Source organism: Lagenorhynchus albirostris, chromosome 12 (assembly GCF_949774975.1).
Source record: "Lagenorhynchus albirostris chromosome 12, mLagAlb1.1, whole genome shotgun sequence".
Taxonomy (NCBI): domain Eukaryota; kingdom Metazoa; phylum Chordata; class Mammalia; order Artiodactyla; family Delphinidae; genus Lagenorhynchus; species Lagenorhynchus albirostris.
The window spans coordinates 15,343,400-15,415,488 of NC_083106.1; the positions used below are offsets into that span (position 1 = coordinate 15,343,400).

At 43.7% G+C, this 72,089-nt stretch overlaps 1 protein-coding gene across 1 annotated transcript; it reads right to left on the bottom strand.

The window, feature by feature from the left end:
* Positions 1–12,238: 12,238 nt before the first annotated feature.
* IYD (iodotyrosine deiodinase) lies at positions 12,239–33,194 on the bottom strand. The gene is made up of 5 exons (XM_060167947.1): positions 33,017–33,194; positions 21,572–21,763; positions 18,812–18,971; positions 14,219–14,375; positions 12,239–12,421 (listed from the first exon to the last, which is right to left on the bottom strand). The coding sequence occupies exons 1-5, from the start codon at positions 33,192–33,194 to the stop codon at positions 12,239–12,241; spliced, it is 870 nt and encodes a 289-aa protein (XP_060023930.1).
* Positions 33,195–72,089: the final 38,895 nt, after the last annotated feature.

The following is a 72,089-nucleotide window of genomic DNA, read 5'->3' on the forward strand; positions in this document are numbered from 1 at the left end:
TTGTGTTGCTGTTGATTTCCCCTTTCATAGCTGTTAACATTTGCCTTATGCATTGAGGTGCTCCTATGTTGGGTGCATATCTATTTATAATTGTTATATCTTCTTCTTGGATGGATCCCTTGATCATTATGTAGTGCCCTTCCTTGCCTCTTGTAACATTCTTTATTTTAAAGTCTATTTTATCTGATATGAGTATTGCTACTCCAGCTTTCTTTTGATTTCCATTTGCATGGAATATCTTTTTCCATCCCCTCACTTTCAGTCTGTATGTGTCCCTAGGTCTGAAGTGGGTCTCTTGCAGACAGCATATATATGGGTCTTGTTTTTATATCCATTCAGCAAGCCTTGTCTTTTGGTTGGAGCATTTAATCCATTCACATCTAAGGTAATTGTCGATATGTATGTTCTTATTACTATTTTCTTAATTGTTTTGGGTTTGTTTTTGTAGGTCCTTTTCTTATCTTGTGTTTTCCACCTAGAGAAGTTCCTTTAGCATCTGTTGTAGAGCTGGTTTGGTGGTGCTGAATTCTCTTAGCTTTTGCTTGTCTGGAAAGCTTTTGATTTCTCTGTCAAATCTGAATGAGATCCTTGCCAGGTAGAGTAATCTTGGTTGTAGGTTCTTCCCTTTTATCACTTTAAATATATTGTGCCACTCCCTTCTGGCTTGTAGAGTTTCTGCTGACAAATCAGCTGTTAATCTTATGGGAGTTCCCTTGTATGTTATTTGTTGTTTTTCCCTTGCTTTTAATCATTTTTCTTTGTCTTTTTTTTTTTTTTTGCCAGTTTGATTACTACGTTTCTCGGCATGTTTCTCCTTTGGTTTATCCTGCCTGGGACTCTCTGTGCTTCCTGGACTTGGGTGGCTATTTCCTTTCCCATGTTAGGGAAGTTTTCAACTATAATCTCTTCAAATACTTTCTTGGGTCCTTTCTCTCTCTCTTCTCCTTCTGGGACCCCTGTAATGTGAATGTTGGTGTTTTTATAATGTTATCCCAGAGGTTTCTTAGGCTGTCTTCATTTCTTTTTATTCTTTTTTCTTTATTCTGTTCTGTGGCAGTGATTTCCACCATCTGTCTTCCAGGTCACTTATCTGTTCTTCTGACTCAGTTATTCTGCTATTGATTCTTTCTAGTGTACTTTTCTTTCAGTTATTGTATTGTTTATTGCTGTTTGTTTGTTCTTTAATTCTTCTAGGTCTTTGTTAAACATTCCTTGCATCTTCTTGATCTTTGCCTCCATTCTTTTTCCGAGGTCCTGGATCATCTTCACTATCATTATTCTGAATTCTTTTTCTGGAATGTTGCCTATCTCCACTTTATTCAGTTGTTTTTCTGGGGTTTTATCTTGTTCCTTCAACTGGAACATAGTCCTCTGCCTTTTCATTTTGTCTATCTTTCTGTGAATGTGGTTTTCGTTCCATAGGCTGCAAGATTGTAGTCCTTCTTGCTTCTGCTCCACTTTCTGGAGCTTTGTTGGGAGATCTGAGGACTACAAGGATGCTTAGGAAGCTTCTCAGGACAAGAGTCCTTGTGTTGTTCACCAGGCTCTGTTCCATGGCCCTTAAGTGTGTTAACTCCAGAATCCTTATAATAATCCTCTGTGGTAGGGATGCTATGATCCTTTCCACAAATGAGAACACTCAATGGAGAGGTCTACAGGAGCTCGTGGTTAGGAAGTGGACCTGGAACTTGGACCCAGGTTGCCGGCCTCTGGGTCCTACACTCCTGCCAGCCAGGCCCACTGCTTCTTCAGTAAGATGGGGAAGTTCATCGGCAGTTTCCATGGAAACTTTGAGGGCAGGAAGTGAAAAGCATTGGCTCCTCACTGCTTTCAGGGCTACCAAGGACATTCTAGTTTTTACTTTTAATTTTAAATGTGCTATTTTCTTTTCTAGAAATATTAGTAGGCACCAGGAAAAAATTTTTCCCTGTTTGAAAAAAATTTTTTTTATTCTTCTTAAAACAAAAATAGGGAAGAAAGGAAGGAGAGAGGAAGGTAGAAAGGAAGGAAGTCTCAGCCAATGAGAAGCACTGGAGGATCGGAGGAAAGGCAAAGTCAGAGTACTTCTCTCTCTTTGTCTCAGATGGTGTCCTGGCTGTGGCTGCGAAGCCCTGTGGTCCCTACCTGGCAGGCCGTCTATGTTCCCAGCTTCCTCCAGGTGGCCTCTCTGTGGAGGCCCCTCCCCAGCCCCCCAACTACTGGGAAAGGGAGGGTAATGGCTGATCCACCATTGCCTCAATGTCTCCTTTGAGGCTAGAGCCTTTGCAACCAATTTCTTTTTTTAAATCCCTTTATGGAAAAAAATGGTCTCTGTTTACCTGGCTGGACCTGTCTAATACACCCTGTAATACCTTTCTTGGACTGCAGCAGCATGGGTGGCATCCAACCCTTCCAAGAGCAGGGAATGGGTGTAGAAATAGCCTTTCAATTCCTTTTTCAGTCCAAAAATCTATATTAAACGTGGTGTTTAGTAAGCCCTGGGTTCCCAATTTGTGAACAGAAATTAAATTATAAGCTCAGAGTGCCAAAGAGTGAAGAGGTTGCTCTTAGTTTAATCCCATCCTGCCACCTGCCCTCCAAATACCTATCCCTCCTCTGCCCATAATTATGTGGGTTTTGTTGTAGCTTATTTATCTCACCACTAAATCTGAGAGACCCAGGCTCTTCTTTTTATTCCAAGAGTGCAGAAGATATTTTGGTGAAGTCTCCCAATCATCCAATGATAGCATCAAATTGCAGGGCTTCCCTGCAATGGGAATCCTATCAGACAATAATTACCAAGCAACTACCATAGGCCAGGCCATGTGCCAGGTGCCCAGGGGACACCAAGCTGAACTAGGCTTGGTTCCTGCTCTCTGGGAGCTAAGAGTCTAATGGAGGGCTTGACCTGAGGAGGAAGATGGCAAGTGCCGTAGGAAGGGACACCATGGATGCTCGAAAGAGAGGGATGAGCCCAGCCTTGGCCTTGGCATATGGGAGTCTGATTGGAGAATCTGGGGGGACTTCTTCAGCAAAGTGATGGAAAGTTGGGCCTTAAAGGATAGGAGGATAAAGCTGGGAGAAGGAAATGGGAAGGTTGTCTGGGTCTGAGCAGGGAGGGCAACCATGGGGGATTGAGGGCCCAGAAAATGGTCCAATTTGACTAAGCAGCAATGGTGGGACACCCCAGTGCTGGATTCTTGGCCTAGTTCTCTTTCATATACTCTGAACAAAGGCTCAGAAAAGCACTCTCTCTCTCTCTGTCTCTGTCTCTCTCTCTCCAGGCATCTGAGTCTGGCAGAGCTGGTCCTCGGGGAGAGGAAGACACTGTTACTGCCTCTGTGACTCACATCCCCAGCCCCCTCTCTGCCCCCATCCCGTGCTTCCCGCTCCCTTTCTCCAACTGCCCGTCTTCAACCCCACTTTGGGGGTTTCATTTTCTATCCCTTCAGTGGCCCTGCTGTCTGCTTGCTTGCTAAGTGATATATCCATTCCAGACCGAATCCAAGGCAGAGTGCGATGAAAACCAAATGCAAATCGACTAGAAAGAAAGGCCAGAATAAACACACACTTCAAGACTTCAAGCTAACAGTTTTCAAAGCTGAGTCTGGGTCTGAGCCATCCTCCAGGGCTCTGAGGCTCAGCCCAAAGCCCATCTCTGCCTCACGAGGTCTGCCTCACGAGGACGCATGGGGAGCCGGAGGGAAGGTGTCTGGGCGTTCCTTCTTCACCTTTGAAAGGCTGGTGTCATCTCAGGGCTTACACAGGGAGCCTCTGCTGGGTCAGCATTTTCTCTGCCAATGGAGTGTCCTGTTCCCCCCCACCCCGTCCCCTCTGTCACCACAGCCCCCGTCGCCCCCAGCAGCTCTTGGGGCAGATGCTAGCCTTCTGAAGAATCTTCAGGAAGCACACCTCCTACCTCCACCGGGCATGTGTGTCCGGCTCGCCCCAGCTCAGGCACGTGGAGAGCCCACTGGCTGTCAGTGTGAGTTCACTCTGGACTTTCTTCCTGGGTACAGAACTTTGGACCCATAGCTCGAGGGACTGTGCTTCCAATAACTGCTTCCTCTTTGGCGTTAGGGAGTAGCAGCCTGAGCTCAAATCCCAGCTTTGTCCTTAAGACATTTTGTAACCCTGGACAAGTCACTGCACCCCTCTGGGTCACCATATCTTCAGCTAGTCAACAAATATTCATGTTACTGCCACTGTTCTGGGCACCACAGACATAGAGGTGAGCATGAGAGATAAGACGTCTTAGAATTTAAGTCTGGTCGTGGGAGATGATCAATAAATGAGTTTTAAAAATCCAGGGCAGGGGAACCTTAGGAGAACAACTTAGTTGAAATATCTAGTTGAAATATGAATGCCCTTTGACCCAGCAATTCTCTGCCTAGGTATATACCCTCGAGAAATTCTTAAGACATTTACACAAGGAGAAAGAATGAATATGGAAGAATTTAAATGTCAATTTGCAAGAGAATGAATAATGTGGGACTTATTCCTACGGATGGTGCAGAGTAGTGGAAAGAAATGAATAGCAGTTGCACATATCAAGGTTGACTGTCTCACAGACATACCATTGGCTTAAAAAAGCATGCCACAGGGCTTCCCTGGTGGCACAGTGGTTGAGAATCTGCCTGCCAATGCAGGGGACACGGGTTCGAGCCCTGGTCTGGGAAGATCCCACATGCCGCGGAGCAACTAGGCCCGTGAGCCACAACTACTGAGCCCGCGCATCTGGAACTTGTGCTCCACAACAAGAGAGGCCGCGATAGTGAGAGACCCGCGCACCGTGATGAAGAGTGGCCCCTGCTCGCCACAACTAGAGAAAGCCCTCGCACAGAAACGAAGACCCAACACAGCCAAAAATAAATAAATTAATTAATTTTTTAAAAAAAAGCATGCCATAGAAAAATATGTAATGTGCAATACCATCTATGCAAAGTTAAAATATGCAAAATAATAGTACATATTATTGAGTGACAAGGCATTTTTTAATGCATGGGAATGAATAACATCAACTTCATTACACAGGGAGGTTAGTGCTTTCTTCTGTGAAAGGAGAGAAGAGGATGGAGTTGGGGAGGGGGAAGTAATGGGTATCAACTCTGTTGGTGATGTTCTATATCTTAACCCAAAGTTGTGGTTACGTAGTTATTTCTTATAATATTCTTTAGATCATGTGTGTATATTTTAAATGTTGCCTTAGTTTTTAAAACTTATTAGATAATGACAAGTGTTATGAAGAGAATAAAGAATGACCAACGTGGTGGTATTTGGATTGGATGGTCAAAGAAAGCTGCTCAGAGAGGTAAGAGTTGAGCTGAAAATGTGACTGGCATGGAGAAGCCAGCCGCGATGATGCCTGCAGCATTTGAAGTCGAGAGAACATTTAGTGGAAAGTGTGAAGAACCGTGAAGGGTCTGAGTGAGTACCCTTCTTGCATGCTAACAAGGTAGCCTGCCAGTTTTGTGGGCGCTGGTCGAAGACCCGAGGCATCTGGGTCAGACCAAGAGATTTTACTATTCTCGGCAGCAGGCAGAGTGACATTCGTGTTCACACGGGTTCTCCGTGCTCACTGCCTGCAGGCGACGCAGAGGTAGAGTGGGTAAGACTTGCTGATGACTTTGGATGCGGGGGATAGGAGGACAGAAATTTAGGATGCTTTCTACATTTGGGGCTGCATCTAAAGGAGAATGAATTGAGGATCCTAGCAAGGGGTGAGAAAGATTCAGAATAATTACTCTGAGCATGGAAGCATCTAAGATGCTTAACAGACATCAAAGATGAGATGCCTAGTAGACATCTTAATAGATGCTTAATAGACATCCAAGAGGAGGTGCAGAGGAAGCAGTTGAGTGTAAGTGTCTGGAGTTTAGGGAAGAGGTCAAAGCTGGAGGTAGAGACCTGAGAGGCACTGGCAGAGGGCAGGTACTTAGAGCCCTGGGATAGAGGAGCTTGTTAGAGAATGCTGTTCATGTTTACCAGCAGAACCACTTGGAACACTTATTAAAAACATAGATTTCCAAGTCCCATTCAGATCTTGCATGTAAGCTTTTTTTATAATGCAGATATATTTTTTGCATAAATGCAATCTTTTCCCAATATTTATTGTGTGCCTATTATTTCAAGTACTGTGCTTGGTTGTGGTGAGAGAAGCTATATCATTGTCCTGTGGCCATAAAGAAAGGCCAGGAGAACCACTGAGATTTTGCACTGATTTCATGAACCCTGGACCTGCTTCCAAACTTAACATTATGAGGGGAAAATACCCCCCTGTTTATTTAAGCCACTATGGTTGGGGTTTTTTGTTTCTTACTTTCTGCCAAAAGCATTCTAACCTGATACACATGTTGTATTATTATATTTATAAGTCTAGTACATTTAAATAAAATAAAACTAATCACGTCAGGGAAGGGGGCTTTGATTAATGCTTGATTAACTCAAATTGAATAACCAAACTCCCTTAAACCATCAGCCTCCTTAACAAGCATCATTTATTAAAATCTCTTAAACATTTTCAACTCCTTGTATGGACCTAATCATAGTTGATTTTCTGTTTTAGCACTTCATATAACTGACCTGGCAAGTTTACCGCTAATTAAGCCAAAATGTTCTCATATACTCAAACTGCTCTTCTAAATGTAATAAGTTAAATTTATAAATACAGTGAATCTATTTTAATACTGTTAATGAGTAAAGTCAAATTTTCTTACACCTTTCAACATAAAATTAGAAGTCTAAATCAATTTCACATTTTAAATTGGAATCATACGTTTTAAAAAAACACATTTAAATTACTTAAATAAGAAACATATGCAAGATTATTCTTGACATGAGAGTATCAATATTATGGGTTTGATTTATTTCATCACCTCCATCTTCGATTCTAAACATTCTCAGACTTGGGAAGTCACTTATTCGACAAAGAAACAGATTTCCGACCTCAAGGGAGTCCAAGTTACTCGTGACCACAGCGTGGTGGAACCTCAGAGAAGCCGAGGGCACCAAAGAGCGAAAATCAGAAGGAAAACGAGGCACCAACCCTTTCTGTAGTTGCTGTGACAACAGGGGACACCTTCAGAGGCATTTGATTTTAGAAGCTTCATTCCAGTTTCCTCTCAGTTATTATTCTTTATTTTTCGTGATTAGAGTAGAAGGACGTTGGCAACTCCACCTCCACCCAGGTTAGCTAACTTCCTCTATTACTTTATTGGCTTCTATGTTTGCTTGGTCCTCTGCAGACATTGCTGACATATTTCCGTGTTGCTCTAAGGACATTTTAATGCTGTTGAATTTAATCCTGAACGTTTGGCTCTGAACCATGATTCTGAAGTCATGAGACTAACACAAACCATTCCCCTTCCTTGTGACTTTTCAGGAATTCCCAAAATGAGATTATAGCATCTCACAGTTCATTAGAACTACCGTATTTAACCCACAGGATCTCTGCTGCAGGTACTGTTCGTCCTGGAGGCTGTACTTGCTGGATGTTAGCTGAGACCACCCAAAGGGGATGCTGATCTGGTCCCAACCTCAGATGCATCAGCCCTTTCAGCCCACTGCAGCACAGGGGGTCTCCTTACCATCACCACCTCCTGTTCTCTTTATTCGCTTCTCTCTAAAAGGCAGAGAAGTTCCCCCTTTTTTGAAGGTCTGGTCTTTTGTGTGTGTGAAAGTGAGGCCACCACAGCAGAGCTGGAGCAACGTTTGTTTTAGATTTTTCATTATTTATAGATATGTGTGGATTGAAACATTACAATTGTTCCCATTTCACCAAATTCTAAGGGAGTAGTCTGCTGATATCTGGCAAGATAAGTTATACTCCTCGTGCCTCTAAAGAGAAATATTCATTGATAACTATATTTTCCTTAGGTTAAAGATACTCCTAAAAATGGTTACAAAAAAATTTTTTAGTATCATATCTGTTCAAATACTCTTTAAAACTCCAATATTTAGAGAAATTCACTGTTAATCATCTTTCTAAGGTGAATAATCACTTTTAATTTGTACATGTGGCTTAAAATGGAGTATACTTTGTTGGGTTTGAACTTGAGCAATAAGTCTTTTTTCCTCCAATTTCGCCAACCAGAGAAGCCCCTCTTCCTCCATAGAGATAAGAAAATAACGTGGAAATAGGGACTTTCCTTCAGTACTTCTGAGATAGAAGTTTCCACTTTGTAGGCAGAGGCAGGAATGTTTAGGAAGAAGGGAATTTTAGTTTCCTTCTCTATATATTTATATTGATTTTCTTGGCCCAAATGGTTGCTCTCTTTAAAAGCTGTGTCAGACAAATATCAAGCAATCTTAACGTTTCCCTTTCAGAAGAGGATCTTTATGCCTTTCATCATCCTAATTCTAATTTCATCCATTTCTTCAGCCTTCCTTCCTCTCGGCACATTTTTTGTTGTATCCAAGTTTATTTCCTAAGTTCCAAGTTACTTGTTTGGGAGAAAGAGACCTTTGATGCTTACTCCCATTTCAGTCCCCTCTTTTTCCAGACACAGGAGGATAACATTTCCTGACCTTCTGATGAGGCCATGTGACTTAGCTCTGGCCATTATACTCCAATAAAGATGTTAAAAAAGAAAAAAAGTTAGCTCAAAAATCTCCAAAAAATAAAATAAAATAGATACAGAAGCCTGAGAGGAGCAAGGGCTATAAGACAGCCTTCATAGGGCGAGTTTGTGACAAAATGTTGAGATGATTTACAAATGGGGACAATATATACCTTGGGAGCAGCTGTCGTATGTCGGTTAGATATATATTTAGAGAGAGAGACAGATGGGAAAGAGGGTTTTCAGTTTTGGAATCTTCCTTTGCTGCGTTCTCAAAAGAAGGCAGTAAAGATATTAATTGCTGATCTATGATTATTGGACAAACAAGAACCATCTGATGTTTCTTTGAATGCAACCCTACACATAAGTGGGTCAAAGGGCTGGGCTGTACCCCCACCACTGAGAGATCTTCAGGGAGCAGTTGTTTTGCTGGCTCCAGCTCCCTCTGCCCCGGAAGCTTAGTGAGAGTCTAGGACTTGGTATCTGAGGGGCAGACTCTAAACCACATTTAGATGTGCCCCTTTTTTCTGACACTGATTGCCATCATAGGATCTTACTATATGTCTCCAGTCTCTCTTCCCTGAAAATCAGTTTTCCAAGGAGCCTTTTCCTTACTATTAAATAGATCTCTGTTTCTAGACCTCCCTATTAAATAGACTCTGAAGTCCCATCCAGAGGCTCCCAGAACCCACCAGAAACAGCCAAGTCAACCTAAATCCTCAAAACAGCTCAGGCTCAAGCTGAGATGGCAGAACGCCCTTCCTTGATATTTTAAGATGATTTTGTGCATTAAGGACAAGACTCTTAAAGGGTGTCATTTTATTTTTTAATTTTTGGGGTCAAATGTGCATAGCACATAGTATTAATGATAGTGATAATAACACTAATAATAATATCAAGAGCCCCAAATTAACACCCTGTGTCACCTACCCTATGCCGGGAACTACATGTGAATCATCACACTCAGTCTCCACGGAAGCCCTGAGGTAAGCCCTGCATTTATCCTCATTTCACAGCTGAAGAAAATGAGGCTGAGACAGATTCAGTTCTCCACAGCCACCCAGCTGGGGAGCAGCAGAAGGGAAACCTGAATCCAGGCCCATCTATGCTGTGCTGTCCAGATTAAGAATTACTGGGCTTCCCTGGTGGCGCAGTGGTTGAGAGTCTGCCTGCCGATGCAGGGGACGCGGGTTCGTGCCCCGGTCCGGGAAGATCCCACATGCCGTGGAGCGGCTGGGCCCGTGAGCCATGGCTGCTGAGCCTGTGCGTCCGGAGCCTGTGCTCCGCAACGGGAGAGGCCACAGCAGTGAGAGGCCTGCGTACCGCAAAAAAAAAAAAAAAAAAATTACTAATCATTCCATCCCCCAAAGAGAAAGCTGGCTGGAGCACCCCCCAAATTTGTACCTTTGCAAATGTGTTCAGCATCCATGAGAAATCAGGGCTGTGTTTCTGGGTGGCACGATTAGAAGGTGATCAACCCTTTGCTCAAGGACCCTAACCCATGTGATAGGACTTCCACTTTCCTCTCAAGTGGTTCTGTACTTGAACAACTGCACTCAGACCCCGATCAGTGTCCAGATTCCTTCTCCACCCCACACCTGGGGGCAAGGTTCTCCCGCACCCGCAGCTCCTCAGCAGGGTGCCCTAAAACTAGCAAAGAGCTTCGTGGGCTCAAACAGCTTCAAAACATTAGAAATAGAAGTTCATAAATATAACTTCAATTTCTTTGCACCGTGATGCCAAAGTGTTTATTGTTCTGCTATTGGAACTCAGAGTATCTTTTTCCTATGAAAAACAACTTGAAGTACAGTGATTAGGTTCCCAGTGCAGTCCACATAAATCTAACAGAGCCACAATGTTGTTAAAACAATGCTCGTTTACCATAAAGAGTTCAGGACAAATAACTATCACAATACTAATAATTTTTTTTAAAAGAATAGAAACAAGATATAAGAAAGTTTGTATTTAGTAAAATGTGTAGACTTGGGGAAAAGCACGTTTAGAGAAAAAAAGATTTACGATGGAAGATCTTGGAGATTCTAAGAGAGACTGGGTGCGTCAGAGGCCGACAACACAGGTTCTTGTAATATCCAATTATATGTACATATTTTTAAGAGTTTTATTTCTTTTTTTTTTTTCTTTTTTTTGGCCACACCACGTGGCTTGCAGGATCTTAGTTCCCCAACTAGGGATCGAACCCGGGCCCTCAGCAGTGAAAAGGGCGAGTCCCAACCACTGAACCACCAGGGAATTCCCTCTAATCATATTTTAAAGAGAAAAAAATTCTTCCTTTTCTCTGATACAGATTTGTCACCAGCTCTGACTCTTATCAATGATACAATTGATGATCTTATCAATGCACCGTGTGACACACGAATGAAGTGAAAAGAGACAGGAGAGTTTTTCTGGAGGGATCTGAGTTTAAAAAAAAATAGAAGAGAAAAAAGACAGTGGAAGGGGATAGAGAGGTGAGTAGAGCTGCTTTTGATGAGCAATTATCTGAGCTCTGAGTGTACCTGTGTGAGCAGCACCCCTGGAAGGGAAGACAGAGGGTGACAGGTGAAGGGCTAGAGCTGGCAGTCCCTGCCTGGCACCCTGTGACCCCATCGGCTCCATACAGTGTGACTGCCAACTGGAGAAAAAGGATAAGTATGTTTCGTGGGGGAGAGTAGAAAAGAAGGGGAGCACAGTTAGAACTCCCTAGTGTCTGGAAGACAGTTCCCTTTAAGAAAAAGAAAGCAAGCCCTGATTTGTGTGTTCCTGCCAGTTGCCATGGTGTAAATACTCCCACCATGGGCAATTTCAAGCTGCAAATGGTTTAACAACTGGCTCACAAAATTCCTGAATATTTAACCATCAGCTTCAACCAGCTGGTGCGAGGCAGCTGCGACACGCACTCTGGACTATGCGACTAACCATCTATATGTCCAGATGGTGGCCAGTCTACACAGCACGCGCTGTTCTGTTCTGTGCTTGTGATGTTTTAATTATTTTGAAGGTTACGCATTAAAAACTGGCAGAATAGGGGCTACCCTGGTGGCGCAGTGGTTGAGAGTCCGCCTGCCGATGCAGGGGACACGGGTTCGTGCCCCGGTCCAGGATGATCCCACATGCCGCGGAGCAGCTGGGCCCGTGAGCCATGGCCGCTAAGCCTGCGCGTCCGGAGCCTGTGCTCCGCAATGGGAGAGGCCACAACAGTGAGAGGCCCACGTACCGCAAAAAAAAAAAAAAAGCAGGGGGCAGAAAACTGTTTGATCAGTCTAAATTTAAATTTAAAAATCATCACATAGCTGAATTCTTGGGACTATATTAAATTTTCTGATGACTCTTTCCTCTTTGAGTTTTTAAAGAGTGAAAGAAAAAATCACCTGTGAGTTTTCTGGAACAATTAAAAAACCTTAAAAACCAAGGGCATGTTCTTAGCAAAAATTTAATGCATTTCCAAAGTGGATAAGAAATGGAAGAGAACATACCTATTCATCTCTTACTTTGTATGGTTCAGCTAATCACACTATCGGAAGCAGGACTTCTCAGACTCAAAGTGCTGTAGAAAGTGCAAAGGTTTCTTCACACACACAGAGGCCAGCCCCGTGGAGTGGAGTGCCAGGAACACCCAGGGAGAGAGCAGCCTGTACTCCCAAAAGGAACAGGAGAAAGGAGTGGGGGGATCACCTTCCAGCACGTCCCTGCCTGTGTCCTGCCTACACAGTCACCATGATCTGATCCAGAGGTTTCCGTGTGAGGTCAGGCACCGTGGCCTCTTTGCTGGGGTACCCCACAGGGAGCAGTATTAGCAGCTTTTCATTTGCAGGGCGGTTCAGGAGCACCCTCAGACGGGGGCCACAGTTGAGAGGAGTGGTCGTGACAGTCACCAGTCCCGCGTTCTGTAACAGGAGAGGAAAAGAAAACGTTTTAAAGTCAGCAGGCAAAATCCCAGCCTGGGCATGTTCTAGTCCCTATAAGATTTGCTTGTCCCATCATTTCCCTGAAGTTGGGCAGCAAAGAAACGACCAGCTTGGGCCATGGTGTCTTGAATCTTACCTGCCCTCCTCGACCTCCCCAGACCCCACCTTCTCTTAGCCAAACAGTGGGAAGCTTCTCAGAGAAGAAAATACCAGTCATTTTTCACTGATGCTTAAGAAATGGGAATGGTTATTTCATGGAAAGAAATTTGGGGAATCCAACTACACCAAAGGAACGGAAAAACAAAAGGCAGTTCCTGTGGTTATATAACCAACAGTGGAAGCAGAGCGTCATCTCTAGCTGAAAATACCTATGTCCAGTGAGGGAGGACCTAGTGGCCAAGAGGTATGTAAGAAGTAGAGGAAATACTCCACCAACCTCTTCCCAGCCCCCTCGAATAATAAACATCCAATAAAAATCACATGTAACTTCAAGACACTTTCCCAGTTGGCCCTCTCCATCCCCCCCTGCTTTTCCCGTCAGATGCTCATTGCTAAGCCTGGACCAGAAGGAGGTTCTGGAACTGCCTTTGGGAGTCGAGCACGCCTCCAGTCTCTGTGCAATCTGCCCAGACAAGGGCTTCCAGAAGATTCCTTCCTCCTTCACAAATCAAGACCTACACTCAGACTTATGCCTTACAGAAAGCTAGAGGGCAGCAAACTCCACGGTAAAGTGGGAAAAGTTGCTGATGGGAATGCACAGAAGGCACAGGTGAAGGGAACCCGCGCCAAGCCTAAACTGCCTCTTCAGGAACACTGTCTAGGACGGGGACGGTGCCTTGCGGTCTGACGTAGCACAGCAATTCCTTTATCTGTTACAGAGTCGGGAGGTAGATAGGATGCCAGCTCCTTTGGAACAGTTTTTCAAGTCATCTAAAAATATATTCCTCTTTTATGTCACAATGACTATTTTGCAAGTTTTCAGCAAACACATTTTTCTTTGAGATAACAAAGAAGCACAGTTTTTTGGAATCTACTCTCCCTTGAAAGTAGGCTCATTCGCTCTTATAATCCTGTTTGTTTTCTTTATTTCACGTGTTTACTGTCACTCTCCACCCTCTCCCAGGACTGTAGTCCCCGCCAGAACATACAGTTCACGAGGTGACTATTCCTGGTGACTCCTGAGATCTGCCACATAGAAGGAGCTCAGAAAATATCTGTTGAGCGAATGACTTGAATCATGTGAAAGGCAGACCTCAATCCTGCTCTGTTTGACGCTTAGCAGGGCTGTAGCTACTATGTAGATGGAAATTTTTTAAGCACATGGACATCTTTCTAATGCAATACGATGTAAACTCAACTTCTGAGGACAGGAGCTCTATGATAGAGTTCCCCTTATAGCTATTGAATCATCCCACTGGCTCAGACAACAGTAAACACAGCTGAGAAGCCAGGCCCTGGAACTTTCAGGCTCTGAAGCTCTTCATGTGTATTTACTAAAGCCCTTAAAGATTCATGTTGTTACAGATGAAGGCAAACACAGCGACCGTTTTTTGACCCTTAAATAATGTTATAAGTAAATTTCCAGGAAGGATGCCAGCTTGTTTGAAACATCATCCTCACCAATCCAGGTTTCCAGAGGCAGTTTTTACATCAGAGTTCCCTTACTGAGGAATCCCTGTCCCTGAACTAGAAACTCAGCTGAAATTTGCAAATAAAACCACAGTTGGCCCCCAAGTATTAAGTCTCTCTCTTGGGCCCAGTGGGAGGGTGACATACCTGCAGGGCAGCTAGGAGGATGCCACATGCGATGGAAACACTGATCTCGTTATAGTAGTGGATCTTTTTCTTGCCATTTGCAGCAAAACCGTGTACTCGTTTGAAAATGAGAATCAAAATAGGCGCTGTGTCCAAGTACTCCTTAATCCAGTTGGTCCTAAAGGGGGAAAAAAGATATTCAGAATATTTTCTCTTAATGGTTTTTTTGTTCCCTGTTAACCACCTTATATACATTAAAAATAGAAACATTTCCTTGTCTTTTGTTTAAATTGAAAAAGAGTAGGATTTTTGTTCACGTCATGTTTACCTTTTTCTATCCCAAGTCTATCTATCCCAACAGGTATTAATAAGGGCCTAATATAGCAAGACACGGTGAAATGCTGAAAGATACAAAGATAGATCCTATAACCCAGAGGGCAGTAAGCCAAATTTAGCAAACTAAAACCTGGTAAGTGTTGTTAAAGAAATATAAGACAAGGGCCTTAGGAGCCCAAAAATAAAATGTTAGCTTTGAATAAGATTGTCAGAATATTTCCAAAGTTTCTCTTGAGGCGGGACACTGAAGACCAGCTAGAGAAGGGGCATTGGGAAGGGCAGCCCAGGGAAGAGATGAGCAAAGGGCAGAGTCAGAAGGAGAATGCTTGGCCGGACAGGGAATTTCAGAAGCCTGGTAGGCTGGACGATGGTGTGTGTGGTGGGGCACGGGTTGGGAGGCTCGCAGTTTTCATACAGATTTTGCAGGGTGCTGGACTTGGTTCAGCGGGTGATGGAAAGTTATCACAAGCTTCTGAGCAGAAGCATCACGCAATAGGATCTGTTTCAGAAAGAGACGGATTGGTGTGGGCAAAGGACCAGCTCACACGGGACCAGATAGGAGACAAGGGCAATGGCCCAGGAGAACTTGGGGAGTTGTAGAGGCAGGAGCTGACAGATCCGGCACAGGAGTGCACAAGGGAGAAGAAAAAGGTGATGGTGAGTTTGAACCGAAATTCCAGGCGGGCAGATGGTAACGTTCTTAGCCTAGTTATGGAGAAAAGGAAGGAAACTTTTGTGGGAGTGGGAGATAACTCACAGGAGGTATAAATGTTGAGTTTCCATTTTTATTTTCCAGATAAGAGCATATCTTTCTCTGTTTCATTACCCTGCCCGTACATGTTGGCAAACGCTTCACTCTAGCTCAGATATTCAAAGGAAAGATACTCATACAATGCTATATATTGGAATTCTTCCTTAGGGTAAATTATGTCATCAATAAGCAAGAGATAGTCACCACTCATTTCATTCTTAGCTTAGTTACGCTTCCTTGTTTTAAAACACATTAAACCCACGTGTGTATTTTCTACAGCTCCTTGTACACTGCTAATTTCTATACATTACATTCTCAAAGCTACTTTACCATACTTCAACCAGCTTATTCACATGTGACTAGTATCAATTCTTTTTCTCTTTACAAAGTGGGAGAATGTTAATAGTTTACAAAAAAAATCTGGAGTCAACTAGCTTTGCCACGTTGGGCAACCACTCACCTTCTCACAGTTCAGTGCCCTAAATGTAAAATGTGCTATTGTACACTCACCTCCAATGGTTATTGCGACAGTAAAACCAGCCCAAATAGATCAAGTGCTTAGAATAGTACCGAGTACCATGTATGTGTTAGCTAATATTATTATTATTACTATGTATTATTTTACAGTGAATAATTCAAAACAATTGTTAAATATGAGGTGAAGAATAAGCAATTTACTAGGTCAGAGGCAGGTTAGCAATTTTTACTAATCTTTGTACTTATTTTGCCTAGGCATACATTGGTAGCTAGTATTTTGGGTTTGTTCAATTTTGCAAGAATGTATCGTGACATCATATTAGAGCTAATAAAAAGATAGCACCGTGCCGAGGCCTGTTAAGAAAGGACAATTAGCACCGTCCACCTGGGGTGAAGGGTCTCACGCCAGCAGCAGGAGAAGAAGGCTTGACGGGGAGGTTGGACCAGATTGTATATCAAGCCTTTAATGACAGCTATGAGTTTCAGAGTTGACTCAAACTGGCTATCAGGACATATGTTCATTTGTGATGCAATTTAACAGTTATTTAATTACCTACTATGCATCAGCACTGTGCTAGGTGCTACAATATAAGACTTTTTTAAACTAGAGGTCTCTGGACCCTAGAGACACTATATATATATATATATATATATGTACTATATATATATGTGTGTGTATATATATATATAGTGTATATATATACATATATATGTATATGTATATCTGTGTGTGTGTGCACGCATATTGTCTGCAGAGAAAGTCTATAATGTTAATTGGAGTCTCAAGAGTATCTTGGTGTACCACAAAAGTTTCTAAAATATGGTCTATAAAATGAGAAGAAAAGTAGGCCAATAATTAAATAACTATGTGGTAATGGCTATTTTAAATGCACGGAAGGTGTGTATTAGGTGCTTTGAGCACAGAGACAAGAGAGCAACTGATGCTGCCTTCTTTGGGGAGTGACGGGGCTGGCAGCGGGCACACACAGAGCACAGCCTCTCTCTAAGAAGAGAGACTCAACTTTGCCCATCCGTTTTTTCTCATGAATATGCAATGAGATTTACATATTCATTATTAATATCCTACACTTATTCCACAACACAGCCATAAGTTACAACGCCAATAGACATCAATTTCAATAGGGTTTAAATATCTCAGGAAAAAAATTGTCCTCTGGGGCAAATAAATGAGACAGGAGTAGGACTAAGAGGCCATCCTTCTCACCACCCAGCCCTGGCTACCGGAGAAGAAGTCCCACTTTACCCCACAAGATGGAGATCACACTGCATTTTCTTAGGCTTGTGTCACAGCGAGTATTGGATGGCTCGTGCTGGAACTGGCCGCTAAAGGCCCAGAGCTGAGAGCCAGAGGCATGAGTACCTCTACATGCTACGTGCCAAGAACTCGAGCTGGCTTCCCCTCAGGGCCTTCTGAGAGGTCAGGACAAATATCTGTGCCCCATCCCTCCTCATGCTCAGCCTGAGAAGGGGTTAGAAGGGAAAGGAGATGCCTCTGTGGGGAGGGCAGTATTTGTAAACAGGACCCTGTGACCAGCGTTTTAAAATGACAAGGCTGAGCCTGAAAAAATTGAAAGTGACTGTGTTAACTACAAAAATGACTGAGAAATTATGGAATCCATCCTAGATATTGTGTAGGGTGACTGGTCCTCAATGGGAAAAGTGGGATTAACAAACATAGTTAGTTGTAGTTTCCAGAAAAAAAATGAAACCTCGCACGTGTCTACCCGAATACGCTGAAATTTCACGGTAAAGCCAGTTACACTGAATTCCAATCCGCTTCTTCCCTGGAGATAAGGAAGCCTGCAAAATTACTAATGCCTAATGAATATTATACCTCTACTAAATTTGTACTTTTATTAAACATGTACTAAGATGAAAGCCTGCTGAGTGAGATCATGTATGAGACTATTTATAGGAAAATGTAATTTACGTCACTCAAGATCCTGAGAAGTATTTCACAATTTACTAATAATTATATGGGTCATAGCCTATTTATTTACCCGATTCATGTGGCCCTTACTATGTGCCATCACTGTTCTAAGTGCTTACAAATTCATCTAATTTTCATAATGAAGTAGATACTAGACTTATTCCCATTTTACGGATGAGGAAACTGAGGCACAGATAGGTTAATAAGCGGCAGACCTCATATTTGAACCCAAGCACTCTAGCTTCTCAGGCCCTACTCTTAGCCTCTATCTTATTTAATCCTGACACCAAGTTTTTAACATGATCGTTTTGGGTGAGAAAACAGAAGTGTGGTGGTTGATTTTATGTGTCTACTTGACTGGAGGCACCCAGATAGCTGGTTAAACATTATTCTGGGTGTGTCTGTGAGGATGTTTCTGGATGAGATTAACATGTGAATTGGCAGACTGAGTAAAGCAAATTGCCCTCCTCAACGTAGGTGGGCCTCATCTAAACCGTTGCAGCCCTGAATAAAACAAAACAGGTGGAGTAAGGGAGAATTTTCTCCGTCTGCCTGACTGTCTTTAAGCTGCGACATCAGTCTTCTCCTGCCTTTGGACTCAGACTTGGACTGCAACTTACACATTGGTTTTCCTGGTTCCTAGGCCTTTGGACTCAGATTGGAACTATTCCATCGACTCTGCTGGGTCTTGGGACTTCTCAGCCTCCATAATCACTTGAGCCCATGATTTATAATAATTCTCTTTCTCTCTATGTTTCTCTCTATCTCTCTGTGTGTGTCTCTCTCTCCATTGATTCTGTTTCTCTGGAGAAACCAGACTAGTGCACTTAGAGGGAGTAAGCAAATGCCTAAGGTCTTGCAACTGGAAAACCAGAGCTAAGACGTGAACCCAGATGGGATTCCAGTCGTCATCCCTCACCCCTGCGCAATACGTGTGCTCAAGGCAATTCAGCAGTGAGGCCTGAGTTAATTTCCATTATTTCTTCCACAGGTAAAATGAAACTTTTTAACACCTAAAACAAAACCAGAAAACTGAAGTCATAGTTATTTCATTTTAGGAAGCCAAACCAAACAAGCCTAATTCTACCCACTTTTGTACCTCAGTTTCTTCAGGTCTGAAACCCATTGAGGTCCCATCCTCTTCAAGTAGTTTATTTCCTCTTCCTCCTCAACGATCTCCCGAATCTTATGCTTCACGTCTGGGTCCTTCACAACCACAAAGGTCCAGGGCTCTGTGTGGGCCCCACTTGGGGCTGTTCCTATCACCCATTAAATTAAAATCAGAAATTAAAACTGCAAGAAAAATCTGAGTCTGTTAATTAAGAATAAACGTAACTCATAGTTGCTCAAAATGAAGTTAGATCACCTGACACACAAAATGCCTGGCGGTAGCCTCTGGGATGTTGCTGCCAGGCCCGTTTTGTTCAGCATCTCTGTCAGGGTCTCCAAACCAACTAACTGAGATCAAAGCCAGTAGTTCCCAGGTTTGCGGAATTTATCACTGCTTCTCTGATCATGTGAGAGAAAACATCCCTAGGCACTACTCTGTGACCAATAAGGGAACACAGATGGGAAGCTCTGATAGCTAAAAGCCTCCAAAATGCTGTTTGTTTTGATATTCTTGAAAAATGATCAAGTCAGGAAGTTTATTGGAAATGGCAAAATTTAAATGGCAAATGGTTTCAAAAGGATCTCCAAAAGGCAATTGAACTATAAATTGTTTAGTGCCTATATCAAAGTTCTGAGTGTGGCACTGTGGGGTTTGTGGCCCTGTTGTGAACACATGAGAACTCTTGGCCCTGGGCACTCAGACACACAGCAGAGTGTCTTCCAGCTCTTACAGGTTTTGGGAAACCTCAGCCCACCCTTGGATCAGTCCCAATATCCCAGACAAAGCTTCATAGTGCATCATGGGACCCAAGGAGCTTAAGTTCCCTTTAAGATTCCAGCCAGCAGCACTTCCCTGGTGGTTCCGTGGGTAAGACCCTGTGCTCCCAATGCACGGGGCCTGGGTTCAATCCCTAGTAGGGGAACTAGATCCGACATGCATGCTGCAACTAAGAGTTCGCATGCCACAACTAAAGATCCCACATGCCACAACTAAGACCTGGCACAGCCAAAATAAATAAATAAATATTTTTTAAAAAAAGATTCCAGCCATGGGCTGGCCCAGCTTCTGATCTGGGTGTCACCTCTCTGTCCTAGAAATGGACAGAAGTAGACCACGGTTTCTAGAAGTTTCTAGAAGTAGACCACGGTGACCCACTGGTGGTATATTTCAGAAGCAAGTATTTCTTTCTTCCTAGTGAGTAGTTCAATGGCATAAACTCTACAGGAGGGGTCTCAGGCCTGCCAGCCTTGATGAGTTTACCATCCACAAGTCCCCGTGGTAGAGAGGGCATGATTAAACTGAAATGCAAGTCAAATCTAAACATAAAGCCCAAATTTCTGAACAGAGGGATTCCAGTTCACTTTGTACATGTCGTCTGTTCACTAAATATTGGTGTCACCAAACACAAGAAATAAATTGCCCCTTAATGTTTTCAATTATGCCAAACCTCTCTGAATGTCATATGCACACACCCACATATTTAGATACAGATCTATACACAGAAGAAATTTAGTAACTGCTATTAGTTAGATAAAGGACTCACCAATCTAGTGTATTTGTGTTCTTAACTGAAGTGAACTGTTTTATTCTTACTTCCTTTTAATTTGGGCAATGGGTTTATAATAGTCATGCAATAATTTCTGCAAATGAACTTGAATGTGATTTATATAAGAGTAAGAATCCAATCAGAGGAGACTCTCAAATAGGGGGCTTTCTCATATCTCCTCTCCCTTTTTCTATAATTCTCATCTATTCCTCTGGGAATAGATATTAATTTACATTGAAAATGCATTTGGGGGACTTCCCTGGTGGTCCAGTGGTTAAGAATCCGCCTTCCAATGCACGGGACGTGGGTTTGATCCCTGGTCAGGGAACTAAGATCCCATATGCTGTGGGGCAACTAAGCCCGTGCGCTGCAACTACTGAGCCCCAGTGCCACAACTGAGCCCGCTCGCGGCAACAAAATATCTTGCTCGCCACAATGAAGATCCCGCGAGCCGCAACTAAGACCCGAAGCAGACAAATAAATAAATAAATAAAAAGCAAAAGAGGGGGAAAAATGTTTGCCTTGCTTTGATTTATTTTGTGAATTCACATGAATATATTTTGCTAGTTCATTAGAATACAGTACTAGAGCATCATGGTGTGTAATATAAGAAATTTGGTTCCCAAAAGAGAAATGTATAAATGTGTGTGTGTGTGTGTTTTAAGGTGAGGTGAAAGTAAGGATGTTTCTTTTCTGATGTATAATACTGTGTTCAGAAATTTTCATTCTTCAAAAATTTTATAATGTTGAATAATTTCAGAAGTTTTGAACTGTTGTCACATCTGCTCCCGAGAAGTTTGTAATAGTTAAAAGTTTGTAGAGGGCTTCCCTGGTGACACAGTGGTTGAGAGTCCGCCTGCCGATGCAGGGGACACGGGTTCGTGCCCCGGTCCGGGAAGATTCCACATGCTGCAGAGCGGCTGGGCCCGTGAGCCATGGCCGCTGAGCCTGCGCGTCCGGAGCCTGTGCTCCGCAACGGGAGAGGCCACAACAGTGAGAGGCCCGCATACCGCAAAAAAAAAAAAAAAAAGTTTGTAGAAAGTGGAAATCATCTTGTGCTTGGCAATCAGTCAACACCTGGGTAAGACTTTACAGGTAAACGTATCATTCCAGGCTTTATTCACTGTGTTTGAACTTCAACATTGCTCCACTATTGTCACTTGTAGCGGATGTTCTCAAAGACCCACTGTGCACTTACAGACCTGCTGCTTTGATGACATTATCAATCACTTCCATTGGGACTTGCTCATTACTTATGAATCTAACAGACCGTCTCTTATTGAGAAGTTCATAAAATTCCTGGGATCTCATAAGCATTTCCTTCTCAGGATACCGGGTGTGGGAGAATGGGATGTGTTCCACCTCTTCCTCTGACACTTGCCAGTCATCAGCGTCTGCCAGTAAGAACAAGGAAGACAGCAAATTAGAGGATCTCTCTTGGTCATGAAGGGGAGTGCAATATGCCCCTCCCCCAAAATATGTCTCTTTAGCATAAGAATTATTTTGAGTTAACTATTTTTAGGAAACGCAGACCACAGGAGAAGTTCTGAAAACCCGAGTAGAAGTCACCCTATTGTAAGAGACATTTATAAAGGAAATCTCTATTTGGAAGTGTTTCCCTCTCTGTACCAGGAAGAGAAGGATGATTCTAAATCACAAGAAACTCTTGTCAACAGAGAAGGTGTGGACTTAAATCTCTGTAACAATCTTACCCTTGTTTGTTCTGCTTTTCCTGACAACCTCCCCTAACTGGGTCTCCCCAGTCCCCAATGCCTTTCTTCTGTCTTTATCTGAAGATGGATTAAGGTGGTGGCTAAGGCTGTTTGGGGGAGTTACTCAGTTTTCCTGGGTCTCTCCCATGTACACAAGAGATATACATGTTATTAAACTTCTGTTTGTTTTTCTCTTGTTAATGTGTTTTTATTATGGGGGAGTGGTGGTCTCAGCCAGAGAAAATTATTTTTACTCCCTTATAGTCGTAAGGTGGTCACTGGGGAGAAGGAAATAAAGTTCTCAAAATATCTGTAAGGTTATGAGCTCAAAAACATCAAGCAAGAGTGAGAAAAATAGGTCTACAGAATCCTTAAACTCTGATCTTGACTGTCCTTCAAAGCCCAGACTGGTTATAAATCAAGAAAAAGAAAATTTTTATGTACATAAAGATGAAAAATGTAAATTTCTGTTAATGGTGAACTAACTTATTTGAAACAATCTCCGTTGGCTGAAAACCACTAAGATCTTTTTTTTTTTTTTTTTGGCCAGATCTTAGTTCCCCGAACTCATGCCCCCTGCAGTGGAAACATGGAGTCTTAACAACTGGACCACCAGGGAAGTCCCCTGAAAACCACTAAGATCTTGAAATAAATAATTTTTTATAAAGCCGTTTTAAATTCTTTGAGTTACTGACAGCATAGTAAGAAATTCCCAGGCCAAAAGTGAAGGGAAAATATGATCCTGCAGAAGTAAATAAGCACAGACGCTGCATTTGCCCTGATAACATCTGCCAATCCCAATATATTTGAATTTTTATTTTTATATTTTCAGGGATCAAGCTGGACAGAAATCAAAGCCCAGGTCCATATACGATGGGAAGTCTAACAAGCTGGGACCCCAAGACTACATCCTTAGAAAAACTAAGAACCAGAAATAAATCAGGGACTTTCCTGGTGGTCCAGTGGTTAAGTCTGCACTTACATTGCAGGGGACACGGGTTCCATCCCAGGTCAGGGAACTAAGATCACTCATGCAGCATGGCACGGCCATAAATAAATAAATCAGCCCCCAAGAGTTTATAACATTTTGATGGGTCCTGCCTCAAACCTGAACTTGGAATAGTGTGGTCCTGCCTGAAAATACCCCCATTACCCAGCAGAAGCAAATGCCAATATATAAATAATTTTAAGTACAATTATCAGCAACACATAAAAGACAACCAGACATACAAGAAGAGTATCTTGAGCAAGAAACAGCAGAATAGGTTTTTAAAAATAGAGTCAGACACCAAATTCTCCAAATATTGGAATTATCAGACTCAAGAGATAAAACAACTATGATTACTAGGTTTAGAGGGGGGAAAAAAAAGACAGACATATATAAATCTGTAGGGTGCAGGAAAAGATGAAAAGTGACATAGAAAATATTTTAAAATAGAACTTTTAGAACTGAAAAATAAAATAATAGAATTAAGAACTTGGTGGGTGGGTTTAATAGCAGGTTAGACATACCTAAAGGAAGAATTAATGAACTGAAGACAACTCAGAAGAAAATATCTAGACTAGAGCAAGGAAAGACCAAAAGACAGAAAACATAAAAGAACAATCAAGAAAAAATAAAGCAGAGCGAGAATGTTCTAATATACGTGATGATAGTGACAGCAGGAGATGGGAAAGAGGATGTGGCAGAGACCATATTTGAAAGAGAATATCTGATATGAAAACTTGATGAAAAATGCCAGATCTACAGATTCAAGAGGCCCAGTAAATCCCATGCAGTATAACAGAAAAGAAGCCCACACCTTTTATAATCAAATATAAAATCTTAAAATCAGCCAGAGGAAAAAGAAAGATTCCCTTAGGAAGAGGCCTGGATGGCTTCATGAGGGAGTTCTACCAAACACTCACAGAACAATTATTGCTAACTTTTCTCCAACTCTTCCCAAGAATAGAAATAGAGGACACATCCGCCACCCACTCATTCTATAAGACTAGCGCACACTTACTACCAAGCCTGACTAGGACATTAAAAGAAAGAAAAGCTACAGGCTCAACTTTCTCATAAATATAGATGCAGAAAGTCCTAACCAAAATATTAGTAAACAGAATTCAACAATATCTAAAAAAACAATACACTTTGGCCAAGTTGGGATTACCCCAGGAATGCAAGGTTAACTTAACATGAGAAAAGCAATGTTGTTTGTTACATTCACAAGCTAATAATCGCTGTAATGCAGAAAAGGTGTCTGATAAAATTTGGCATTCATCTCTTACTAAATTGGGGTAGAAAGGAACTTTCTTAACCTGATAAAGTCTAACTATGGGGGAAAACACCAAAACAATCCAGAACCAACTACATAGTTAGTGGTGAAACATTGAAACTCTTCCATCAGATATTGAAAATTAATGAATATTGCCTGTTCTCACCACAGTTCTAATTATGAAAGACTAATTTTTGAAGCTTTTAGAAAAGAATATAGGAGACTATATTCATGACCCTGTAGAGAAGAAGGATTTCTTAAACAAGATACAAAAATATTAACCATAAGAAAAAAATCTGTTCAATTTACCTACAGCAAAGTTATCTTTACACCTGCCTGCTTCTGCCACTTCTGGTTTCCCCCATTTCCTTCCTGTTCAAAGAGCTGTAGCTCAAGATCTTACAGAAGATGAAGATGCAATGGAGGATTCAATAGCTGAAGCTGAAACTCTACCTCTGAATACGCGTGTTCTTCATTCCTTTCAAACCCATGAGTAGACAATACTTTTGATCTGAACTACAAAGATTTAAATGTGAACTACAAAGATTTCAACTGAAAGAAATTCTAAGATGCAGTATTCAAAAAGTTAAAAAGTGTTAAAAATAGGAATGCTTTGAATGGAGTATATATACATATATTTATATATATACTCCTTGCTTATCTTGAATTAGCCTTGGATTTCTGATTGTTGTTGGACTTCATCAACTCCCAGAATCTAGGAGGCAAAAGATACCAAAGAGGCTACTACAGAAAGTGGACCTCGGTACATCAAACCAGAATGAGTTGAGGTGAGTTGGACTTTTCAGGGAATTTTAATCACATAAATAATGTTTCACCAGGAAGTCTGCCCAAGAAATAGACACTGAAAACATCAGTGGACTCTAATGAGTAGATGGTTTTACACAGAGGCTGAAGAATTTCCTGAATCTGCTCTGATGTTTTTCAGCCTGACGGGGACCGGTGCAGAGAAGCCGTATCACCAGTAGGAGGCAACTCCTACTTAGATAAGAACAGATAATCAGAGTCCGCGATGATAAAATTGCTGAAAATGCCCAGCACTTAACTTTCATTAAAGTAACAAATTTAGATTGTTTTAAACCATTAAGGTTTATTTGTGTGCATGTGTATGCCTTACCTGAATTATTATTGTACTACCTAAACTGTGTCTTTAGAAAACTGAATGTAATGCTATCACATATCTTCATCATTCACAAACACCCAAAAGCCAATGAATATTTGCCTGATATAATGTATATCCCATGCCTTCCACTGTGTGATAGAAAATAATTAGTCGTTACTTCCTTCTCTGAGTAGATACAAATCCACTTTGACGCCATAGATTAACTGATGTTCTGGTTATGATTCTGATTCTTGTGACATTTACTAAAGAATTTTCACTTCCAGTAATGGTTATTTACATAATTTACCAAACCTCCAAAGTAAAGAAAGCTAAAATCCTTAGTAAAATACATATAGAACGTTTTCTTCTAAGTACTGAAGAGCTAATCTGTGACTGTAGAACATCACAGTCAAAATCTGGGTGAAGGTTAGTACCCACAGGGGTAGATCGGCACTCAAATGTCCAGAGAATATTTTCCATTTACCTAGATACCGCCATGAGGCTGAGCTGAGATAAAAGGATGGTGACCAAAGTCAAACCCCCAGGGCCATCCAGGGCCTGAAGATTTATGTTACAATAGTAAGAGTAAAATGTAAGTAATCCAGCCCTGGTGTCTTAGAGCCTAAGGTAATATCCTGTGAGTGATCCAGGGAAACGTAAGCCTTGAGCTCAGATTAAAGTTGCCCCAGAGTGTGAGGACGTTGCTCTTCTGATAGGTGAAAATGTGAATATTCCCTGGAATAAGTAACAGTATCCTAGACCTCAAAAAAAATTTATATGTAATTTTCCAATAGAATGACCAGCAAAGAAGTAATTCCCATAAAATTCAAATTAATAGTTACTTCTATAGGTTATGGAAGAGGTTGTTACTGGGGAGGAACATATAGGGGTTTATGGAGTATTGGAAATTTATATTTCTTGATCTAAGTGATAACTATATAGATTTTTGCTTAAAATTATTTGTTAAGCCATTCATCTATCTTTTATACACTTTCTAGTAAGCATATTACATTTCACAATTAAGGGTTTTGGTTTTTTTTAATGAGAAGGCCATAGAAACGAATTACCAAAAACACCCACAAGGATAGTTCAACTGACTACAACTATTATATTGATTTAAGGACATCTGAAAAAAAAAGAAAAGACACATGACACTTTCTTAATGAGATAAGAGGATGAGAGATGAACCATCTGGGGAAGGTGGAACAAAAGTAGAAATAGGAATGAATGGGCACAATTAACTTCTCCTGACCAGGCAGCAATTCTTCATGGAGCCAGAACTATAGCCTAGGTTTCTTAACTCCTTAATCAGTGGTTTTTCCCCCAATACAGTAATCCGTAATCCTCCCTTATCAGAGGTTTTTCTTTCTCAGATTTCAGTGTCCCATGTCCAGCTGTGTTCTGAATATATGAAACGGGAAATTCAAGAAACAAACAATTCATAAGTTTTAAATTGTGCACCATTCTGAGTAAGATGATGAAATCTCATGGCTGTCCTGCTCCATCCTCCCACCCACGTGAATCATCCCTTTGTCCACGTATCCACCCAATTAGTCGTATCCACCCAATTACTCACGTCGTAGCCTCTCTGTTGTCGACTGTCAGGATACTGCTTGTGTTCAAGTAACCCTGATTTTACTTAATAATGACCCCAAAGCACATGAGTAGTGATGCTGGCAATTTGGATATTCTCTTACTGTGTCTGATTTATATTCAAGTTTATCATAGGTACATACATACAGGAAAACACTTAAGGTTTCAGGCATCCACTTGGGGTCTTGGAACGTATTCCCTGAGGATAAGGGAGGACTGCAGTAAACGTCCAGTAGGCAAGAGGGAACGCTCGTGAAAAGGGGACTTCAAAGACACTGAGAACCCAACTACAATACCAAAAGGGACCACGGTTAGCTCATAGCTAGTACTGAGAAACTTCTTTTTTTATGCTTTACTAGCCGGGGCAGTGGGGACCCACACTGTATACATTTTTTTTAACTTTTATTTTATATTGGAGTACAGCCAATTAACAATGTTGTGCTAGTTCCAGGTGCACAGCAAAATGCCTCAGCCATACACACGCGTATCCACCCTCCTTCAAATACTCTTCCCATCCAGGTTGCCACGAAACGTGGAGCAGAGCTCCCCATGCCACACAGCAGGTCCCTGCTGGCTTGAGGAAGTAAGTGTGATGGGAGAGTGGCAACAGCTATCAGCTTTCTAGCAATCCACTCTGAACCGAGCCCAGATGTCATCAGTATCAACCCTGAACCTTATCAAACGTGTCAGCAAAGACTTCAGCACCAGTGATACTCCCACGCCATTTGTCATGAAGTCCGGCAACCTCCGCAGTCAGTAAGTGGAAAATGAGCCAATGCATGCAAGGTCTCTTTAACTTCGGGTCCCTTCGGCATCTGTGTAAACTAAAGGCAGCGGAGCGGCATGACGGCAGTTTCTGCAGCAGCTGAAGTCCAGGGTCGGCGCTCCGACTCTAGCGACTCTAGCGGAATGAAGGGGCTGCTCCCTGAGCTTTATCAGCACAGCCTTATCTCTGAGCACAGCAGACAAATGGTCCCAACCACCACTGGGCTGGATTGTCCAGAAGGGCTATCCAAGCAGAGCACTGGGGCGCTGCTCTTCCCGGAGCCTCTCCCAGGGCAGAAAGCCTACGCTTGGCCTGGGGAAAGGGGACAGGCTGAGCCAGCTGGGAAAGAAGCTCCAGGGGATCTCAGGGCAGTGAACCCATAAAAAAGGCACAGCTCTCTCCTTCCTCTTGAACTCCTGACTGCCCCCAAGGCATAAGCCCTCACCAGAGGGAAGAGAACAGCCTCTGTTCCGCAGCTGTCCCGCCTCCACCCTAGACCAGCCAAGCAACGCTGGGGGATTCATTCAAGCTGTGGAGCCCACATATCCTAAAATAAACGCACGCTACAGTGGTCTGCCTTTAATGTAAGCCCTGTGCTGCCATACATGGGGTTTGCTATTGACACCAAGACCAACACACCTTTTATCATTGCTTTAATGCCGAGGAATCCTAAATTGCTCCGTAATTAGGTTTAATGACCAAGTAATTCTAGGCCACGGCTATCCTTTAATGTTTAGCTTAGAGGCATTTTTTCTGGCTGCATCTCTACGGGAATTGCTTTTGTGTTTTTGCAGTTCTACTTCAAAATCTTTGCAAATGGGCCAAATGTTTTCCAGCTATTAAACTACAAGGCCAATTTGTGTCATGTCACCCTTGTTCCCTCTCTGCAATTTTTGGGAAGGCTTGAGCACCAGTATTAATAAGGCTCAGGGTGACATGGCTCTCACAGTAGACAGATTCTGATGGTGGCAATGAGAGCAGCTTCAAGGCTCAACACCGGCTCAGAGAACTCCTCCTTCCCACTGTCTCGGCCATCGCTCTGCTTCCTACGTGGGCCTCTCAGCCATTCAACTCCCTGACTGCAATATAGACTCACTACCTCACTAGCAGCAGCAGGGGGGGGTTGGGGGCTGGGGAGTCTGCGGATGTCCAGATGGAAAGGCCTTGAAGAAAGCAACGCTATCCCAGGTGAAGTTGACAGAACTTGTTTTCTGAGCCCCTTTACCTCTCGTGGTGTCCCCGGTGTCCCCAGTGTTCTGTACTGAGCTTCACTCTCCCCAGCAGAACCCACCCAGACTTGATCCCAAGGACAAACATCTCCATTCAAGTCCTTTCCTTTCCCTAACATTCTCTCATCTGAATTTGAATTTACCTGTCCTTTGTCCTAGAACCATAATGTCTTACAGGAGCCCTGGTAGACCAGCCTTTTAAAATTAGCCATGCAGAAGTATGCACACGTAGGTGTGCCAAAGAATGATGAAATGCAAAGATGAAGCTGAATTTTTTGCTTCCTGGGGCAAAGGAAATCTGTGCTGGTCATGACTGCTGCCCTTACATAGTGTTTTTGTCAGTGGTGTGCTGGTAAACCAGCACTCTGAGAAGAGGGAAAAAAGAGCCCTGGTTTATAGCACTTGCCAATTTCCATAGAGTAAACACTCCCATGATGGCCCGATCTCAAGCTATTGGCAATTGAACAAATGGCCCACAAATTTCCTGAACATTTGTCATTGGCTCTCGCTAGCCCCATAGGCTAGCTCTTGCACACCACTTGGTTGGGAAGCATGGAGTGCAGGCATTGGTGGACTTCCAGGCATGTAAGAGGGTTGATATCATCTGCAGGGACAGTGTTACTTGGTTGAGACTGTTGTTGACTGGTTGGCCCTCAGAGGGGCTGGTCCTGGAGTGAATCCATCTCTGATTGGTTGACTTATTAAGCTTTTACTGAGATGTGTTGTCATTGATCCAATGAACAGGTTCGAAACAGCTGCCTATGGGTATATAAAAATCTGTCCTTGCCCAAGTCCGAGGGAACATTTTTATTCTCAGGTGTTGCCCACACCAGATAAAAATGTTAACAAAGGCTTTTTTAGTGGTCACTGGGACAATCAAAATTTCAGTTAGAATAATAGCTTCTGGATGGCTAGTGAAGCTGAGTGAAGAAAATCCCCACTAACATTAAAATGGACACATCTTAGTAAGATGTGTTTCCTGTATCTTTTTCTCCTGTTTCCAGTTCCATGAGCTTTCATGAATCTGGGCCTGACTAGAGAATTTTTGTTCAGTATTTCCCATTCATTTTAGGGAAACGATCTGAGGTTTCCACTTTGAGATTAAATACCAATCATTTCTCCTCCTCAGACCTCTGCTACAGATAAACAGGGAACTGAAATGCATTAACAGGATGCCATGTGTGACTGGTCCCCAGAGGAAGTCTGTGTCTGACTTCTAATCTGCATGTCTTCTCTGTACCCCCGACCCTTCCCCCCACCCCGTCCCTCCACACAGGCTGATTCCTTGATCTATGAATGTCGAATAGGAATTCTTTGTGAATCAGAGCTGGCGGAAGCTAGATTGGTACCCATATATTCTTTAACTCACACTAGAATGGCCCACAATACTTATTTTACTGTTTTGTCCCTGATTGTTAATTTTCAAAATGGTTTGAATCTGGTATCTATTTGCTGTTATCAAAACCATCTCATGTTTCCTTGATAATGGAATCCCTTCTCTTCTCCAATTATACATCCTCTCTTAGACTGTGTCCACCCACCCAATGGTTAAGAGCAGGGACTTGGGTGGCAGAGGAGACTGAGTTTAAACATTAGTCCTTACCTACCACCTGTGTGACTGTGTGACCTCAGTAAGTATCACTTATGTAAACAACAAAAATCCCAACAAGAGACTGTGAACTCTGCACTCTGGGAAGATTTGCTCACGGCTGCCGAGCGGCCACTATGTGTTCAATTCATTTCTCTGTGTGAGGAAGAGAGAGTGGAGAGGCAGAGGATTGAAAGTGAATCATTAGGTGGAGAAGCAGAAGGGGGCCATACAGCTTTGTTCTCTGTTCCCAACCTTCAGGCTCAGCCCCAGGTCCCCGGTTCCCCACCAGCCTTATCACCCCCTCTGTATCCCTCAAACTCTTGGGTCTTCAAATCCAGCGGCCTTTGCTCCATACACACTACCTCTGATCTCTCAGGGAATGTTTAACCCTGCTGGCCATCTCCTGCCCCCTCTGTTCTGGGTCATTCTTTTGGAAAAGCAGCCTAGCGAATTGCCTGTAGGCCTGGACTCGAGCCAGCCTGCCTGGGTCCTGACTCTACCACTAATTGCTTGGGCAGGTGACTTAGCCGATTTGAGCCTCAGTTTCCTTATCTGTAATATGGATATGATAATAGTGCCTGCCTCACTGTATTGTTATGAAGACTAAATGATTCACCGTATGTAAAAGTGACATTGGATACCAGAAGCACTATGTGAGGGCTTGTTATTACTACCCTGGCCCTCCTTTCCCACGCCTTGTTTTCTGAGTCCATTCCTTCCAGCAGTTCCTCTTATCTGAAGGTGCCCCCCGCCAAGTTCTAACCTCAGCCTTCTCTCTAGCAATACCCCCCAGTGAATTCATTAGTTTTCCAAGTTCCAAGCATCACCCCTATGCTGGTGACTCTCCAGTCAGTGTCTATGGCCTGGATCCCTCACCTAGAAACCTCCCTGCCTTTCTGCTTCAATGGGTCACTATTCTCTCAAATCCAACACGTCCTGCACTACATTCAACAGCTTCCCCTTTAAACCGGATCCCCTTCCCGCACCCATTGATGACAGTTGTTATTCTGATTCCTCCAGTCTCCAAATCATGCCCACTTCTCCCTCTGTTCTTGCCTAATTTATTTCTAGACCCTGTTCTTCCTTGACCATCCCTCTAGTTCACCCCTTCCTCTGCATCGCACTGGCGCCACCGCCCAGCCCATCATTACTGGAACAGATCCTTACTCAGCTTCACAGTGGGTCTCGTGCTCATTCAACGGAAGTGCTTCTCAACTGGCATAATTGGCATTCGGGGTTAGTGGGGGAGAGTAAGAGGCTGCCCTGCCAGGAGGCTGCCTGAATTTGGATCCTCCTGGGCAGTACATTCAGCACTGCTGGCTCCCAGCACTGAGTGCCAACTCTATACCCCATCCCCCAATCCTGAGGTTAGGACAACTTAGAACACACACACACACACACACACACACACACACACACACACACACACTTCCAGGTGGCCTCTGTTAGAGGGAGGGAGGGTGGAGGCATTACTAACCCAGCTGAGAGTCACTGAGCCTCTTCCAAGTCAAATCCATCCCCCAAAACCACCTCAGATAAACCTCAAACACAGGTTACTCAAAGCTCCTCCAGAACGTCTCCCTTCCTGCCTGCCTCCTTCATCACCCCTTCTTTCTCAGGTCAGCCATGCCCCGGCCCGCCCTCAACACCCCACTTCATTTTCACCCCTCCCCTGGTCAGTACAGTCCTTCCATCTTCTTGACATCTTTCCCTGGGGTTCCGGGCTCAGGCGCTTCCTGTGCCTCTTAGCCTCCTAACCTTTGTATTCATATCCTAGTAATGCCCCAGACCTGGTTCAGCCTTTTTCTAGCTGCCCCACCAAACCCCCAAGCCTTCTCAAAACACCTTACAATCAGTTCCACCCAGGTCGTCTCTGTTTTACTCTCTGTCGTTTGCCTGTTGATGGCCTTGTCTACTGAATTGGACACTCAGGTTGGAGGACAGCAGCCACTCTTATCTGTGACCCACAGGGCTGGTGCAATGAAGGGTAGCGAGCCCCTACGCAGATGCCCCTTTTTTATTCCAAAGTTCTTGATCAAAACCTGACCACTTAACCCGCAGCCCCCGCAGCCTGTGATGTGCCCCTTCAGAAAGATTTTAGCAGCCTCAGAGGACCGGAGCCAGGGAAAATGTCGCCCCCTCAACAGCTTTTTCCTGAGGACCCAGGAATAAAGGGAGCTGGGTGCCAGGAGGTGACAAGCTGACCGCCAGAGAGAAACGATGTCTCTGTCACACACTGATTTGTTTACATGGCAGAAGCTGATGATGAAACTGACCTGCCTGTGTTTCTTCCTCTCCGTAAGCCCCACCATCCACTTGCCCTCATCATAAAAATACAGAAGTTGGAAACCAAGCAACATGGCCAGTGTCTTTACCTTCTTCCAGCTGGTGGACGTCAGTGCTGTCTTTCAAGTCTTCATCCACCCAGGGGCGAGCCTCGGCCCTGGCTCTAGGCTCCCCCTTCCTTCTCTGGGTTCCTCCATCAGCATTTTGAAAGATCCACACCATCAAAAGGCAGACAACTGCTACCAAGACTGAAGTCAGAAGAAACATGGCGCGGAGGCTGATTCTGAATGGGGCCAATACTTCCGAGGCCGGTATTTAAACAAACAGGGACAGGAGTGGGGAATGCTGGGAGATGGAGTGAAGGAAGGAGAGGGGGGCCGGGGGAAGGAACAGAGTGAACTCGCTGACTCTGCAAGGACTTTGCAAAGGAGAAAAGATCGCAGCCGTGTGTCCCGGGTGTGCTGTGGCTCTGGGAATGCACTGGTGCGTGAACTTTTTTAAACTGTGCGCTCCATCAATATCTTCTTAGACAGTAATTGCCAGGATTTGAGATCTTACCAGCAGTGGTGGAAAGGGTTTACTCCTCCTCCTGTGGATTCTCTCTGAGAGCAGTGTGTCTTCAGCTGGCCCGAAGCTAGGAATCACCTGGAGTTGGCCCCTTCTCAACCAATCTCCATGCCCCTTTTGAGCGATTACCAAATCTCCTGGGATCTTGTCCTGGGGTTTTGGAGACGGGGAAGGATTGCCTATCTCAGACCTCTCGCTCACATTTTGCCTTATATGTATCTACATTATTTGAATTTTTTTCAACCAGCATGAACTATTGTTTTCTACTTTTTATTGTGATAAAATATAATAATATCAATATAAAATTTACCATCTTAGCCCATTTTAAGGGTCCAGTTCAATGGCACTAAGTACATTCACCATGTTGTACACCCGTCACCACTCTTCCCCAAACTGCTTCATCATCCCAAACAGAAACCCTCTAATCATTACGCAGTAACTACCCCCTTCCTTTTCCCACGGGCCCTGGTAACCTCTAACCCACTTCCTGTTGCTATGATTCTGACTATTCTAGGAGCCCCTAAGTGCAATCATAGACTATTTGTCTTTCTGTGAGCGGCTTGTTTCACTTAGCAGAAGGTCTTCAAGGTTCCTCTAGGTTTTAACAGGTATCAGAACTTCATTTTCATGGCTTAGCAGGGGCTATTTATTTTTCTAATTAAAAATAGATGCTAAATAAATACCTTGTGATATTTTTAAAAGATCCTTACAATGCAGCGCCATGAGTGCTACGACAGATGAGCACTCTGGGTCCCTCATTCTGTCTGAGGCAGGACAAGACCCCACAGAGGACAGAAAGCTTTTACTGTCTTGACAAACCCAGTGTGACCTGGGACAGTGCTACTCAAGCAGCTTGTGCCAAAATCTAATCAATGCATTCTTCCTTTCCTTGACAAACTCTCTCCAAATAAATAACTAAATACAAATGAAAAAGCCAGCTGGCCTAGGCAGCATGTAGTGTAGTGACATGGTTGCTTTGCCTGAATTTCCATCCTAGTGTGTGCTCTGTGCCTCACTGTGACGGGTTAACAAGAGTGGATGGACCGCCAGTCTGCAGACCACGTGGTAAATAACATTAGTCTAGAAAACACATTTTCCCAAGACACACCCATGACTTTTAACTTCCATTGCTGATGGTGAATCTGATTATCCCTGTCCCTGTGTCCTTCTTGCTTTCATAACATCCCACAAGTGTATTTGCAGGGGAAGTCAAATGAGGTGAAAGAGAACTTTCCAGGAAAGAGACTTCCTGGGGCGTTGAGGGAGGGAACACAGTTTCTAATGATTCACACGAGCAACCTTCATCAAGCATTTCTCTCAAGTGCTCATTTAGCAAGTGTTATATCAAGTATTCAAGCTAAAGGCTTGAAATAGGATGTGCCTATGTCTGCAGCAAAATCTTATCTCAGTGCAAGTGTGAAGTTGGGGGAAAATTTCCAAAATATTTTAAAACCTAATTGGCCTCACCTATACATAATTCATACTCACTAATAACATCAACACCATCAAAGGGTATTTATTTTATATAGATCTAATGCCCAGAGGGCTGTGTGATGCAGAAGTTTATGTTACTATGTGTAAGCACTGTGTTGATTCCTTATCTACTTTATCCCATTTAATCCACAGGACGAGGCACTTTAAAAAAAACTCCACCGCTCTAGCAATTCCACTACTGGGTATACATACAAAAGAATTGAAAGCAGGGTCTCAAAGAGATATTCGCACACTTATGTTCATAGCACCGTTTTTCACCATAGCCAAGAGATGGGAGCAACCCAAGTGTCCATGGACAGATGAATGAATAAACAAAATACAGTATATAGAGACACTGGAATATTATTCAGCCTTAAAAAAAAAAGAGGGAAATTCTGAGACACGATGCAGCATAGATGAATTTTTAAGACATCTGCTAAGTGAAAAAAGCCAGTCACAAAGAGATAAAACTTGTACAATCCACATATATGAGGTATCTAGTGCAGTCAAATTCATAAAGACAGAAAGTAAAACGGTTGTTGACTGTGGCTGGGAGGGGGGGGAAAAGGAGAGTTATCGTCTAATGGGTGCAGACTTTCAGTTTTGCAAGATGAAAAGAGTTCTGGAGATGGATGGTGGTGATGGATGGCGGTGACGGTGGCACAACAGTGGGAATGTACTTAGCACTACTGAACCCACTTAAAAATAGCAAAGACGGTAAATTTTATACTGTGTATATTTTACCCAAAAATATGTTTTAATTAAAAAAACCTCCACTGCCCTGAAGAAAATGAACAGCTTATACACTGTAGCTAAGGCACGGTGAGTGAGTTAGAACAAGGTCCTCAAAGTGTGGTCCTGGATGCCCACCATCAGCGTCCCCGGGTGATTTGTTAGAAATACAGATTCTCGGGCCCTACCCCTGACCCACTGAATCAGAAACTCTGGGGGTGGGCCCAGCACTCTGTGTTTCAAGAAACCCTCCAGGTGACTCTGACATTTGCCGAAGTCTGAGAACCACTGGCCTCAAGAAAGGCTCTCTCCTCACACTCCCTACTTTACCCCAAATTTAGATTCTCTACGCTCAAGTCCTCCCCATCCAAAAGAGCGAAGTATTGTAAACATCAAATGTTTATTGAAACATTTTCCTACGTGGTGCCTCAATAAAGCACAGAATGCTGCATATAATAAACTCCCAATAAATATAAATTCAAAGTTTTAAGAATGGAGATGATGTTTTAAAAATTATATTAAGGACGATTAATCTGGTCACAAACTCAGGTGTCAATAAAAGCTGTGACTAGGAAGCCCAGTCAAAGAAGATATGGTATATATATATAGAATGGAATATTACTCAGCCATAAAAAGAATGAAATAATGCCATTTGCAGCAACATGGATGGACCTAGAGATTATCATACTAAGTGAAATAAGTCAGACAGAAAAAGACAAATACCATATGATATCACTTAAATGTGGAATCTAGAAAAAGGATACAAATGAACTTATTTATAAAACAAAAACAGACTCACAGACATAGAAAACCAACTTATGGTTAACAAAGGGGAAAGATAGTGCGGGATAAATTAGAAATTTGGGAGTAACATACACACACTACTATACATAAAATAGATAACCAACAAGGACCTACTATATAGCACAGGGAACTGTACTCAGTATTTTGCAATAACCTACATGGAAAAAGAATCTGAAAAAGAAATATATAGATGTGTGTATATGTGATATATATGAATCATTTTGCTGTACACCTGAAACTAATACAACATTGTAAATCAACTCTACTTCAATTTAAAGAAGAAGAAGAACCATTGCAGCCGTTCAGATGAGAGTTAACTGAGGGCTCATCAGGGGAGAAAACTGTGGAACTGGGAAGAGGAAATGGTGGCATAAAGGTTGGAGGTGGTGGAAGTGACAAGGTCCAGGCATGGGGGGTTCTAGAGCAGGAATCAAAAATTACATCCCTCCTTCTCCAAGCATATTCCAATCTGTATTTTGTTTCACTCTTTACTTTCTCTGGGGAAAAGAGTTTGGGATTTCACAGCGTTCGTGTTATTTAACCCAATGAGCATTTAAGTGGAGAGACTGGAGGGAGAGACTCTTCTAGAAAGAGCTCTTAGGAAAAAAGCTGAAAAGAAAATACGGGTCTCACAAAGCTGGGGATTGTTCCGCAGCATGATTCATCAAGTGAGACTGTCTCTGCCCCTATCAAAACATGACTTCTGTGACTGGGGGATTTCCTGAGTGTTTCTTTTCCTCACCCAAGCAATATCCAAACAGCACTGCGCAGTCATGGATTGGAGCCCACAGAAGAAAAATTACAGGAATTCTCCAGCCACTGTATTATATTATCTTCGGAAAACAATGCCTTTTTATGAATGAGCTTAGCCACAAACAAAATTCTAGACAAGAAGACAAAAACACTGTGGTGATATTAGTCAGAAACATTTTTAATAGAAAAATGCCATGTTCCAGAGCAACGTTATTTAGCATTTATCAATACTGTATTTGCTTCCTATAAGATTCATTATTGCTTTTCCACACCTTAAAAAAATTATCCTCTGAACCAGTGGTGGTTTCTCAATATTATTTCTCTTCTAAGAATAAATTACAAGGCAGAATTTTGACAAAACAAGGTGGCTCTTAAGAAAGGCATTTAAGGGGATGCCTGGTGTGTTCATTTTCAAGGTCTGCTGTAACAAAGTCCCACAAACTGGGTGGCTTAAAACAACAAAACTGTATTGTCTCACAGTTCTGGATGCCAGAAGTCTGAAAGCAAGGTGTCAGCAGGGCCGGGCTCCCGCTGAAGGCTCTAAGGAAGAATCCGTTCCAGGCCTTTCTTTTCACTCCTGGTAGAGGCCAACACACGGCATTCTCTCTGTGTGTCTTCACCTCCTCCTCCCCCGAGGGTCTCTGTCTGTGTGTTTCTCCTCTTCTTAAAAGGACACCAATAATTTTAGATGTGGGCCCACCCTAATGCCCCGAAATTTATGTATTTCCAAATAAAGTCACATTTGCACGTTCCAGGTGGACGTGAACATATGTCTTCGGGTACCCAGTTCAACCCATAACACCTGATAAAATGGAAGTGAAGATACTTTCGCCTATTTCCTGTGAGTATCACCAGTTAACTGTGAAATATGAATCAAATCATAGTGAGTCTCCAGGTTTTTAGTCTTTCTGGTTGTAAAGTGGGCAGAGCAGGAGAAACTGCATTCATTTCTCTCTCTCCTTGAAGGCAAAGGTGTTCCCTCAACCACTCCGTCTGTGATCAGTTTCCTGTTGGGGGTGAAGGCTCGTCAATGACTCACCTGTCCAGCTGGGACACTGAGATTGCTCAATACAGATGTTGGAAGACAAGAACCTTTTTTTTTTTTTTTTTGTATGTCTAGATCTAACCTTGGACTCTGGAAAGGCCAGAGGTCCAAAGGTTATGTATTTTAATTTTCCTTATATTTAATGTTTTTTATTAGATAGTAATGTTAATTACTGTAACTATCAACAGCTGCCGGTCAACTCTTTCTCCCATCACATTACTGACTTCCACCTCTACCCCTTTTTCCACTGGGAGAACCACGGGGAGAGAGGACAGGATCTCTCCTTCTGATTACATTGGATCCAGGATAATCACCCTATTTTAATATTTCAAGCGTAAAAGAATATTTCTGCAGGCAAAGAAAGACATTCAAAGCTTTTCTGCAAAATAATGATTTAAAATCTCTTTAATTCTGCATGCTAAGCCAGTGTGGGCTGTTTCTCTACTCATTAATAGATTAAGACAGTTATGGTACTCTTGTTTTATGAATAATTAAACTAAGCCTAAAGCCGACTGCATAATATTCTTTTTTAAAAACTGCGGTAAAATATACATAACATTTACCATTTTAACCATTTTGAAGCATACAGTTCAGTGCTGTTAAGGACGTTCACATTTAAAAAAAATAAATTTATTTATTTATTTGTTTGTTTATTTATTTATTTATTTTTGGCTGTGTTGGGTCTTCGTTGCTGCACGCAGGCTTCCTCTAGTTGAGGCGAGCGGGGGCTACTCTTTGTTGCGGTGCGCGGGCTTCTCCTTGCGGTGGCTTCTCTTGTTGCGGAGTACGGGCTCTAGGCACGTGAGCTTCAGTAGTTGTGGCACATGGGCTCAGTAGCTGTGGCTCGCGGGCTCTAGAGCGCAGGCTCAGTAGTTGTGGCGCACGGGCTTAGTTGCTCTGCAGCATGAGGGATCTTCCAGACCAGGGCTCAAATCCATGTTCCCTGCATTGACAGGCAGATTCTTAACTGCTGCACCACCAGGGAAGTCCCGGGGGCTGATTTTTTAATGAAACATTGTATAATACAAGTAGCTAATTTTTCTGAAACTTGTTTTTTTTTTCCCCTAGTTAGCATTACAATTACTCTTAAATTCTTGTATTTTCATTTTAAATGTTTCTCTAAAAAAATAAATTTATTTATTAACTAAATAGTGGCAATGATTCTTTACAGAAAAAAGAATACAACGTACACTAGCAAATGTGAATAAGAAAAACACAATTTAACAAAATAAGAACTAAGTTCATATCTAAAACAATTACAAAGGGACATTTTAAATTACTTCAAGCTTTGTGCTTTGTGACCATGTAGAGGGGTGGGATAGGGACAGTGGGAGGGAGAAGCAAGAGGGAGGGGATATGGGGATATATGTATACATATAGCTGATTCACTTTGTTACACAGTGGAAACTAACCCAACATTGTAAAACAATTATACTCCCATAAAGATGTTTAAAAAAATTACTTCAAGCTTTATATGATTCAGTGTGGATACATTTTTAAACTTGAGAAAATGGTCAATTTCTGGGGAAAAAAACAAGCAAGATTCTAAAGCTGACTAAAAATATCAGTGACTGTGATAAAAAATTAAAAACATTGTCAAAGACTGCTATGTTTAAAAAAAGATGTATCCTACTTCAGATGGTGACCTTTTCAAACACTTAAAGAACAATATTACCCAGGCTAAATAAAAAGTCTCAGAGTATATGTAAGCATGAAAATCTGTTCAATTTATTGAGCAAAGTATTAATAATCCTACTAACAAAGCTCAACAAAGATAGCAGACCAAAAAAAATCAATCAAATTAATCAATATATTTTAAATATATCTTCATTAAATACAGTCAAATAAGATTTATCCAAGTGATGCAGAATAATTAAATATGAAGATGCCTAAATATATTCTATTACAAAAATTGGATCCAGGATAATCACCCTATTTTAATATTTCAAGCGTAAAAGAATATTTCTGCAGGCAAAGAAAGACATTCAAAGCTTTTCTGCAAAATAATGATTTAAATTTCAAAATTACATAATAGTCTTCAAAGATTTCCAAAAGCTATCTGATATTACTTAATACCCAACCTGATTTTTAGGAACTTCTTTAGACGTCCTAAAATATTTCTTTAACATGGTCTAAAAAATCCACCTTAAACTGAATCAACAATATTCCTAATAATAAACACCAGAGGCAATATCATTAAAATCAGAAATCAACATTAAAAAAAAAGAAGGAAAAAGAGAGCTCACTCTAGAGCATTCTTGTTCTAGAAACTCTGGTCAAGATATTAAGAATGAAACATGTTAATAGACTCTCTAGATCACCAAAACATGGGCGCCACATTCTCCAATTGAATTTTACCAATAATAAAACTAATATTTTTGTTCCCATTTATCTAACTCCTGAGTCTATCTCTGAACTCCAAGCAGCAGAGAGAGAGGTGATTAATTATCACACTCAAACCCCAAGAGTAGGCATATTTTTCCTTCCAGGTTTATTGAGATATAACTGACATACAGCACTATAGAGACCATATAAAGACCAGAGCATGGCTAGTTCGGTCCCAGAGGTAGAGAGCGGCTAAGGGCGTGGCTGCCTCTGAGGGTTTGGACTTTGAGGCAGCTCCAATCACAGCCGAGGCAAAAGGCTCTTGTTTTACTTGATAAAAACCCTGCTGTTGGGGGAAGGCAGAACCAACCACAAGATGGCAGGCACGCACTTAGAGAGGGTCTCAGCTTCAGCTGAGAGCAATGCCTGGGCTCAGCAGGGCTACGCCCCCTATGCAGCCTCCTCAAAATGCAGAAGCACTTCCTCTCCCGGGCAGCAGTTTCCATGGTCTCCGGGCAACTGAAATGGAGGAACAATGGTGTCAGAGCCTGAAAGGCACGAGAGCCGTGTTGAAGGCAATACTCAAGATAAACTGGAGAACTCCACGAGCGAGGCTTCCACAGGGCTGAGGGCATCATTTCACAAGTACGTTCCGCAGGTGATGAATTCCACAGTATCCTCTTCAATCAAAACGTTCTCTGGACACTTAAGTCGGGGAAACGTTGTATTCTCTCTTCGTATGAGTTAAATTGTGTCCCCCCCCCCAAGAGGTTTGCTGAAGTCCTAGCCCCAGTGCCTCAGGATGTGACCAGATTTTGAAATAGGATCATTGCAGATGTAATTAAGTAAATTCAGATGAAGTCATTCTGGAGTAGGGTTGCCTTCAAATCCAGTGTGGCTGATGTCCTTATAAAAGGGAGGGAGACTTAGAAACATAGATACACAGGGAGACAGCCATGTGATGATGCAGGCAGAGATTAGAGTGATGTGTCTACAAGCCAAGGAGCAAACACCAGAAACTGGAAGACACAGGAGGGACTCTCGCCTATATGTTTCAGAGGAAGCACAGCTCTGCCCCCATCTTGATTTCAGATTTCTTGCCTTTTCACTGCAGACCAGAAATTTCCATTGTCTTAAGCCACCTAGTTTGTGGTACTTTGTTACAACAGCCCTAGGAAACTAGTACACCAGGCATCTCCTTAAATGCTAAGCCACCAGTACCTTTCAGAAAGGAATATACCCCTCCAGGGTCACAATGTACGTAAGGCAACCTGAAGGCCTAAGACATCCATGGTTTGAGACACAGTAACCTAGAATATCACTTAAAAGACACTATTCTAAGAAAAATATGTTCCGTTTCCAATCTTTATCTTCCTTTTAGTCTGGATACTTTATTTGCTGTATCATTTATGTCATTCCACATTCAGGTGTCTGACCAGAAAGGAAGAGGTTAAACACTCAGATCAAATTTCAGAGAAAACTCCAGAAAGCTCAGGGGTTTGCATTCACAGCATCAGACCAAGCTTCCTCACCATTTCAAGTTTCATTTGACAGTAATGATTTCCTCCCTTCTCCTTTGTCGCCTGCCAGAGAGGCTGCCCACCCCATCTGCCTGTTGGCACAAAAGAACTCACAAGAGAAGGCCCTCAGTGGATGCTGCTTGTGTTTTCACCTCACACCCTTAATCTGGGTGGGAAGAAGGGCAGGAGAGAAGGCTTGTCTCTTTTCCAGAGAGCGTATCCTTGTGAATGACAACAGAATGAGAACAAGAAGCCGTAACCCTCAATCCCAGTGGAATAAAATTAAATCAGAGGGTAAAGTGTTTCAACAAGACTGATAGAATCAAACTGTCTTTTAACTAAGATGCTTCCGGCTCATCCCTCCATCTGTTTAATAGAGCATCGACATCAATTACCACTGCTCTGCAGTAAAACAAGGAATAACAGAGTGATGCTAAAAGCATGATGGCCCCAGGAGAGGAGGAGAGCATTGCTGAGCAGAAGTGTAGTACCAGGGGCTCCTGGGGGGGATGGTGATGGCTGCCTCACCCAAACAAAGCCATTTCCTCACACGGACTTGGGGTGGAGCTGGTATGATGTGAACTTATTTCCTCCTTTCTCCTTGGTGGGGGCGGGGGAGGGGCGTGCAGGGTGTGTGTGTGTTACCATAGTTACCACAGAACTCAAGACACTGTGCAGGAAGCTGAATCTCATTACTGACAGGGAAAGGTGTGTTTTTAGGGTCAAAAATACTGGCAGGAAAGTTACTGAAGGAAACGTGGAGATGACTTCAGAGAGTAACATAAAATCCAAAGCAACCGCAACATCCGGAATTCGGACTCTGTGACACCCTCTCACCGCTCACACTCTAAAATGAGGGGTTTCCTAAGACAGAATTACAGGTTGAGTCAATAGTCGTGGTTCCACAGGATATAGCAGAGCTTCCGGCCGTATTGTAATTAGGCAGCTTGCCAGCAGCTCGCAGCTGAGCCCAGCTTAAATCTGCATTTAGGCAGCACAAATCGCTTAAAGAGTTTGGAGCTACTCGAGAGATTTTGCTGATTCTCCAGCGATTTTTCAGCCTATCTGTATTTATAGGAAAGAAATGAAATCTCCCTGGAAAGTATTATCCTGCATTCCTCATTTCCACATCGGAGAATGCCTTCATGGAGGTCAGTGGGAGGGAAAGGTGGATAGCCCCACTTCCTACCAGCCAGGGTCACGAAACCTCAGGGATCCCCCGGGTAACCCCAGCCTCTCGCTTTCCGGTTAACACGTGGCTCACAAGGCTTGCACCACTAGTTACCTGCAGATCTAAAACATTAACCAGTTGTCCTGAATGTTCTCCCCACGAGCCTGGAGTTAAATTCCTGCTCAACCACTTACAGAGTGTTTGACCTTGGACAAGTCACTTAAACGTCTCCAATCCCCTTTTCCTTATCTATCAAATGAGAACCACGAACCATTTTCTTTCTGCCTCACAGGTGGTTGTGAAGCTCAAGTGAAATATGTAAAAAAAGTGCTCCTAATTGGCAGACATATTTGCAAAGGGAAGATATTATAGGACTTCCCCTCTGTGGGTGGGACTTCTTCTGCTGACATGAATGACAGGATGGCAGCCCCCAGGGCCCTTGAGTCCCTGTCAGGAAGATGCTAACAAAAACACACCACAACCTTGGGCCTTTAATATTTTTTTAAATACTTAATGTGCAGAGTTCGACATGGGTTAGGAATATCAGACTGCCAGGAGAGCAGACACACAGAATAAGTTCCAGCAGATTTATTGTCAAACCCTCTGGAAAGAAACATGGTACCACTTCCCCTTTCCCACTTCCTTCAAGCTCCCCGGGCTCTTCCGGTCAGTCCCGACCACTCACCAGCAGCTACCAAAGGGTAAAAGAGAAAGTACCAGGAGCACATAAGAGCATCTCCCGCACCATTATTCCCATTGCTTATTCTTTTAGCCAGACTTGCATGTTAACCTAAAATGAAAGAGCAAGGACAGTTCTGTAAGATATTAACTACCTTCCTTCTATTTCAGTTTCCTCTCTGTAAAATAGTTCCAATAGTAGTTTCCATTTTCAAAACATGTTGTGAAATAATGAGGAAGCATCATTATTTGTGTCATCTTTTACTCCAATGGCTGAGTCAAGATTAAATGTACTTAAAAACGGGGGGTAGGGGGTGCGGTGGTCATCTACCACAAGGCCTACCATAATAGACAATCAAAAAATATTTATTGAAGGAATAAATGAATGGATAATATTTATGACTTTTAAAATATTTAGTATGACATAGCAAAAATAAACTCAAAATGCATTAAAGACCTAAATATGAGACCAGATACCATAAAACTTCTACGGAAAACACAGGCAGAACACTCTGACATGAATCATAGGAATATTTTTTTGGATTTCTCTCCTAAAGCAAAAGAAATAAAAGCCAAAATAAACAAGTGGGACCTAATTAAACTTAAAAGCTTTTGCACAGCAAAGGAAACCAACAAAATGAAAAGACAACCTACTGAAGGGGAGAAAATATTTGCAAATATATGACCAACAAGGGGTTAATATCCAACATGTAATAAACAGCTCATACACCTCAACATCAAAAAAACAAACAACCCAATTAAAAAATGGGCAGAAGAACTGAATAGACATTTTCCCAAAGAGGAAATAGAGATGGCCAACAGGCTCATGAAAAGATGCTCAACATCCCTAATCATCAGGGAAATGCAAATCAAAACCACAATGAGGCTTCCCTGGTGGCGCAGTGGTTGAGAGTCTGCCTGCCGATGCAGGGCACACGGGTTCGTGCCCCGGTCCGGGAAGATCCCACGTGCTGCGGAGCGGCTGGGCCCGTGAGCCATGGCCGCCGGGCCTGCGCGTCCGGAGCCTGTGCTCCGCAACGGGAGGGGCCACAACAGTGAGAGGCTTGCGTACCGCAAAAAACAAAACAAACAAAAAAAACAGCAAAAAAAACCCACAATGAGCTATCACCTCATCCCTGTCAGAATAGCCACCATCAAAAAGAACACATAAACAAATGTTGGCGAGGAAGTGGAGAAAAGGAGACCCTCTTGCACTGTTGGTGGGAATGTAAATCAGTACAGCCACTGTGGAAAACAGTATGGAGGTTTCTCAAAAATCTTAAAATGGAACTACCATATGACCCAGCAATTCCACTCCTGGGCATATATCCAAAAGAAACAAAAACACTAACTTGAAAAGATACATGCACCCTAATGTTCATAGAAGCATTATTTACAATTGCCAAGATATGGAAGCAACCTAAGTGCCCATCAACAGATGAATGGATAAAAAAGATGTGGTTATATTATACAATGGAATACTACTTAGCCATAAAAAAGAATAAAATTTTGCCATTTGCAGCAACATGATGGACTTGGAGGGCATTATGCTAAGTGAAATAAGTTAGAAAGAGAAAGACAAATACTGTATAAAATCACTTATATGTGGAATCTAAAAAATACAACACACTAGTGAATATAAAAAAAAGTGGACTCACAGATATAGAGAACAAACTAGTGGTTACCAGTGGGCAGAGGGAAGGAGGGAGGGGCCATATAGGGTAGGGGAGTAAAAGATACAAACTACTAGGTATAAAATAAGCTACAAGGATATATTTTACAACATGGAGAATATAGCCAATATTTTATAAAACTATAAATAACTATAAATGGAGTATAACCTTTAAAAGTTGTGAATCACTGTATCACACACCTATAACTTATTTAATATTTTATGCCAACTATACTTAAATTTAAAAAATCAATGAGAAAAAAATTTAGTAGTGAAACCATTTATTTTAAAAAATTTTACTTGAAACTCCAATAACTTGCACAGCTGATTCAGCTTCTTTCATTTCCTTGCAGAAATTCTAAGGCCCCTCCCAGGAGCTCAAGAACAGGTAGAAAACCACAGCTATAGAACTTTATATTGATAGAATCATTAACATTTTTATTCTTATATTTTGACCTTTCCTCCATAAGGAGATGCCTAATTTTAAGGAAAAATTGTCAGTTGGATTTGTTCAAAGAATAATATTATTTTGTTTATACTTCAGACATTTTCATCAAGTTAGACTCTAAATTCCCTCATAATAATTACCACATAATTACGCACAAATCCTATGTTCTGTTTAACATTCCTTGAAGTCATTTCATTTAGTTGAGCTTGTTAGTGGACATGATTGTCAGAAAAACCAAAAAGCAAAAGGGCCCCATCCTGTGCCCAGTTTTACTAAGATTCTACAATACTGTATTGATCTAAACAAGAAGCAACCCTGTTCTTCCTATGGGTTCCAGATGCAGCCAGGAGACTTGGGTACGGCTTCTTAATATGGATGAAAATATTTGTATATTTTTTGTGTCTGAGTAGGAAGCTGAAATACATTCTTATGCTATTTACTGCAAGGAGCTATGCAATAATCTCTTTTTTTCTGGAAGGGAATTTACAGGGCCCCTTATCCATGTCTCACTCAAAGCCACAGCAGTCAACGCTGGACATTTAAAGGAATTACAAATTCCAAATTCCTCTACGGACTATGATTTTCTTGACAAAGTATGTTAATTTAATGGAAAAGAACAACATAATCTCTTTGGACCCTTCCAGACAGCTGTTGCAAATGAGGTCGTAAAGAGAGAAGAGTTGAGTTCAGTAGAAATGGAGCTGCTGGCAGCTGGCTAAGCTCACTCAGTAACTAAGAGGTTTGTTCCTACACGCCAGCTTTAAAGCACCCTCGATTCCTAGCCTCAGTCAATCTAAAAGTTGCTACATATCATGGGCTTTCCAGATCACAGGCAAATAATTTTAACTCTGGAGGTTACATCTGAGATAAAGGTCCACTGTATTATTATTATTTTTTAATCATCTGAGACCCCATTCAAGGGCAGTCGTTCTTTTTTTTTTTTTTTTTTTTGCGGTACGCAGGCCTCTCACTGTCGCGGCCTCTCCCGTTGCGGAGCACAGGCTCCGATCGCACAGGCTCAGCGGCCATAGCTCACGGGCGCAGCCGCTCCGCGGCATGTGGGATCTTCCCGGACCGGCGCACGAACCCGTGTCCCCTGCATCGGCAGGCGGACTCTCAACCACTGCGCCACCAGGGAAGCCCAAGGGCAGTCATTCTTACTAAATTCATCATAAGCCGTCATCCATCGGTCAGTCAGTAACTGCCTATCGGGCCATTCCAACATCACAGTTGCTAATTCCCGAGCAAGTAAAATGTCCCTCTCAGAATGTGGCTCCAAAGTTCCAGAACCCTCTTTAAAGGTCAATGTCACAAAATTCTGCTCTTTATGCCACAAATGTTTATTGGCATTCCACCAGTGTTCCCCTTCTTGAATTCTACTTCAAATGGAAAATTTGAAAACTGTATAATTAAGTGATAATAAAAATAAGACATATTGTATATACCATAGATATAGGGGTTTTGATTCATAAATGAGAAAGAATAAATATAAATGAGAATTCTCTACCGCTTTCTGAGTTGAGGCAAACTCTGACATTGAATGAGAAAACACCACTGTAACTGGAGTAGGGATTATATGCAAGCTAATAAAATCCTCCAACTTCCCCAGCATCGCCAGGAATATAAATGTATTCACTTATCTGGAATGATTCAGGAACTCTTTCTCATTGAATTTTTTAAATAAAAAGTTTAATTAATCTTCTTATTCATTAAAATTTGTAGCACACGCTCCGCTGAAAGAATTTGAGACAACGTCCAGAACAATATAAGTACAGAGAAACAAGATATTAAACACAGAAAAAAAGCAGATTGTACTTAAAGTAATATATATTCAATACTTGCAATTCCCAGAATGAGGCAAGTTGGTGCCCCTTGATAAAAATACTGGTTTGTGAGTTTTCTTAACTGCTAAACCAAGTAGAAAAGCCTACAAGAATATACCAAGTCGTTTCTATCTAGAGGTAGAGTTTTACACATTCATCACATTTTTGAAAATAGGTGAAAGATGCATGTGACACAAAATTCAAAAGGAAAAAGGGTCAAGTGAAAATGTCCCCTCCTCCAAGACAACCATAGCCAACCAGTTCTGCCCAGTGTCCCAGAGGCATTCTACAATTCTATAAGCATGTAAATATGTAGTCCCTCCCTCCCCCACCTCTTTTCCTCTATTTTATTTTGGTAGCATTTGCAGCAACTGATTCCCAGTTAATCTGCAGATTTCACACACTCCACTCTGCCTTCCCCGGAACTGGGTCTAGTGGCCGGGGGCCTCCCACAGTGCATTCGGGGAGGAGTCCGGACAGACGCTGGACCACTGATCCAGCTGTTGGTCCACCCAGGTCACCGCTGAGCTGTCCCTCATCTTATTCACAGGAGACGACGTAATCTGCAGGCTCCGCGGCCGTTTCTACTGCTCCCTGGCCTCGCTGCGAGACTGTCCAAGGCCCTACCTGCCTGGATCAGTCTCTCTCTCCCACCTCTGGGTTCTGCAGGGAGATCAGATCCCTCTAGACAGAACCCTCAACACCCACCATCCTGTCCCCTTCCCTCATCTCCCTCTTCCTTCCTCGGCCCCAAGGAATTCTTTTCTAGTTTGAGGGAAGGAGACTTGCTTTGTCACAGATTTCTCTAAGCATTTTTCCTGAGCTCAGAGTCCCTTGAATTCCTCAAACATTTTTAGGGAAACAAAAGCCAGAAGGAGACTTGTCTGTTATTTTCTCTTTTTTTTTTAAGGAAAGTCAGTTTAATTATTCTTACATCTGTCCACTCCCTCTTGGGTCATCAATGCTTACGTTCTCCAGGCGCACTCAATAAGCTAAGGTGTCAAAGGGAGTTCCCATGAGAACTAGCCCAACAGTTACCTGCCTTACTTGCCTGTCACTGACTAGACTCTCCAGGTAATTATAAATGCAATAAAATTCTTGAGACACAAGAACTTCCTCTTTGACTCAGAAGAGTAAGAAAACATGTACAATATAAGTGTGTAAAGCAATAAATTCTAATCAACGTTGCAAAAGATGCTGTTATTGTAACAACAATCGGCTCAAACTAACTTTCTAAAGACACTTTTCTAGGATATTGCCTGTTATTTTTTGCTTTCTGCCTTGTCACATTCCTCTCCTGAAGGCTGAGGAGAGATCTAGTCACTTGAAAGGGAGCAGAGGAGCATAGCGTATTATCCATTCACTCCTCGGTACGGTCTGCAGAGCCCTCATCCTCCAGCTTCTACCCCACTCCACAGGCCTGCACCACCTGCCCCCACCTTGCACTGCAGCCACACTGGTCCTTCCACTGTCCTCTGTACTAACTGGACCGCTCGTTCCACAGGGCCTTTGCACATGCTGTTTACTTTATCTGGAAGACTCTTAACCTCTTCTCTAGTAACTAATCCCTTTCAGTGCGAGTGTCACTTCCTCGGCAGCCTTTCTGGGCCTATTTGTCCCTTTTTAAAGTCTTTCATGGCACAGTGTACCCCTCCTGGAAGTCATTGTCCTTGATACTTAATAGTCATGTACCTACTTCCCCATCTAGGCTGTAAGGTCCATAAACCCTGAGACCATCTGGCTTTAGTATCACTCTTGCCTAGCACAGTCAAGGCACTCAAATAAATGCTGAACTGAATGAATAAGTAAATTTAGGAAGGAATTCAACAAATCAAATCAATAAATAAATGCTGAATGAATGAATGAATGAATGAGCTATACTGCCTCCTTTATCCTCAGGTCTCTGCTCTTCTCTCTGTGAACCCGTACAATTTAGCTTTTATCTTTATCATCTATCAATGAGATACATATTTTCCACTAAGTGTTATAACCTTCTATATCACATTTCTTTAAGCTTCTCATCTTAGCTACCCTTAAGTGGTCATGCTCAGGGGCTTCTTGCTAAATGTCGGATTCACTATTGCATTCATTCATGGGGTTAGCCAACCCCTTTCAAATAATTTCCTTCTTTTCTTTTCTTAAGCTTTGATTTTAAGAGTGAATTATGCATCCACATCTGATATCTTGAATACTTTTTGACCTTGCTTTATCCTGTAGCCTTAAGGGTCATGGGAATGAGAAATCTGAATTGCATGCAATTTTCAGCTAAAGGAAACTAACTTTTGCATCGAGTCTTGCAGCTCCGGAGGTTAAACACAGTGAATGACCAGCTTGGTTGAATGACTGGCGAGCCTGGGAGTCACACTAGTGCAATGAACTAGTTCACTCACCCAGCTGATGTGCACCTTGTCTGCAGCCACCCATCAGGAAGTTCTCCAGTCCTCCAACCGGTTATCTGATCCATAAACATCAATACTTCTCAGAGACCAAAATTACATTAATGCACTAGAATTTAAGAGACCTTTGGATAAATTCTAGAAGTGATGTTAGGCTGGATATTTAAAGGAGAGGTGGTGACCCCAAAATTTATACAGGAGAGAGTGAGGGGAAGCAATCCAGTTGGAAGACAAGGCTTGATACTGCTTTTACACTGAAGACGTCAGCTGCCCACATCATCCAGTGGGGAAGTGAGTTGATGAGGATTGTGACAGGGAAGGCTACAGGGCTCCCCCCCATTCCCCAGCTCTTGGCACCAATGGGCTTTGACTTCTTGTTGTCTCTACTTATCTGTGAAAACAAACTCCTGATTTTTTTCTGTCCTGCTACCTGCCACCCTCCCAGAATAGCGGTCACTGTTGATAATGTCATTGCTACCTTGAACCTTCAGAGTTAAGACAATCTCTTTAACTCACTCTACAGCGCCTAGCACCAGAAACCAAAGGTGCTCAGGAAATATATCTTGATTGTGACCATATATAGTAATATACAAAGGTTTCACAATGGGGTCTATATGCATCTTTTTTCACGCATATTGGAGCAATACATGTTACTTTTGTGCCATTTCAGATTTCATGCTTTCAGAAATAGTTATCTTTTGACAGTTCATATTTTATTAGGTTTAATCTCCCTCCCTCTACCATTATTCTGGTGTACCAAAACATGACTGAAAAACATTTTTAAAAGACTCTCCTCTCGGGCTTCCCTGGTGGCGCAGTGGTTGAGAGTCCGCCTGCCGATGCAGGGGACACGGGTTCGTGCCCCGGTCCGGGAAGATCCCACATGCCGCGGAGCGGCTGGGCCCGTGAGCCATGGCCACTGAGCCTGCGCGTCCGGAGCCTGTGCTCCGCAACGGGAGAAGCCACAACAGTGAGGGGCCCGCGTACCACAAAAAAAAAAAAAAAAAGACTCTCCTCTCCACTTTAGAAATCAACTCACTAAAACCTCTGAAGACAAACAGTAATATTTTCCACAGATTCTAAAACAGCTGTGGAAATAATACTAGTAATAAGTTGCCAGGGTTCCAAAGTGGGAAAGATTTTCCATTTGACAGCAAAGAGATAATTCTCTGAGACCTTTAGTAACTTTTCATGATGGCCTTAGATTTGTAGATACAGTTCGCAAGAAGCACTGATCCTGCAATTCAGGTAAATAGCCACTAAGTGGGCCGAGGGGACTAATCAGGACCAAGGCAAGGCTGCCACAAATCTTCCACGAAATGCTGAAACGCACTTTTCATTTCCCACTATAGAACCTCCTTTGAAGACAGTTGACCCTACATGGTTTTAGTAGATGCTACCTAAACAATGACAGTTCCTATCCCAAAGTGTTACACAAGATCAAGTGTAATATGAACTTGGAAGTGCGATTGTACTCCTATCCTCCCAGCTAGAGAGGAAATCCCAAGGCAGGACCACCTCTTGTCATCCTTGTTTCCCCAGTGGCATCGATGGTGCTGAAATGACTTTGCCTGCCCTGAAAGGTACTTGGTAAATGCTTGTTGAGCTGAGGTCTTCATCATCAAGAGGAACCACGTCGTAGCCATAAAATCCTGACTTGGTCACGTCCAACCCATCCAACTTCTCTCCTGGGTCCATCCCTTGGAGCAGTGTCTTTCTGGACTGACTGGAGTGGGGGGTCCCCTCCAGGCCTTGGAAGCTGCCCCTGGGAGCCTTAGGGGAATGAGAAGCCTATGAACTTGGCAGTCAGAAGACCTGTGCTGGGCTCCTTAGGTGTGTGACGTGGGTGCAGGCAGAGGCAGGGGCTGTGTCTGTACCTCCCTGGCTTTCATTCTGAAAATCTACTCCCGCAACTTAGACACACAAAAGGAAGTGTTACTGTTTTCTGTATTTAGCCCATGACTATTGCTCTCCAGATCTCCAGAACTATTTACTTGGAGGAAGAAACCACTGAAACTCCAGCTCAGTCCAAGTATAATCTGGTGCATTGGCACAGAGCCTTGCTACTCAGAGTTTGGTGTGAGTGTGGTCTGAGCCCAGGGACACTGGCCTCAGCTGAGAGCGTATTCAGTCGCAGGTCCCACCCAGGGCCAAAGAAGCAGAGTCCACATTCCATAAGATCCCCAGGACACCCTCAGCATGTTCACTTTTGAGAGACACTGACATAGGTCTTCTGGGGACAGTGTTCAGCCTCTCCTAGGTAAAAATGCTAGTCTCTTAGGTAGTCCCCTCCCCTGCCTCTCTCCCTTTACCCTGGGGGCATCCAGCCATGGGCAACTTCAGGTGTGAGGTCTCTCACAGGGGGCCCTGTCCTACCAGGCCTCATCCCACATCACAGTACAACAGACGCTCAGGACCCAGCAAGACTCCTGCTTGGCCCAGTTTATGGCCACTCCTCAGCCCTGACACTGGTCCCCTTGCCCCAGCTTTAGAACCTCCTCTGGCAGGACCTACAGGTGACTCTCAGCTACTTGTGGATCTCGCCTAGGCCACCAGAACCTCAGGCCACCTTGGTAAAATTATTTCTGGAAGCCACCATCCCCCTGACGACACCTAACTCTCTTTGGCTTCCCCCTGCTGGGTAGAGGGGTGACCTGCAAGTCAGTCTCTCCCAGGCTCCCAGATGAGTCAGAGGGCAAGATCACCTGACTTTCCCAGCCTCCGTAACTCATCCAAAATATTTTCACCTTGGCCAGAGCTCAGAGAGGGGAAATCAGGAGACACACGTGGAAAGCTCCCTGCTTCACGGGCCTAATCCTCCCAGTGCGTTAGATGGCGTGCAGGCAGAGACACACATGTCCATCATTTTATTGGGGCTCACGCAGAGCCTCACACAGAGTAGATGAACACTGCACTTAGCGCATCCCTGCTGGTAGGACCCTCACTTCTCTGGGCTCTGTTTCCTTAGATTTGGAGCACGAACAGCAACAAGCACAGCACACCCTGCGTCACAGGGTTGTGAGATGGTGAACGTCCAAGTTCTTGGTACAGTGTCAGCTGCTGAACAAGTGTGACCACCTCTCAGCATTTAGCGCTTGTAGCTGAGAAAGCAGTTTTGCTTTTAACCTCTCACTTGATCTTTACACCAATCTTCTGAGTTGGGCAGAACAAGTATAGTGGATTCTTGTTATTTGTGGGAGCTGTGTTCTATCAAGTCACCACAGACACCAAATTAGCAGATACTGAACCCCTGTTCTTAAAGGAAATACTGGCTCAGATTCCCGTGAGCCTCTGGTCACATCATTTTCATCGACCAATCATTATATAAACGTGTTTTAAGTTCGCTTTTGCTTAAAGACATCTTATTTAATGTGTGTTGTTGATTTGTTAACATGGAACTCATGTCCATCATCACCATAACTTATGCCCAGATGAAGCTTATCTAAGATACATATTTTCACCATCATGCGCCTTGCAGCCTTCTTGCACTCAGAAACACCAGGCGGCACTCAGCCCCAGGCTTGGGGCCATCTTAAACAGCAAAATCACCAAAAAACTCCCCAAATTCAAAAAATGTAGCACTAAGTAGCTATTGTGAAAATATTTCATAGCATGAGAGAAGGAACGGGAAGGCAGAGAGTGCCTTGCCTGACAACATTCAGCAATGTGTGCAGCAAGGGGCTCAAACCTTTCACTGCCATTATGTGACTGCAGAAGCGCCACAGGTAGTGATTTGAGGGACACAAATAAATTTTAGCAAGTAGCCAAACTCATAAATATGGAGTCCGTGAGTAATGAGGGTCGACTGCACTCTTAGCCTCATTTCACAGCTCCAAAAACCAAAATGTGAAGTGACTTGCTAGAGGTCATGGCATCCATGGGTGGCGAGACCAGGGCTGAACTAAGACTTTTGGTTCAACTGCAGCTTTTCTCCAGTAACTACTTCCCGTCAGCTGCCAGTGGCCGCTCACCAGGTCGGGATGCCCGAGTTACCTTAAGTTCACTCCTGATCCAAGCTTCCAAGAAAATAACTTCCAGGGTCATCTGAATATCTGAATTCCATATACGGCAGGTGGAGACAAACCAGAGGAAGCCACAGAGATTTTTTTTTTTTTTCCCTCTTGGACTCCACACAAAAATACAGGCTGAAGTTATTACACAGACGGTCCCTGACTTGCAATGTTTCCACTTGGGATTTTTCAAATTTATGACAGTGCAAAAGCGATACGCATTCAGTAGAAACCGTCCTTTGAGCTTTGAATTTGGGTCTCTTCCCGGGCTAGTGATTGTCTCGTGATGCTGGGCAGTGGCAGCCACAGCTGTCAGCCAGGCCGTCACGAGGGTCAACGACCAATTCGCTTAGATCCACTCTGTACCCACACAACCATTCTGTTTTCCACTTTTTTTTTTTTTTTTTTTTGCGGTACGCGGGCCTCTCACTGCTGTGGCCTCTCCCGTTGCGGAGCACAGGCTCCGGACGCGCAGGCTCAGCGGCCATGGCTCACGGGCCCAGCCGCTCCGCGGCACGTGGGATCTTCCCGGACCGGGGCACGAACCCGCGTCCCCTGCATCGGCAGGCGGACTCTCAACCACTGCACCACCAGGGAAGCCCTGTTTTTCACTTTTGATAGAGTATTTAGCAAATTACATGAGAGAATCAACACTTTACTGTGAAGTAGGCTTTGTGTTAGATAGTTCTGCCCGACTGTTGGCTAGTGTAAGTGTTCTGAGCACATGTAAGGTGGGCGCGGCTAAGCTATATGATGTGCGGTAAGTTAGGTGTGTTAAAGGGGGCTGCGGCTCTCTGACCCTCTGGACACTTAAAATGTGAGAAGAAATAATCTAGCAGAGAGGGTGTCCTTAAAACAGAGGCTGGGCAAGGCAGGGTGTCTCCAGTCTCCGCAATCTCAGGGAAAAGCCAGCAAGCAAAGCATCGTGCAGGTGCTAACGGGAAAGTCTGAGTGTGGCCTTCATCTCGTCATTGGCTTGTCCTCTCAGCGGATCCGCCATCGTGAGGCCACGGGGCTTGGGCAGAGGCTGTGCCCACAGCTGAAGCAGGCGGACTGGTGGGCTCCGTGTGGCTCTGAGGGGCTCCCGGCCTGCCTGCTCCTCTCTTCCCCATTTTGTCCCACTCCTTTCACCAGCCAGCATGCTTCCCTCCGGTCTGTCTCTGACCCTTTTGTTTTGAGTGTCTTGATCGTACCATATAGATGGCTCCCCATGGGAACACAGCTTACACGCTGTTAGGAACATCGCCGAGAAGCCTCGTTCCCCATTTACATTCAGAGGGTCCCCATGGCTGGGTAAAAAGAGATCCGTTTGAAGGAACCCAAGATATGGACGAGACTGGTCCACTCTCGCTGTTAGTCATGCACTGGCTTGAGATTCATTGTGGAGCTGACTGTATTCAGCCTGGTTCTCCGCCATGCAGCCCTGGCCAGAGACAGCCAAGGTCTGGAGATGATGCAAAGGGACGATTATACCCAAGACCTCAGGACAGCACATAACAAAGCATCAGCAGAACCCTAGAGCCTACAAAAGCTCAGGTTCACCGTGAGAGGGAACCTGGCTGACGGCAGCCTGGGGAGGCTACCTGCTCTGTTGTTCTGTGATGGTGGCTGGGTTTAGGCTTAGAGGCAGTCATAGAAAGCATTACATCGGCCAATATACTAGCATTTCTTAGTCTCTGCTTTCTGCTTGGTCTGTGTTTGAGATCAATGAGTTGATTAACCATTATCCTTGTACCATTATATTTAAGGAGATTTCACATGCCAGACTCTGGGCTTAGTGCTGTGTGTGTGAGGTCAGTAACCCCGTGAGGTGGGCACTTTCATCACCCCCATTTCACAGATGAGGAAACTGAAGCTCAGAGAAGTCGAGAAGCAGTGCCAGGCCCTGGGGCAGATCCACGGGTCACCTGGATCCCTGGGTCAGTCACCTCCACATTCTCGGTTCTTCCTCAGAGCCAGGCATCATCCGGTCCTTCTGAAAGGCTTGAAGGAAAATAAACATACAGCAGGTCCTGAGCAGCTCCTGGGGAGATCCGCAATGTCAGTGACCTGAAATGGAGAAGAGGCAGCTCCAGATGCGGAATGGATTTGTTTCAAATAATGATATTTTCATCTTCAACAGAATCACATACAGGGTGAAGACAGAGCAGGAGTGATGATGGGAAGGAACTTACACTCTTTTACCAATAGTTTCCTCTCAGGGGGAGGGAGGAATACAAATAGGTACTATTTTACTAATTCTTAAAATGAAATTAAGAGGGGGCTTCCCTGGTAGCGCAGTGGTTAGGAATCCGCCTGCCAATACAGGGAACACGGGTTTGAGCCCTGGTCCAGGAACATGCCGCGGAGCGACTAAGCCCATGCACCACAACTGCTGAGTCTGTGCTCTAGAGCCCGCGAGCCACAACTACTGGAACCTGCACTCCTAGAGCCCATGCTCTGCAACAAGAGAAGCCACTGCAATGAGAAGTCCTTGCACTGCAGCAAAGAGTAGCCCCTGCTCGCCGCAACTAGAGAAAGCCCACACACAGCAACAGAGACCCAACGCAGCCAAAAATAAACAAATAAATTAAAAAATAAATTAATTTAAAAAATGCAATTAAGAAAATATTTTTAAGAACAGAGTCAAATCTGCAGTGTGAAATGCATCCTGATAGACCTGGGGATGACCCAGACAGTACAGAAAGAAGCCCCCTCATTCAGTCACACGAAGAGGATGGTGACCTCTGAGGCCTCAGCGTGGGACCTCTGCCAGGCCTCCTCCTCGACGCAGTGGCAGCGCTGGGGCCGTGCTGGGCTTCAACCTCCGCTGCCACGTCTCCTGGTCTTTGATCAAGGAGATGGCAAATGCAATAGAAAAACCTGGGAGATACACTGATGGTGGGAATGTCAATTGGTGCAGTCACTATGGAGAACAATAAGGAAGTTCCTCAAAAAACTAAAAATAGAACTACCATATGACCCAGCAATCCCACTCCTGGGCATATATCCAGACAAAACTATAATTTGAAAAGATACACGCACACCTACGTTCATAGCAGCATTATTTACAATCACCAAGACATGGAAACAACCTAAGTGCCCACTGACAGACGAATGGATAAGACATTACTCAGCCATAAAAAGAGAATGGAATAATGCCATTTGTAGCAGCATGGATGGACCTAGAGATGGTCATACTAAGCGAAGTAAGTCAGAAAGAGGAAGACAAATAGCACACGATATCATTTATATGTGGAATCTAAAATATGACACAAATGAACTATTCTATGAAACAGAAACAGACTCCCAGACATAGAGAACAGACTTGCAGTTGCCAAGGGCAGGGGGGAGGGTTGGGTTGGGAGTTTGGGATTAGCAGATGCGAACTATTATATAAAGAATGGATAAAACACAAAGTCCTACTGTATAGCACAGGGAACTATATTCAATATCCTGGGATAAAACATAATGGAAAAGAATATGAAAAAGAATATATGTATATGTATAAGCGAATCACTTTTCTGTACAGCAGAAAATAATACAGCATTCTAAACCAATTATACTTCAATAAAAACATTAAAAATAAATAAATAAAATAAAATAGTAGTTTGTAAATAGTGTTGCTAGATTTAGTAAATAAAAATACAAGAAAGAAAGAAAGAAAGGAGGGAAGGAAGAAGGAAAGAAGGAAAGAAAGAAAAAGAAAGAAAGAAGGAAAAAGAAGAAAAGGAAGGAAGGAAGGAAGTTAAGAAGAAGCCCAGGAGGTTTGGTAGAGGAATCGCCCATCATCTCTGGTCCCCCCCAGCTGCTGAAGGGTCAGGAAAGGGGGGACAAGTTAAGGAGCTGCCACTTGTCCCAGAGCTCCTCAGCAGGAGGTCTCATTTGCCAGCTTTGATTCTTGTTCAAAGGACAGCTTGGAGGATGCTGCTCCCTCAGAGCTCACAGCTCTTACCCTTTTTCCTTCTCAGCTGGCTTGACCGGAACCGAAATCTACAAGGCTTGTCCTGTAACACACATAACCTGCACCAGCCTTCGTGTCTTACTGTGATTAGATTGCCTGTCCATTTATCCACCCTCCCTGGGGGTCTTGGAAGTTTCCAGCTGGCCAGAACTGTGTGTCTTTTATCTGTGTGTCTCTGACATGATGCCTGACCCACAGCTGTACCAATTAATGGGTGTTTAATGAAGTAAGGGATTAGCGCTACAGTCTAGATTGCCCGAGAAACAGGAGCAAGTTAACAGGTCCCTGCCTGCCCGCCCACTTCTGATGGAGCTGAGGCTGCAGGAAGCAGAGCGGACATCCTCAGGAGACAGAAAGCGGGAAACCTGTGGAGAAATGGAAAGGCAAATTTCTTCCACTTCTCAGTCCTGTCCAGAGAGGTTCCCACACAGGAGGGTGTCCCCATGGCAGACATGACCAGTAAGCCTGGCAGAAGGGCCTGTGTGTCAATGGCCTGTGTCACTTTGGCTGATTCCCTCAGTTCAAAGTGAAAAAAGAGCAATGAAAGTTCCATTGCCTTCTGTGTTGGCTACTTTTTTAAAAAAATTTACATTTATATTTTAAATGGTATGAATGTACCCCAAGGCCTTGTGTTGAAAAGGAGTTTTTGAAAGGGACCTGTAAACAGGAAGCACCGAATGTCACGGTGCTGCCCAGGGGACTTGAAGTCTTCAGGGTGTTTGCTTAACCCAGGAGCCCTCTGCAGCCATAGGTTCAGGACTGAACCCAAACATTGTCACCAGTCACGAAGCCCTGTGTGTGCAAGTGGCTGAGGACACTGAAACGGAAACTCCCAGGTGCGTGAGCTATAACACAAGCACACTCTGTATTCAGTGCAACATCTTCTCTTACTATTTGAATTATTTACTCTCAGTATATATAGAGAGATGGACTTGATACTCTTAAGGATACAAAATATAACACATAAAAAGAAACAGTATCTTAAACATTCACCGAAAAAGTGACTTGATAAAAAATATAGAAAATACAACTTTCTATACCTCAAAAAGGATTGGATACAGACGTTCTTTTTTAAATTACAGACGTTTATACCTTTGTATTCTAAAAGTATTATTTGTATTCAGTATAAGCAACTACTCTTTTTAAAATATGAGGTTTTTTCCCTACATATATGACGCTGCTTTCCTTTCCTGTCAAATAAATTCAGCCCCTGGGCTGCCCTGGCTCATTCTGGGCATTAGGACGCAGACCTGCCCTTGACCTTCATCTTTGATATGTTTACTGGGCACCAGGCCCGGCAGTCGGTTCTAAGGGGACAACTGTTGACAAAGTATCTGCCTTCCTGGCATTTATCTCCCCAAGGAACAAAGAAACAAGTGAGCCAGCATATGGAGCTGTGCCGATGGTGACAGGCGCTGCAAGGCAAAGGGCAGGGGGCTGTGACAGAGAGGACGGTCAGAGAGGATGGCCTGGGACCCAAGACCTGAAGGAGGAGAACAGGCAGTGGCAGGAAGAGCCAAGAACAAGCAAACCAGATGGAAGCAGCAGCAGGTGCCAAAGCTCCCAGGGCCAGCGGGGCCCGGCCAGGCAGCAGGGCGAGAGTGCTCGTGTCTGCGAGGAAGCTGAGAAGTTGCTCAGGCGGGAGCTTGAGTGCAATCTGGAAGGATGGGAAGCCACTGGGAAGATTTCTGCAAGGAGAGAGCATGACTGATTTACAGTTTTGAAGATTATTCTCTAGATTGTGGTGGTGGTTGCATGAATCTACACACACACACACACACACACACACACACACGTGCAAGTAAAACTGGTGAAATCAACTCTGTGGATTGCACCGATGTCAATTTTCTGATTTTGATACTGTGTTCAATAGTTGTATAAGATGGTAAGATGTGACCATTGGGGGAAACTGGGTGATGGGTACATGGGCTGTCCCTGTACTTTTTTTTTTTTTTTGTAATTTCCTGTGAATCCATAGTTATTTCAAAATAAACATTTAAAAAGATTATTCTGTCTCCAGCATAGAGAAGGGATGGGAGGATTTGCAGCAGATGCAGAAAGACATGTTGGGGCTTGGAACAGAGATGGAGGTAGAAAGAAATAGAAGGATTTGAAATGTATTTTAAAAGTAGAAAAAACAGTAGCTCTCAACAGATTAGATGTTACCCAGGCCAGGGATGGGGGCCAGGGTTTGGATTGAGAATAACTCAGTTATTGGCTTCAACAACTAGGTGGATGGTGGTGATATTCTATATATTTATTTTTGGGGAAAAAAAAAATCCTAACCAGCTATCACTTCAAAATAACAAATCTAAATAAACATCTTGGAAAAAATGTGTCATTAGTAATACTGGGGACAAAATTTTTTAAAAGGAGTAGATTTTAGACAGTCCCAAGAGTTGAACTGAAGCTAGAAACTTTGGGCTTTGCGGTACATAGTTCTCTCACTGCTGTGGCCCCTCCCGTCGCGGAGCACAGGCTCTGGACGCGCAGGCTCAGTGGCCATGGCTCACGGGCCTAGCCACTCCGCGGCATGTGGGATCTTCCCGGACCGGGGCACGAACCCGTGTCCCATGCATCGGCAGGCGGACTCTCAACCACCGCGCCACCAGGGAAGCCCAAAACTTTGGGCTTTAAATCAAGATTTTGCTATGAAATGTGTGACCCTGGACAAGTCATTTCATTCCCTCAGAGTCTCAGTTTCCTTACCTGTTTAAAAAACAACAACAACAAAAAAGGACTAAACAGAAGCTCTCTGAAATTCTGGCTTTAAAATTCTGTAAAACGTGAGCTATTAATATTGAAGCTATTGAAGGTGACTTCAATAAGGTGACTTATTGAAGGTGACTGTTTTTACTGACCTCAGGCAGGTGAGTAACACAGGAGTGTGAGTTTTCTCTGGACACCAATTCTCAGAACATCAGTTGCTGTTAATTCTGTACCTGTGCCAACTTTGCATTCCAGGAAGAGCCCCCATAGGGCTCCTAGTCCTCGAAAATCAGCATCTTTGCAAGATATTGCAACCAACACATGGGTGGTAATAAAATACATAGGAATGCTCCTCTATCTCACATAAACCGTCCAAGCTCTACCTGGTCTGCAGCAGGATTAGCTGAGAAACACAGAGAAGCCACTGCTGACTGGGCTGAAACCGTATCTGGGCCTGAGGAATGTGGTAGGTGAATGCCTGGCTCACCGCCCGGACACTCCGCTGCATTCGGCCTCCTTGGGGGCTGTGTTAGACCATGTCCTTCCCTCTTGTTCTAAACTATCAGCAGGGTCATTTCCCTGGAGGCTCTATTTTGAGTCAGATTTGACTGACACACTGCACTTATTAAACTGTAGGCGTCCCCTAACTACGTAAATATCTCTTAGGAAGCAACAGCGAAAGCGATCTTTGCGAAGGTGTGGCCTCCAGGACAGTAGCATGTGCACCGTGTCCCTACAGAAGCCTTAGAGAAATCAAAACTCTGCCCAAGTAGGAAATAGATGCCCTTCATCTCTCCCTTCAATGGACACTTACTGAGGGCCTACTATGTGACGTGCACTGCGAGTGAGGGGACCAGGGAGCAGCTGCCGGCTTTAGGGGTCTTGAGGAAGCCACTTGTCCTAGACAGAGAGAGACACTCAAAAACTCGGGCCCGGCAGCTCCCTCCCCTTCAACATCACTTTTCAGATTACATGAAATTCAATTTTCCAGATGGAAGTCTTTGAACGATATTAACAATGTAAGAGGCATCACCCTCACGTCTAGTGGATAGAAAATCAAAGTTTGAAAGAACTAACCCAGCATCATCATAGTTCAAACAGCCAACGTCTCACCCTGTGTCTTTTCCGGCCTTACTGCCCTCTGCTCTCTCATCACTGCAGCTCACTCACGGCCCTTCCTGGTGTTTGTCTGCAAGCCTTTTCAGGCAAATCCACTGCTAACTATATGACTTCTACCATTCCAATGCAAATTCCAGACAGAGAGGCTCTGATTAATCGTTTTGTCCCTCTCGGGTAATGGTTTAATTCCAAGCCCCCTCACAAGTTGACAAAACAGACTGTATGCCCTTGAGGCAAGCATCCTCCCCGAATCCGGTTGTCCCTGAGCGGTGGGATGGGCAGGGGGGCAGTGGGGGAGGCGTGGGTTCCTGTGGTGTCCAGGCACACAGTGAAGGAGCTCATGGTGAGTGAGCTGTTAGCCAAAATTTGAAGATCCGTGTGTGAAAGAGATGTGGCCCAGAGATTCCAACAGCCACGTCTCCATCCCTCTCCCAGCAAACGTGACAACAGGCCAAACCACAAGTGCCATTAAGGGGATACCTAAGCTCTCTCCAGGGACACAAACACTTTCCAGGTCCTATCACTCTGCCAACATCAGAGACAATGAGGCTAATCTGAGTTGCAACTACTTCAAGCTCTAAAAACGGCTGTTTCTTGGGGGAGAACAGATACATGTATTTGTATGGCTGAGTTGCTTTGCTGTGCACATGAAACTATCACAACATTGTTAAGCGGCCATACTCCAAAATAAAATAAAAAGGTTTTTTTTAAAGGCTGTTTCAAAAAATAGTATCATGGGGCTTCCCTGGTGGCGCAGTGGTTAAGAATCTGCCTGCCAATGCAGGCGACACAGGTTCGAGCTCTGGGCCAGGAAGATCCCACATGCCGCGGAGCAACTAAGCCCGTGCACCACAACTATTGAGCCTGCACTCTAAAGCCCACGAGCCACAGCTACTGAGCCCGCGTGCCGCAACTACTGAACCCCGCACATCTAGACCCCGTGCTCCACAACAAGAGAAACCACTGCAACGGGAAGCCCACGCACCGCAATGAACAGTAGCCCCGCTCGCCGCAACTAGAGAAAGCCCGCGCGCAGCAACAAAGACCCAACGCAGCCAAAAATAAAAATAAATTTTAAACAATATATCATGGAAATCATCTAGGCTGGGCCTCATACATGTCACTCCAAAAAAAAGAAAAAGAAAACCACGTCACTCTCTTCCTTTCCTCGTCACCCTCCTTCTGCAGGTGCTCTTAAATGTGAAGCAAAGTCCCTGATGAGAACAGAGGGAACTAACAGAATTACTCACTACATTAATGGATCAAGCCAGGGACAGCCAGGGATTTAAAACTCCCATGAGCGTTTTCTTCCTGAGCTAGTAATTTCCCATTTATCTGCAGTTTGCTGAGGTCAAGTCTGTCATCAGCATTAATGTCCATTTGAAAGACTTTGAGATGTTATAGTTAACAAAAGCAACTAGTCCTTCATCAGTAAAGGAAAAGAGAGTTGGCTTTTCTCCATCTCTTAAAAAAATGAATCCGGCAAAAAAAAAAAAATGAATCAGGCAAATTTCTGTAAAAATTTTTTTAATTAAAGTATAATTGACTTACAATATTATATTAGTCTCAGGTATACAGCATAGTGATTCACTATTTTTATACACCATAAAATGATCATCACCAGGCAAATATCTATTAAGACCTCCCAGAAATGAACTTTTACAGTCCATACTGTTAAACACAAGTGCTAAAGATGCAGAAGAAGCCTATGGAATGTGGGAAGAATCTACTGTCATATCCACACGCATTCGTTCACCGTGGGCCTGCCTTTAGCTAGGGTGGAGAGGGCATCAGACACGGCCACTGATCTCAAGGGGCTTTGTAATGCCACTGCTGATGACAGCCAGCTCTTACGAGGCACCTACTCTGTGCTAGTGCTTTACATACATTGCCCCTGATCTTATAACCATCTTCTAAGGCAGGTGACAGACTTGGGGAACAGAGCAATCATATAAATGATGACTAAAAATATAAAGAAAAGTTTCAAATACATGGTAAAGAAAGCCAGGTTATTAAAGTTTTGAGAAAGGAAGTCAACTAGGGCTGTCTTGTGAGGCTTCCAGAAAGTACAACAGCAGGAGAGAGAGAGGATGATGGATCTGTGAGAGGGAGAAGAGGGAGGCAATGTTGAGAGGGCACAGGCTAGCTTGGGGGCAGCGGGCGGGGAGGGAATTTTTCCACTGGGTTTACTAGACCTCCCGCATTTCTTTGTGCATCGCTCTGGGCTAAAGGGACTTCCCAAATACATTGCAGTTGGCTCCGAGCCTGCAGAGCCACCTTTCCCAGGCAGAGCCTGCCTTCCTTCCCAGGAAGCCTTCTGCAGCAGTCTTGGGTCATGACATCACTCCCTTTCTTACCGCCTACAGCATTTATGGTTGTAGAGCCCAAATTATCATGTGGTGGTTTTTACAGTCATGTGTCACTCTCCAATTCTTCATCACGTACGTTTTTAGTGGCTCTGACAAGATGACAAACTCTTGGAGGTCAGAGCCACATTTTACACTTGCCACCTCTGCTCCCTAACTCTGCATTTGCCCAGGATTCAACCCTTGGTCTTCTGATCTTCTCCATCTATAGTATCCCTTCAACATGTCTTCCAATCTCATTTTAATCTACCGTTTATTTGCAGATGACTCATAAACTTTTATCTCCATTCCTTCCCTCTCACCCAAGTTCTACTCCTGAACCTCCAATTGTCCACAGGATACTTCCATGGCTGTGTCTTGTCATCATTTCAAATAGGATATATCCAAAATAGAATAATCTATATTCATTGCAGACCAAATTTTACAACTTCCTCACCTTTCTCAAATATATCACAATTCACTGAAACATGCAATCCTTCTACAAAAATTCAAATGATAAACGTAATGTTCCTTTAATTGAATTCCAGGACTCTGAGTCCAGGTCTTTGTGGTCAGTCTCAATCCACTTGTGACAGCAGTTGCAACAGCGCAAATGCCTAGAGCATCTCTCTTGTGTAGCTGTCATATCCAACAGCCTCCGCTCCTGCCCACAGATCTGAGAGGCTAGAAGTGAGCCCAAATGTTCAATACATTTTTACCATTATTAAGTAACATTAGCAGCCTAAGTGATGCCACAGAAAGAATTAAGATCCAAAGTTTATGACTTTGCCCTAAGGAGAGTCTTCTCAAGGTTTCACTCAGAGCTTATTCTTACTTTACATTCAGTCGTAGCAAACATGATTATCTGGTTTATAGCTCCGTGGTAGAGGGATAAAAATACAAGGGAGAAGTGTCCCCGCCAAGTTGAGGAGCAGAAGGCAGGCTCTCCATGTGACGAGATGATTTTAAAGCCGTGAGAGAGGCTCCAAAGAATGGCAGTCTAAACAATTTTAGAAAAAGGCAGAAAACTTTGCCGCATTCTGAGAGCAACTCTACTTTATAGAAGAGAGCAAGTTATTATATGGAATGACAGCAAACATTTGTCTAACATTTTACATTTTGCAAATTTCGTCTGCTTCCTCAGCCATCTTTTGAAGGAAACAAGTCAAGTATTTTTCTGCTTTTGTATTTAAGGAGACAGAGACAGAGAGATGGCGTGGCTTATCCAAGACCACAGAGGGAGGAAACGGCAGAGCCAGGAGACTCACTTGTGCCATCTCACACTCTCAGCATCTTCTTGGGGTCAAGTACAGTGGGAAGAGGTTGGTTAAATTTTTCTTCCCAGTTTTCCCGCCTTTGTCTTCTCCTTTCTCACGACAGCTCTGGGGGCCTTGCTTTCCCCATCTGACTACCCCCCATACTTAAAGTTATGGGAATTTCTCCTGGCTGCTTCCTGTACCAGTCAATACCCCTATTCCCCAAACTCATGACCACCAAATCAATCTACCAAAAACACCTTTTCTCTACCTATCAACTCCTCAAAAGCTGGCTGCCCCTCTTCTACTGAATCACACCTGAGTCCCTGAACCCCTGGCTCCCGTGGCCCTCTGGGATCTACCTCCCCTCCACTGGGACAGCTTTATGTCCCCTCTGTTCTACCCCCACCCCACCCCAGGTGGGAGGAACTCACTGCCCCAGGATCGTAGCCACATTTTAAGACCCCATGTAATTGCCACCTCTTCCCAGAAGTCTTCCTTGATTGCATTAATTTCTCTCTCTTTTCATTTATAGTATTTTTCTTCCCTCGCTACTTTCCAATCTTGCACTTTTTGAATTTACAAACAAAAAATTTAAATTTAATGATTTAAATTAATCATTAAAAGTATATAGGTCGGGCTTCCCTGGTGGGGCAGTGGTTGAGAGTCCGCCTGCCGATGCAGGGGACACGGGTTTGTGTCCCGGTCCGGGAAGATCCCACTTGCTGCGGAGCGGCTAGGCTCGTGAGCCATGGCCGCTGAGCCTGTGCATCTGGAGCCTGTGCTCTGCAAGGGGAGAGGCCACAGCAGTGAGAGGCCCACGTAACGCAAATTGGTTCCAACTGTGACATGTAACTCTGAGACCTCAGGCAAGCTGCTCCCTCTCTGACTTGGAGCTTTTTTATCTGAGTGTGAAATGGCAGCTAAGGCCAACGTTCTAATTGCCCTTTTTGTTAATCCACAGATGGAGGGCTTGGGGGCTATAGACATTTTGCAGAGTGTAAAAGTGTGGTCTTGGAAGCAAAGCTCTGAGCTTCACAGGATCCCATCACAAGGCAGGCTGTGCTGCTATTAGACTCCTTCGCATTCGACAAAGCAGGGCAGGGAGTCTCTGGGGATTTCAAGGCTCCATATCCTAGGAGTCTGATGAGGATGGAGTCTCTGCAGAGTCACGAGGCCATAACAGAAAAAATGGTCTCGTTCTGGAATTCAGTGTGGAAGAGGCAGCACACAATAGAGCAGAGAGGAGTGAACCTGAGGCAGTGGAACATTCTCCCATATTCTTTTAGGGGGAGAGGCAGAGGAGAGTAGGGTTACCAGAAGAAATAATCAGTAGCATTCATTATGTTCTCTTTGAATATAATTTTACAAAGAGAAGGAGGAAGAGGAGAAAGAGGAGAAAACAAATCCTAGGAATAGCATTTCCCACATCACGGGGGCCAGATGCAGATGGTGAGAAGGAACAATGGAGAGACCCAAGTTTTCAAAAAGGCCGAAAGAAGAGGCCAAACTGGGATTAAGGGAAATAAGTTCAGGCTAGGAGAATATGCCACCCCAAAATATGACTGTAGGGGCTCAGGACGTGACCCTCCCAAACACACCAATTTGGCATATTGATGATTTGGAGCCGTGGGTGTTGAACAACAGCAAATGCAGGGACAGGCTTTCTCTGAAATCCCCTTCTCCACCCAAAGACGCTCAGTTGAAAACACTCTCCTCTCAGGGAGTTTCATCAGCCACGAAGACTGACACATCACAGGAGCGGAGGCTAGAAGTCAGCACCACCGCCAGCCTTTGTCCCAAACTACCACACCTCCCATCAAGTCTTCTAAGGGCCCATTCATCTTTCCTAAAAATCACTCCCCCCCCCAAGAAACCTATATCCCCTCTGCCCTTCCCTATTAAGATCATATTTAGGTCTAAATGCTAAGCCACCGTGGGGAGTTACTCCCTGGGCTTCCCGTGTACAGGCGGTTACATGTTAATAAACTTCTATTTGTTTTTCTCTTGTTATTCTGTCTTTTATCACAAAAGTTTCAACCAAGAACTCAGAAGGGTTGAGGGAAAATTCCTTTTCCTCCCTTATATAAGAATGAGTGTGGACAGTGTATTAGTCAGAGTTCTCCAGAGAAACAGAACCTATAGGATGTGTGTGTGTGTATTCAGTGTGGACATCGGCTCACACAGATATGGAAGCCGACACGTCCCAAGATCTGTTGTCTGCAGGCTGGAGACCCGGGAAAGCTGGTGTGTCATTCAGTCTGAGTCTGAAGGCCGAAGAACTGGGAGCTCTGATGTCCAAGGGCAGACGGTGGTCATCCCAACCCAGGAAGAAAGAGAGCATCTGCCCTTCCTCCACTTTTTTGTTCCATTCAGGCCTGACATATTGCAAGATGCCCACCCACACTGGTGAGGGTGGATCTCTTTACTTTATCTACTGAATCAAACATTCATTTCTTCTAGAAATGCCCTCACAGACACATCCAGAAATAACGTTTTACCAGCTCTCTGAGCATCATAGCCTAGTCAAGTTGACACATAAAATTAACCACCACAGACAGCCTTGAGGAAGTAGATCTAGGCTGAGAGAAACTCATACATCTCTTTCCCTAAGAAACACTTCACACTTGCTGGCTTCAATGTTTTCTTTAACCAAGAAAGCTCTTTACTCAACAAATGAAGAGTAGAGATTTTAAAGAAAACTGATGGTCTAAGGGACTCATGTTGATACCAAGCAGAGCCCTGTGGGGCTCCCGGGCACAAAATCTTTCTGTGTCCCCTCTTTCTTTGATTACAGCCTTCATTCAGCCTCCATGACCTTCCCTGAGTTCCAATGGGCAGATTCAAGCAGTTGTTACTTAGGGAAGGGAGGGGATGTGAGACCAGGGAGACACAAACCGTCAAGAGTAGCCTTGGGGTAAAGCCCTGTTTCCCCATCAACGGATACACACAACAATATATCTGAGCTATTTTGCAGATGCTGAAACCCTCTCCAGGTGGGAGAAGTTAACCATTAACGAAGGTACGCTGCCCACAGACATGTAGACCCCAGACCAGCTGGACCTGAAGCTTGATGATGCTGACTCACCGCCTACTTACCTCACCACCAACCCATCAGAAGAATCCAAGACTGTTACTGCCTTGATCCTTATCGCATAGCCTTGACCACAAGCCCCAACTATAAGACCTCTCCCTATTCCCCACGGAGGGGGGCACAGTTCTCGAGGCGCTAGCCTGCTGTGTTCCCTCTTTGCTTTGCAAAGAAATAAAGCCACTCTTTCTTTCTCCTCCGTAACTCTGTTTCCGTATTTCTGTTCGGCATCGGTGTTCAGAGCCAAGATTTTGGCATCAATGTGGGTAATAAAATCAGAGTGTTCACAAAGGCCCACTGGCCCAACCCTGCCTGTAACTCCCCTGAGTGAATTTCTGGAGGTGGGGGGGTGTCCAAACCCCCCGGGAGTTTGGAATTAAAAGTGCATGCCTGGGCTTCCCTGGTGGCGCAGCGGTTGAGAGTCCGCCTGCCGATGCAGGGGACGCGGATTCGTGCTCCAGTCTGGGAGGATGCCACATGCCGCGGAGCGGCTGGGCCCGTGAGCCATGGCCGCTGAGCCTGCGCGTCCGGAGCCTGTGCTCCGCAACGGGAGAGGCCACAACAGTGAGAGGCCCGCGTACCGGGGGGGGGGTGGGGGGTGGGGGGGTGGGGGGGTGGGGGGGTGGGGGTGGGCAGTGCATGCCACAGAGAATCTGAGATCCACTCAGAGGCTAGTCTCTGAGCTGGTGGTAGATTCTGAACTGGATACCTTGGATGCTATCTTCGAAACAAGTCCCCAGCAATCTATAGTTTCCTAGAAGGAAACAAATCTATAGCTTTACTCATAAATTCTGTGCAGGAATAGTCAAGTCTTGGAAGGAGTTATATCTTCCAGTGTTCCGTGTTACTTTGCATTTAAAGAAGACGCTAATGGTCTGCTTAACCTACACGTAAACATTGACTGCCATTGACCGGAAACCTTACCAATTAACACATATTTTGTACGTGTATTATATAATGTATTCTTACAATAAAATAAGCTAGAGAAAAGAAAATGTTATTAAGGAAATCATAAGGAAGAGAAAAATACATTTACAGTACTGTACTGTATTTATCCATACTATAAGTTTATATCATCTGTTTATGAGTCATCCACCAGTACCTACATCTATATTGTCTTATGATACAAAACACTGTAGATGTTATAAGTGTTACTAACACTAGACATCAAAAATGAAAAGATAATGTGAAAAAGAAATTCGTATTTATTTACAGGTATGACAATTCATGCATTGATAATGAAGAAGCAGCAATATGATTGTTTTACGGTGGCCTAGCGAAATCCATACAGTTGCTTCACAGTAGACTGGCCTATACTAGAATGAATGAATTGTCATAAAATTTTCATGCCATACAGTATTACAGTCATATTTGTAATATAGTATTAGAAACATTGTTACATTTTTTTGAAAACCACTTACCTGTGATGATGGGTTGATTTGCAGTTTCTCCAATTATGAGAGAGAGGCGTACTGTACGGCAGTATAATTCTTTGAAAGCAAAGTAATAAAACAGTACAAAAACTGACACATTATTAATTTATTAAGTATTACTCACCTTATGCCTATGTAAGGATAGACTATTATCTACATATATTTTATCCATTCATGACATACCTAACTTTTTCTTAATTTTTTTGATACTTCTAGGCTACACAGTTAGTCTGCGAGTTTTTTCAAATTGTGGCAAGTCTCTGCAAAATTCTCCAATGTATTTATTGAAAAATATCTGTATATAAGTGGACTCACATAGTTCAAAGTCATGTTTTTCAAGGGTCAACCGTATTGAAAAGAGCTGTCCCCAGGGACCATTGCTCCAGATCAGGGGTCAGAAAACTTCCCTATAAGTCCAGACAGCAAACGCTTCAAGCTTTGCGGGCCACTGGGTCTCCTGTTGCACCCGCCCAGCTCTTCCGTGGTGGCCTGAAAGCAGCCGTGGACCATTCATAAACTAGTGGCTGCTGCCGTGTCTCAATAAAACTATTTACAAAAATGGGCTGCTCTCCTGTGGACCACAGTTTGCTGCCCCTTTCTGCAGAGTGTCTTATTCTAGAAACCTTTGACATTTTTTCTATCAGTCTGGTTTGTCTAATTTTAAAAAGAGAAATCTATTTTTAACTGTTTCAACTGAAATGTATTATGATAGGAATGTTCCAGAAATAGCCTGGCTCCCTATGTGCCATGTTGTAAGCATACACCACACAGGTGGCACAGCGAAGGGGAAAGTGGGTCCCCACAGGCTCCAGCTGGCCTGCCACAGGCAATCCCAGCTCAGAGACCTGCTCGTGATCCGCCCCCAGCTCTGCTTGTTCGCTGGGCCCAACGTGCTTCCCATTTCCTGTTGTTTTCCACTCTCGACACAAGGCCCTGCTGCTAGAAACTGTGCTCAGCACCTCGCATCCTTGGGATATTACCAGTCAACACCAGTAAAGCCACAGGCTAAATTTAGCACAGCCCTGCCTGTCGAATCAGTCAGAACTGTCACCCTGTAATTGCAGTCGGCATCACTTCCTAACTGCTTGATTCCTGCTGGTTTTCCCTGTGTCAGAGTGAAACTCAACCTCTCACTTGCAGTAAGTCTGTGTGGCTGGCTTTGATCTTTGTCCCTGGAGGGGCCGAAGCCACTGGTTTATGCTCTGCTGATCCCCCGCCGCCCAGGAGCAGACCCCAGTGCTCTGACCGACACAGCTGCACCAGGGAAGAGTGTGATGAATTGATGGGCTGCAGGGGCAATAAATGATCATAGCCATCCTCCTGGAGAGAGCAGAGTGGAAGACTAAATCAGGACCACACATTATCTCAATAAGCATTTTTTAAGGCATGTCAGCTTGAGGGTGAGAAGTGAGTCATGGCCAAGATCTAGGGACAAATGCCAACATCTAAAGCCGTCACCACCCTGGGACTTCCCTGACAGTCCAGTGGTTAAGACGCCACGCTTCCACTGCAGGGGCGTGGGTTTCATCCCTGGTTGGGGAACTAAGATCCCACATGCTGCACAACGTGGCCAGAAGTTAAAAAAATATAATAATAATAAAATAAAGCCATCACCGCCCTGCAGGTACAACTGCGGGGCCCGCCAGCTGGAGCCGTGTATACTGACTTCTCTCCTTCCATGTCCAGCTACCCGGAGCCCTGACAGGTGAACAGCACAGAAAAGCAAGCGCTGCTTGTGAGCAGCTCTCCATTGTGAGTGCCTGGCTCTGTACAGCCTCTATTCTCCTGGTTCAGCCCTCAGGAAGCAAGTCGCTAATTCACATGATTCACCGTCCAGACTGATTTGACA

Coding starts and splice junctions, on each gene's coding strand:
- IYD (XM_060167947.1), bottom strand. CDS start 33,194: ATGTTTCTTCTGACTTCAGTCTTGGTAGCAGTTGTCTGCCTTTTGATG. Junction 18,972..21,571: donor TAATGTCATCAAAGCAGCAG/GTCTGTAAGTGC, acceptor AATGGGTGATAG/GAACAGCCCCAAGTGGGGCC. Junction 14,376..18,811: donor TCAGACCTGAAGAAACTGAG/GTACAAAAGTGG, acceptor TTCCCCCTTTAG/GACCAACTGGATTAAGGAGT.